At 40.2% G+C, this 72,089-nt stretch overlaps 1 non-coding gene and 1 pseudogene across 1 annotated transcript; one reads left to right on the plus strand and one right to left on the minus strand.

Annotated features, from left to right (window-relative positions):
• The first annotated feature begins 35,086 nt into the window (after positions 1-35,086).
• On the plus strand, positions 35,087-35,945 carry LOC103288142 (glycolipid transfer protein-like; annotated as a pseudogene).
• Positions 35,946-50,697: 14,752 nt separating this feature from the next.
• LOC114232348 (small Cajal body-specific RNA 20) lies at positions 50,698-50,829 on the minus strand. Its single transcript, XR_003618393.2, has one exon. It is a non-coding gene; the product is annotated as a small Cajal body-specific RNA 20 (non-coding RNA).
• Positions 50,830-72,089: the final 21,260 nt, after the last annotated feature.

Below are 72,089 nucleotides of genomic sequence, written 5' to 3' on the forward strand. Positions count from 1 at the left end.
TTCCCCCCTGCCCCGGCTACTCTAAGGTGATCTAATCCACAGGACAAGCAACATGCCAGGGGAGGAAGGGTCAGGGGAGGGTCTGAACCACATGAACTGGGGGTAGAGGTAATTGTTTTTCCAGTTTTGCCCATTACTAGGCATCCAGGGCTTTCCCCCATGGTGACCTTCTGTATCTGGCCCATCATCCTTGCTCTGCTCATGTCTGTCTAACTGCTTACCACACAGCTACACAACACTATCACTCTAGCATAAAAGCAGCCATAGGTAATCTATAATAATAAAAGCATAATATGCTAATTAGACTGGATGTCCTTCCAGACGAAGCCAGTGCTGCGAGGAAAGCCTGGGTCCAGGGTGCCCGCCGGCAGTGGAGGGAATCAAGCCCGGTTCCTGGGTGCCAGGGGAAGGAAGGCCTACACTTGCACGAATTTCGTACATCAGGCCTCTAGTACATAAGTAAGTATGTGTGGATATGTTCTAATAAAACTTCATTTATGGTTATGAAGTTTCAATTTTATATATTTTTTTCCCATGAAAAAATATGATTCTTCCTTTGATATCTTCTTCACAACCATTTAACAATGTAAAAAGTCTTTTTAGCTTGCTGGCTGTATAAAAAAAGATAGTGGGCCAGATAAAACCCAAAAGCCAGTTTGCTGATCTCTGGTATATGTAACTGCATCTTATTAGATGGCAACTGCCTTTGTCTGTTTTTACTAGTATGCTATGCTAGAGTGTTTGCCAAAAAAAAAAAAAAAAAAAAGAAAGAAAGAAAGAAAGATTGAGATAGTGAGTTGGGTTGTTTTCCTGAGCAGGATGCAGGGTAGTTTCTTTTTCAAGTTCTTGTCCAAGTGGATTCGAAGAATGAAGCCATGGACAAAAGGTGGTAGATGAAAAGGGTGGGAATTTATTGGAAGCCACTAAGCTCCTTTTTTCTAAGGTTTATAAAGGCTACAGTTTTTTGTTTCTTCATACTCCCTACCAATTCATAGAATATCAACTTCAAAGCTCAAAACTCATGTGGTGTCCTCCTCTTTTTTCTTCCCCTTCAGTGGTGGAATTCTCTATCTCTTGTGAAAATGTGGTTTTCTTTTTCTCCCATTTGTCGGCATTTCTCTATCCTCTGTGAAGGTTTGTTTCCTTTTCTCCCCATACCCTGTGGCTTTCCCCTCTCTTCTGTGAATGGATGTCCTCCTCTCCCCTTATCCGGTGGCACGTCTTTTTCCCCCTCTATGAATGTATGCCTTTTGACAGCTCCAAGCCCTTACCTATACCTTTATCCCCCATGGACCCTCTTTATTCCTAAAACTCCCTAAACCTGCCTATTTTATCCCTAAAACTCCTTTCCATAGATGTTCAGGAAATTCAAGCAAGGCCTCATGAAGATTTTGACCTGGCTCCAAGTTTACTACCACTGAGCTTTATTCTCTTCCCTGACTGGACGTTGTAGCCATAAATCAGGCCAGCCAACTTTACATGCTAATTGGTATACCAAAAAAAATAAATGAAAATGTCCAAACTGTTATGCATGCATTCACTGATTTTGCTCAGCCAACATCATTATCATATTCCCAAAGGATTTTTTTCTAGTCAGTCTTGATAATAAATGCTGAATTTCTTAGAGTAGTTGACTGAACTTCACAAGTTAAGTGATCCGCCTCCCACTATTTTCATCTTGCAAATTACTAAGCTTTTCAATGGATCTAGTTTACATTTCTTTGTTGCTCAAGGCATGTCACTGGCTTTTAGTCACTGTGACTTCAATTTGAAAATGCTCCTATGCTTAAATCTAACCCCTTCTGCCTTGCCCTCAAGCCTTGGCCACACACAAAAGCTGATCTGACCCTCTTACCACACCTAGGCTGTAGTTTCCTTTCAACAAATGTTCTGACAGTGCTTTGGAAGATATATCCTGAGGAGTGTTTATACAAAGCTCTGTAGTGTAATACTTTTGTTCAGTAATTGGAATAAGCCTATAGTCATAGTTAATATCTAACATTTTGAAATGTGTGACCCTTAGTTTTTAACCTGTGATCTTATTCTCTCGAGTGCTCTGTAGCTATGGCCACATTCATTTCATAAGCAATATTGGTTTTCCATTAGGATTGTGCTCTCTCACTGGGTTTATAGAAAGATTTACTTTCACTCCCACTGTTAGTCTGGCTCCCCTGACTTCTCCATTCTTTTGCTGTCTCTTTGAACCTGTCTCTGGGTGCTATGGATATTTTATATAGGTCATGCACTGTATAGGTATTATCTCTGGCTGAATCCCTTGTCTCTTTCAAATGTCAAACAGCCAGCATGATAATTTTCTAAAATACTATGTGCTTTTCAGATTATTCATCCCTGTATAGAATCAAAACATGATTTTTTTCTAAAAATTATTTGCTTTTTTCTCTCCAACTAGAATATTTATGCTAGATAAATTTCAAATTTATCAGCTATACCTTCTTGTCACCCCCAAATAAGGAGAAAAGCAATAATACATCTTGGCTTGTTGGTCAGAAAAAAAAGAAACAAACAAAAAACCACAAAACCATTAAATGTGGAGACATCAAGATGTGAAATTAAACCTGAATTTAAATTTTTAATTTTTGCTTTTATTAGTCAATCAAGTCATTTCATTTTGCTGAGTTTCTATTTTCTTATCTGTAAATTTGGGAATCACAAGAGCAATAATACCTACATCTAGGGTAATTGTTTTAAATGTTTTATAAATGTCACTTATTAAAATAACACATAATCTTGAAAGATTGCTCCTTCTCATAGAATTATAGGGTTTTTCTCTCCCAACTTAATTTTACCTGCAATGCATTTGCAAGCAATGGATGTTTAAAGATTTAGTGGGGTGAAGAGGAAAAGGATTTGCATCACATATCACATACCAAACTAGACCAGTCTTCTTTATACGTCTGATATTTTTTCCAAAAGGCACTTCTCTTGATAACTGCTAACACATATCTCTTTTCTTCCATAGCCTCTTAGGTCCCCTTCATTGTTCCTCTGATTTCAGTCCCAGTGCTTAGTTTTTCTTTCTACTTAGCCCAGTGAAAGTTCAACAGTGAGATGGCTCTATCTCCCTAGGAACGGATTTCAGCAGACATCTGTACTTTTCAACACCCGCCTAGTGGTCTTGCTCAGCTGCTTGCTTTTCACCCACTCACCCAACACCCAAGAGGGTTATAAAAACCTTCAGTGTAAGAAAACTTATCTCTTTTACAAGCAAATAAGCTGCTTTGATAATCAATCACATGGTGGAAGGGATGTGAGCTATAAATTGACAAAATCTTATAGGAGAAAATTGAGTGTAACATCTAAGTGCATTTTATTGCACTTTTTTATTGCACCTATGCCAAGTCTTGACTTGGCATAGATTTGGATATTATACATCCATTCATTCCATAAATTCCAACTTGACAAATTTAAACTCTATTAATTATGAATAATGTATACATTTTTTCAAAATATAATTGTGTTTAAAAATATCCCCATACATCCATATTAACCCACATTCATGCACAATGACATAACCATCCTACTGGGAAAAAGATACATATTTTTGACATTTTTCTTTCTCCTAATATCTATTTTCATTGCCTGCTCCAACCTATCCATTCCTGGCATTAAATTACAAGGTGGAACACTTCTAGGCTTGACATCATACCACCTCGAACATTCACTTTCCTGGTATACACCATCTCCAACATTCACCTGTTTAGTAGTTCTTGGACCTAATTTACTTTTTTGAAATAGTAGCTAGTAGCTTTATGTTCACTATAAATATGTTTATAATGCTGATATATTAGTTGTTTAATTCCTCCTGTTAAGTAAATTCATTTACATTTCATTGGGTATTTTGGAATTGTTAGTTCTTAACTGAAAATTTTAGGCATTTTGTGGGAAACGTTTTAATAAAACTTCTAACTTATGAGATCATGACACATAGGCAGCCTGTTTTAAGAGATGATGTGAAATGTTCCATTTAAGTGGGTTAGTTGGGGTTTAGTTGGATGCAGCACCTTTTGACTGCAAGTGAGAAAAGCAATTTGGAGGCTGGTGAAATGTAGGATCACAGACTATTCAGTGATCTGAGCACTTTGCATACATTTAATGGTTGTAAATAATTTAAATACATGTTCTTATTATATGGAAATTGTTCAGAAATATCCCAGTATAATGTAGTTATTGATTAGTCTGCATGTGGATTGCTCTATATATCTATTATTTTTCTATCTCTATTAATAAACTTGTTCAACAAATGTTCTGTTCTTATTTATGTAATTTTGCTAATTTGGAAGGTTTAGTTGATGGTGAAAATATTGGTGCTACACTCAAAGAGGTCTTTAACCTATGCACAAAGTGTAAATTTAATATTTGTTTGTTTTTGCTATTCCAATACAAATTTTAAAACTCCGCATTTATGACATTCATATGAGAGTGAAACTTCAAAGTCAACAAGTTCCCAAAATATGCCAATGAATTGTCAAATAAATAATAAAATATAGTAGCAAATGTAATAAGGGATTACTAATATAAAAGTTTACTCTAACCCATTAGATATATTAACTCACTTAATCTTCAAAAATCCTATAGATTTGGTACTGTTTCCATTTTGCTGAGGTGGAAACTGAAGCAAAGGGATTAATTTATGCAAACTCATACAGAAAGAACAAATAGTAAAATTATAAAATGTGACTTTCTGAAAACTACGACCTCTTAAATCAATGTTTAAAGATATCAGGAATTCTAGAAAAATAGTCAGCAATCCTGTTTTACCTGGAAGAAAGAGGTATCTCATTCTTGTTTTTACATTTTAAAGACATGGAATGATTAGAAAGAGCTACTTGTATACACATGTTTTCTACCCAATTGGATACCCACATTTCTATTATTTTCTCTATTTTGATTTCATTTATAGTTTCTAAAGCTATGCTTACAGGCAGCCTTTATTTTAGTGATAATGGGAACTATTATCACTAGTTCTGTAGAGTGATAATAGTTCCCATTGCCATTTGTTTGTTCTTCTTAATAATGGAATTCTTGGATTCTCCAATATATTAACAGGCATTGTAATTTCCCAAGAGGGAGATTACACTTTAAAGAGTTTCTTATATTTACTTGCCCCCAATTCTTTGTGTTTACATGTGTGCATATCCTAAAGGACTGGTGTTCTCTAAAAATCACTCTGAGAAAAAATAGATTAAATGATTATAATCAACTAGAGGCCTAGTGCATGAAATTCATACATGGGGGTGTGTCCCTCAGCCTAGCCTGCACCCTCTCCAATCTGGGACCCCTCAGGGGATATCATCCTAAACTGGCAGTCGGACATCCCTCTCACAATCCGGGACTGCTGGCTCCTAACCACTTGCCTGCCTGCTGACCTGATCCCCCTAACTGATCTCCCTTGCCAGCCTGATCACCCCTAACTGCCTCTGCCTTGGCCCCACCACCATGGCTTTGTCCGGAAGGGCGTCCAGTCTAATTAGCATATTACTCTTTTATTAGTATAGATAGAGGCCTGGTGCACGGGTGGGGGCTGGCTGGTCTGCCCTGAAGGCAGTCCCAGATCAGGGTGGGGGTCCCCTTAGGGAGCAGGATGGCCAGGGAGAGGGGCCTGGGGCAGTTTGCTGGCTGGCCACACCCTGATCAAGGTGGGGGGGTCCCCATTCGGGGATGGAGCTGGCCTGGGCAAGGAGCCAGCAGGGGTTTGCAGGCCAGTCACGCCCCCATCAGGGTGGGGGTCCCCATTGGGGGGCGTCGCTGGCCTGGATGAGAGGTTGAGGGCCATTTGCAGGCTGGACATGCCACCATCGGGGTGAAGGTCTCCGCTGGGGAGCAGGTGGACTGGGCAAGGGGCCTAAGGCAGTTTGAAGGCTGGCCAGCCCCCTGATGGGGTGGGGGTCCATGCTGGGGGTGGGGAGGCCTGGATGAGGGCCTGGGGATGGTTTAAAGGGCAGCCAAGCCCCCGGCTTTGTCCAGAAGGACGTCTGGAAGGTCTCCGAAAGGTCTCCCGGTCTAATTAGCATATTATTCTTTTATTAGTATTGATTGTGGTGACGGATAAAATGTATGTTGGCTATATAAGTATTAACACATCTAGCTTTAGTAATTTATCAAATGGGAGATGAACCAACCTTCTAAATATGTAGAAGGATATAAGAAAAAAATTGTAAAATCTTCTGAGAATCCATGTTTCTTTCTGGGATGATCCTGGTAAAATAATTTTCCTGACTCCACTGCTGCTTGCCTTCTGCTGACATGTGAAGAATGTGTTAGCAAACCATGAGTGAATCTCCATTTCTGTAATTTTATCTTCATTTACTTTCCCCTACTAACATTCTTTTCAAATAACCATAATTTGAAAATACGAATTGAAGTTTAGAGGACCAATTGCCTTAAACCAAAATCATATCCAAGCATTGTGAAAGTCTTTGTTTCAATACTCTGTTGCTTTTTAATGGAATGAGTGGCAAAGAACTTGTGGCCATCTTTAATCTGTCAAAGTATTTTTTTCTTGCATATTTTATGTTCTTTTCAACTATAATTCTGATGTGTAAACTTTTGTATAAATACTATGTTGACAAAATGCCTCAACCTTTTTGATAATTTAATGTATCTTGAATCATTATTTTAGATTAATTATCTACTCCTGAAGGAATAAAAAAGCATGTGGGGTTGAGTTGGAAAATGCAAATAAAATGACATAAAACATCTAGGAAGTCATTTAGATGATTTTAATTAGTACTCATTATAAACTAATGCTGATTGTTGTCAATTGCAATATGTTTAAGAAAAATGCCTTTTTTTTTTTCTTGGCACAATGCATGGGAAAGAAAAGATGGTGAGTAAATTCTGAAGAGGCAAAAAGGGCTAATTCCAATTTAGCCCTGATATTTGGGGCTAGTGATCTGAATCCAGGCCAGTAAGCTCAGTGTACATTCCTGATAACCTATAATTAAGTCACTACCTCTTTCCCAGACACTGGTCTTGCAGAACCGGTTACAGAGGCCATTGGACTGTGGACAGTACACTGCCCAGAGGGAGGGCTCCTAACTCTGACGCCAGGCCAGACCACCAGATATGGCCTGGAGACCCCCAACACCTGGGGGCCTTCTTGCAAGGCCCGAGAAAAGGACCGGAAGCATGATCCATGCTTGTGGGACAAAGAGCACAGGGAAGGAGATATAAGGGAGGGCCCCATGCATGTTCCTTCACTCAGATTTGGAAGGCTGTTCCCTGAGTCCGCTGGCGTATTAAACAGTGTCCCTCCAACTTCCTCAGAAGTGTCCTTGGTCTTCTTGGTCTTCTGCAACAATTTGTTTCTGGTTTTCCTTTCGTGGTCAAACTTGATATTGCCTCTACTTCAAAAAAAAAAAAAAAAATTATGAAACAGCAACAACAAAAACTGTCCTTGAAGGAAAAATTATGGTGCTTTTTTAACTGAATGAAGTTCGTTAATGATGATGAAATATGTACTTTTCTTATCTAGTTGTTCTTATTTCCATTCCTGTCAAATATTTCTAATAGTAAAACTTAAGGTGGTATGAAGATAGGATTACTTCATTTCTTATCAGTCTTAAATTTCTGTAGATTTTTAATATACAGATTCAAATAGATATTGATAGAAATTTTGCTTTAGGGAATGAGTCTCTATACCTGGTTGATTGGACCCACATGCTATTATCCCTGAAATAGGTATGTTTCATTGGTTGGGCAGCATCATGAGAAGAATACACAGCTCTGCCAAGAATGAGACTCCATCCATCACTAGACCGAAAATTTGTGCATATTTTAATTCCATTGGCTTTGTTCCTTTGAGACTCTGTAGGCTGCTGTTTCTGAAGAATGTGAAAAATGTAAAAGAAGGGAAAAGAAAGAGTTTGTGGTTAATGATCTCTGCTAACTACTTCTAAATGCAGCCAAGTTCTTGCTTCACTAAATTAAATGGATTGAAGGAGAAAGGGGAATGCTCATATAGGTGAGTGGTTTCAGTTTGTCTGGGGTGTTATTCATGCCACAGAGCAGTGTAGGCTATATATAGTCAGAAGTTTTCTGTTTGTTTTTAATATGTTTTTATTAAGTTTTAGAGAAAGAGGAAGGGAGAGGGAGAGAGATATAGAAACATCAGTGATGAGAGAGAATCATTGATCCGATGCCTCCTTCACACCCCCTATTGGGGATCAAGCCCCCAACCCGGGCATGTGCCCTGACCAGGAATCGAACCATGACCTCCTGGGTCATAGTGCAATGCTCAACCACTGAGCAACACCGGCCAGACTATATTCAGAAGTTTTTAACAAAATGTTATGTTCTTTGGAGGTTGGTCCAGTTGTATCTTGTAGAAATATGGTGATGGCCTTATCATGTCAAAGAGAAAAATTCTGACACTCACAATGAAACTACTTTTTCATATCTTCGCATGGTTTGTGTGTCTCAAGCCAATGCTCTGGATTGTCTTTCTTCCTAATGATACTCTCTGTGTCTTTACAAGAAAGCCTACTACCTTTCTTTTAAGAAAGCAGTTTTCATCTCACTTCTTTTTCAGTAGGGCTTTAAATGTTACTCTGCTAAATAATTACTAGTACTTTATGTTAACTTTTTGATACCTCTAAATGTATCCTCTTTAGTTCATTTCTAGAAATTTGTGTGAGTTAACAAACTACTCAAAATATTTAGTTGTTTAAAACAATAACCAATGATCATTTTTCATGAGTCTATGGTTTTCCTGACTTGGATCAGATAATCTTTACTGGGCTCACTTATGTGTGTGCAGTGACCTGGTTTTAGGCTGGGGCTACCTGGCCTTGGATGACCTTTGCTATGTACAGTCAGGTTTCCTTCAGCGATAATCACATAACTCCACAGCCTAGCCTGAGACGATTTCATGGAAGTGGCAAGAGTTCATAAAACGGATTGCTCAAGGGGTAATTCAACACTGATTGAATCAGGTTGCTACTGTGCAATTAGCTAAAGTAATCAAAAGGCCAGGCCCAGAAATCATGGAGAACGGGGGTTACTACCAAAGGGCAGAGATGTAGGTAGGCATGACACATTATATCCATCAATACCTTCTACACACACTTTAAATAGAGATGCTAACAAAGACTAATATATAGAAGTACCTATGTCAAGGATCATTGAAATATGAAAAGAATGGAAATAAACCTAAGGAATTATTAAAATAAATGATGATGCATTCATATGATCAATATTATATAGTCACTGGAAAGACTGTTTTAGAATAATATAAATAACATGAAAATATTTCAAATATTTTAAGTGAAAAAGTAAGATGCAAAATTGTATATGCAGTAAGGTCTAATAGTTAAAATCATTTACACATATGTATACAAATAGAAAAAAATAGAGAAAAGTCAGAGCTTAGCAATGGTTTCTTTTTGTATTAAATTTATTGGGGTAAATAAATTTATATAGGTTAATAAAATGACATAGGTTTCAAGTGTACATTTCCATAATACATAATCTGTATCCAAAATATTTTATAATCAGAAAATAATATAAAATAAACTTTATATAAACAGTAGCTTGTGGTAGGCATCCAAATTTTAAGATGGCAAGGATCAATTCCTTCCCTCTGATAATATATATATACTAGAGGCCCAGTGCATGAAGATTCATGCACTCGGGGGCGTCCCTCAGCCCAACCACCCTCTCACAATCCAGGACCCCTAGGGTAGGGTCCCTTGGCCAGGCCTGAGATCAGGGCCTATCAGGTCTTTCCTTCCCTGGTCTGCAGGAAGCTGGTCCCACCCCCGCTGCTGCCACTGCTTGCCATCTGTGCAGCACTGCCTCCCCTCCCCTGCCACTGGTGGCCTCCCTCTGCAAGCCACAGGCTGGGGTGCAATGGCTTGGCTGGCCTGGGCCTCCCTCTTTCTTTGCTGGGGGGTGGGGCCAGCCATGCAAAGGGCTGTCTGCCTACCTGATTGCCCCTAACCGCTCACCTACCTGCCTGATCACCCCTAACCGCTGGTCTGCCTACCTGATCTCCCCTAACCACTCTGCCTGCCTGCCTGATTGCCCCTAACTGCTTGCTTGGGGGCAGGGCCAGCACTGACTTCCAGTTGGTCAGCCTCTAGTTGTCACAGGCGCCGACCGCCAGTTGCCTGCCATCCGTCGCAGGGTGCCCTTCCTGGCCTTGGGCTCAGCCACACCCCAGCATCCCGGCGACGGATTGCAGGAGCCGACCGCCAGTTGCGTCCTGGTGATGGATCTCCTGGTGCCCAAGGCTGGAAAAGCCTCCAGCAGGATGGTTTCCTGGTGGGCGTGGCTGGTGGGCGTGGCTGGTGGGTGTAGCAAGGTACGGTCAATTTGCATGTTACTCTATTATTAGGTAGGATATATATATTCTCTATAATCTATTTCCCTTCAATGTTAAGAAGGTCTGTGAGCATTATAAATGTCACTCTCATGATTAGATTATTTTACATGACAAAATTGAAGGATTTTGAAGATGTAATTAATGTCCCAAATGCTTTATGTTTGAGTTCATCAAAGTGAGATTATTCTGGGTGGGTCTGACTAATTCAGATAAGTCTTAAAAGGCACTTGGCCTTGTTTTTTCTTTTTTGTTTTTAATGAAGGCAGAGATTTAAAGCATGGCATAGATTCTCTTGCTGGTTTCATAAAAGTAATATGCTATATTGTGAGAGGTTCATTTCACTAATCACTGAGAGTGCCTTCAGAAGCTGATAAAGATCCTGTAACTCTAAAATGAAAATAAGGAACTAAATTCTACTAACAACTAATGAGCTTGGAAGATGACCGGAAGCCTCAGAGGAGCTTGCTGGCCTGGATAATGCTTGGCTTTGAGTCTACTAATCTCTACTCAGACTCCTGACCTGTAGAAACTATGCAACAATAAATTTGTTTAAGATGCTAAATTTGTGGCAATTAATGTAGCAGTAGATAACTAAAACATAGCCCTTTAGAGCTAATATCCTTTTACATTTTTAATTCATAAGTTTTCTAGATAGTTCTTGTAAGTAATAGTGTATTACTCAAAATTATGCCACACAGTTGATTAGAATTATTTTGCACTTACATTCTTACAACCTTTCAAAATAATTATTTAACAGCTGATATGAGAATCATGAGGCTTAAGTTGTGTTACATGAACAGTCACATAGAAAACTAAGTAGCATAGTGGAATCTTGGAATTAACAGGTTGTCCATCTATCCCAGATGCAGAATTTAATTTGGTGGATCAAACAATATGCGAATAATATGTGATAAAGAATGTTTCCATGGTCATAATTATTAGCATAAACTTTAAGCAAATTTAGAACAATGCAAACACTTTGCATATAAAAATGTGAAAAACCATCACAATAACTTCACAAAGTTTGATAATGTATAATACTTGTTGTTCCTTCTCTCTTCATTATCCTTGGCAGATAGTTATCTTTTTCTCTATGTCCCATCTTAGCATCCAAATAATTTTCAAAATAGCTTTCTTGCCAATCAAATTCACTCCATCTGATTTAGCCTGGGAAATAAAATCAATTTTCTCTTGAGAGCATAGCATTTACTACATGATTTAAATAGCTCAACTTTTTCTAATGCATTTCAGACAAAAATATGTTTCATCTATTTTTATTACACTTTAAAATGTACTAATAGCATTTGTTCTATCTAATAAGGTTCAGAAAAAAATGTTAGTATGTTCAAGAAGATTGCATCAAACATATTATGTTGATTCCTTTTCCTGACAGTTAACTTAGTCCGAAAGTGTTTGGATATCAAAATACACTGAACTTGGGCAAGGCCACAACCATTCTATAACAAGATTGACTTTGTATAATTTCTTTGGACAAATCTCAGTGGTCCTTCCTTCTTTTTGTACTTCCAAGACCCTTTACTGTGCAACTTTGAACACACTCTCATCTGGGCCCTCATTTATCCTACATTATAATAGAGAAACATGCAAATTGACTGCACCTCCGCTATGCCCATGATTGGGCCTGCCAGAGGCTGGGGGCGGGACTCCGGGTGGCCTAACTGGCCATTGAGAAAACCAAGATGGCGGCGCCAAATCCTCTTAGTTCCGGGGGTCCTGGTGAGTGATGGCAACCCTAGAGGGGCGTGGTATGCACAGCCAGCAGCCTCCCGGGGGTCCCGGGACCCATCGCGACCGGGGGGGCGTGGCCGGGCCCAGCCAGCCGCTCCAGGGGTGATGTCCCTGGGTAATCGCCACCCTCGCCTAAATGGCTGGTGCTGAGAGGGATCAATGGGGCCAGTGGAAGGAGCAGGTGGTAGTTGACCACCGAGGCCATCTGCAGCAGCCGGATGCAGAGCTGGGGTCCACGTTCTCCAGGTTGGCCTCCGTGGGGGCCCGAGTCGCACCCATAGTAGCCGAGTGGGCATGCTGGCATAGTAGCCCCAGCATGAGGCCAGCTTCCCAAGCCAGGCTGCGGAGGGAGGGAGGGCCTCTGGGCTGGGAGCACTCCCCCACCCCAGTGGACAGGGCACAGAGAGCAAGCAGCAGAGAGCGACTAGAGGTGGTGGGTGTGGTGGCCTGGCTTCCAAGAGGCTGGCTTCAGCTGCTGTGGCCTGCGCTGAGGTGGCTGGTGGTGGGGGCAACTGCATGGGCGCATCCGAGGCTGGGGCACTGGGAGACGTGGGACTGCAGCCCAGAAAGCGAGGCTCCGGAGGACCTGGTCACCGACCCCGGGCATTAAAGCCGCCTCCTACAAGATGTATCCTAGCCTAGGTGTGTGGGAAGCAGATTCAGGAACCTCTCCCTTTGCGGCGCCAGAGCCCAGGCCTGCCAGCACCCCAGAGGAGACCCCCACCAGGATCGGGGGCGTGACCAGTCTCTAAACCAGGGTGGCCATTAGCCTAGGCCTGCCAGCACCCCAGAGAAGACCCCCACCAGGATCGGGGGCGTGACCGGCCTCCAAACCGCCAGTGACCCTAACCCAGGCCTGCCAGCCCCCCAGAGGAGATCCCCACCAGGATCGGGGGCGTGACCAGCCTCTAAACCTCCCGCAGCCCTAGCCCAGGCCTGCCAGCACCCCAGAGGAGACCCCTGCCAGGATTGGGGTCATGGCCAGCCTTCAAACTGTGGCGGCCCCTAGCCCAAGGAGGCCTCCTGGCCGAGGACGCCTGAGTCTGTTCTTGACGTAGGGCCGGACTCTCCCCACAAGGGACTCAGAAGCCACCAGAGTCTAACTGCCAGTCTCTGGGAGTGCATCCACTGTCCACCAAAAAGTAGGGCCATCAAAGCATTCAGTCTCAGTGCAGGCACAGGTCTGTGGCTGACGGGGTGGAGGCCAGACCAAAACAAAACAGCAGAAACACCCTGCCCACCTGGGCGGGTACTGCTGTAGTCCACGTGGCCTGGGCAGTGTAGAAAGCGCTACCTTCTCCCAGGTCCTGTGCTGGCACCGCCGCCTCGCTCACCCTCAAGCCCCCCTGAGTCCTGACAGCAAAGTGTGTGGGGCATTCTGCAGGAGTTGTGCCGTTCTGGGTGCTTTTGCCCAAAGACACACTTTGGGATGAATTCAGAGCCACATCTCATTTCCCATGACACTGGAAGAACCATGTAAAAGGATTTTGACAAAAGCTTTCCACATCTCTGTTTATTCTTTTGAATCCATAAAACGACCTTAAAAAAAGCATCCGGGCCACCTAAGAAAGAATGCACTTTCTGGCCAGAGCACGCAGGATTCTTTTGCCCAACAGGTTAAAGGGAGCAGAGCTGGCACAGTGGGAATGGCCCTGGTGCCCTATGAGGAGACCGGGGGAATGGGGTTGCCGAAATTCCATAAGCCTCTTGCCACCTTCTCCTTTGCAAACCACACCATCCAGATCCACCAGGACTGGAGGCAACTGGGAATCACAGCCGTGATTTGGGACATGGTGAGCAAATCTTGAGGGGCCTCTGTAAACATCTGCAATTGATTATAAGACTGGTCTTTATTTAAAAAGAAATAAAAGAACAGCTTTGTTGAGAAATATCCATATACTGTACATGTCACCTAAAGTGTACAATGAACTGGTTTTTTAAAGTAAATTCAGAGTGGTACAACCATCACCATGCTCAATTTTTAAATATCTTCATGACCCATCCCCTCCCAAAAAAACTTCTACCCATTGGAATCACTTTCCTGATCATCTTCCCCAAAATAGATTTCACTTTAAAGGTGGGTAAAGGAAAGTTGAGGGAAGTTAAAACACTGCACAAAGGATATTGTAAGATGACAAAGCCCAAAGTGAAGCTCATGTGTTTTCTTTAAAAAATATATATTTTTAAAATGTCAGAAAGGGAGAGGGAGAGAGAGATAGAAACATCAATGATAAGAATCACTGATCAGCCGAAACCGGTTTGGCTCAGTGGATAGAGCGTCGGTCTGCGGACTGGAAGGTCCCAGGTTTGATTCCGGTTAAGGGCATGTGCATTGGTTGCTGGCACATATCCTGGTGGGGGGTGTGCAGGAAGCAGCTGGTCGATGTTTCTCTCTCATCGATGTTTCTAGCTCTCTATCCCTCTCCCTTCCTCTCTGTGAAAAATCAATAAAATATATTAAAAAAAAAAAAAAAGAATCACTGATCAGCTGCCGCCCACAGGCCCCCTACTGGGGATTGAGCCCAAAACCCAGGCATGTGTGCCCCTGATCAGAATCAAACCTGGACTCTTCAGTCCACAGGCCGATGCTCTCTCCATTAAGCCAAACTGACCAGGGCCATGTGTTTTCTTCAAGTTCTGCGTGGTTTTAATGGTCCCCGAATCTATACTAATAAAAGGATAATATGCTAATTAGAGTGGTTGTCTTCCGGACATCTTTCCAGACAAAGCCGCAGTGGCTACAAAGGCCAAGGCTCAGGCAGCCCTAACCAGCTGCAGTGGCAGCAGCATTGGGGTTATGGGGGTGGTGCCTCCAGAGGGAGGCCAGACTGGGGGCCAAGGCACAGGCAGTTTGGGGTGATCAGGCTGATAGGGGAGGACAAGGTAGGGGCAATCAGGCTGGCAGGAGATCAAGGTAGGGGCGAGCAGGCAGGCAGGCAGTGGGGTTAGGGACAATCACGCAGGCAGGCAGGTGAGTGGTTAGGAGCCAGCGGTTCCGGATTGTGAGAGGGATGTCCGACTGCTGGAAGTTGGACATCCCCTGAGGGGTCCCAGATTGAAGAGGGTGCAGATTGGGCTGAGGGGCACACCCCCCCACCCCCACCCCCAGTGCACGAATTTCGTGCACCGGGCCTCTAGTTTCCATATAAAATGTGTGCTTTAGACTACAGCAGTGATTCTCAAAGTATGGCTTGAGATCAGCAGCATCAGCATTACCTCAGAAGTTGTTAGAGATGCAAATTTTCTCATTAACCTGAGACTTAATGAATCAGAAACTTGTGTTTAGGGTTGGAAAGCAATGTGTATTTTAATTAACAAGTCTGCCAAGTGAACTAGATTATCTCTGAGAGACATTTTGGATCTGATATTTATTCTTTCTAAGTAGCTTTAGTGTGTTGTAGACACACTTTTAGCCTCTTTAGTTTTTCAGAATTCCAGTGTGGACTTGTCTTGGCTGAACATAAAGAATTTTAGTATAAAGAAGAGCCATAGTTTGGTAATGGTGTCAGGTCTAGAGCATTAATATTGAAATCTAGAAATCTCTTTCTGTTGCCTCTAGTATTCTTTTTTATTCATCCCCTAAATATCCTAGCCACTCCATCCTCATCTTATTAAACTTGACTCCAGGAAGCCACATTCCCAAAAGTAGGGTTTTGGTTTTGATGTAAAATGAAGGAAGTCTCCACATTGTAGGCAGATTGAATTTGTATATCAGAAACTCTTGCAAATTCACTGCTTATTAACATCAAAAGAAAGCATAAAAGAGAAGAGGCTATTTTTTTAGATTTAAACAAAACCAAGATTGAATTCTGATATTATGATTTAAAATTGTTTAATCCTATATAATAAAGAGGTAATATGTAAATTGACCCTCACTCTCTCACGCCATCACAAGATGGCTGTGCCCACAGCGGAGGCGGGATTGCCGTAATGAGCCATAATGAGTGATCAGCAGGGACCTGAGGCTGCGAGGCACTGGGCTGGGGCGGGTGACCTGAGGCTGCACCTCCCTCTCGGTAGGGCTTGACGGGGGACCTCAGGCTGTGCCCCCTGCCCTGTGGGGCTTCAAGGGGAACCTCAGGCCGTGCCCCCTGCCCTGGTGTCAGGCTGGGGGACCTCAGGCCACACCCCTCACCCTGGCGCCAGGCTGGGGGACCTGAGGCTGCCCCCCGGCCCAGTGGGGCTTGACAGGGGGACCTGAGGCCATGACCCCAGCCCAGTGGGGCTTGATGGGGGACCTCAGACCGCACCCTCCACCCAGGACCGGGGGACCTCAGGCTGTGTCCCCCGCCCAGTGGGGCTTGATGAAGGTGGGGCTGGCTGGATCTGGATCTCACGCAATGGGGATGTGGCCCGGCCGGGTCTGGGTCTCTCGAGATTTCGAGATGCATGCAGGTGGGCAGGGATTTGACTCTGGGTCCTGCAGCATGCCCCAGACTCTGACAGGAGGAAGATTTGCATATACATTTTATTAATTTTCTTTCATCTCTGACATTTCTATTATAGAGAAAGGGCAAATAGCAATATTAAAATATTCCCTCTAATTAATTCCCTTTTAATGTGCACGAATTTTGTGCACCAGGCCACTAGTATTCTATAAGATACCCAATGTCTGTGTCTTTTCCTTTATAATCTGAAAAAATAAAAATACTGGCAACTCTAAAATAAAACAACATGAATGCCATTACCTGGTAGGTAGCAAGTGCTCAGTAAATTGTACTTTGTTCCATTTCCCAGTCTCCAGAATCAGGGATTGGATGCCAGACAACTCCATTTTCCAAAATCATTTGCTGCTTGAGCCAGCTGGTCCACAACCTCAATCCCTACATACAGCCTCATAAACTGTACCGACTGGATAAAGATTTTAACTTTGTGAGACCATCATTTTCATTTATCTTTTGACTGCTCTTTATACTCGTACTCCTTTGGCCAGCAATAGCTTTTAGTTGGTAGTAAGCAATCTAATCTAGAGAAGCATGGTATTTACTACTACTAATAATAAAAATAACAAAATAATAATGAAAGTAACATTTATTGAGAATTTACCAGTAGTCAGGTATCTTACATGTAATGATTAATCAATTCCTCCAAGCAACATTTGACATTGGTAGTATTATTATCCCCATTTTATGGATGAAGAAACTGAAGCACAGAGAAGTCAGGTATCTGTCCTAAATCACAAAGCTAGAAAATGAAAGAGCTATGAGTAAGAGTGTAAATAGAAATTCTTGCAATCTGAAGTTCCATGGAAAATTTGAAAATAAGTGGCCAACTTAAGCAAAATATTTTTAAAAGCCAGAATCACAAATGTAATCTTAAAATGTAATGATAATTGAAACAAGTAATTATTTGGGGAAAATTAAATTCAGCTTATAATATTGTCCTTTTTGGCATGCCGCACATGCAGATGCATCAACTTGTTTGTAAATGTCTGATATAGTTGAATCAAGTTGTGGATTGTGGTGTGCGTGTGCACATATAGGTGTATGTGTCCATTTGTGTATGAATATATCTATGTATTTGTACATAGGCAAATGCTTTAAACAATATATAAATTAGACTGAGAGATCCTCTGAGTTTAAAAACCAAATCAAGTTTTCAAGAATTATTTGTCATGTCAACTTCTAAAATATAGAGTGCAGTGTAAACATACTTCCCAATATAGTCATCAGTTACTTATTAATACCATTGTATCTGAATGGTTAGGTTATCAAAGAAGAAATAAGTTCAATTATATCCAATTTGTTTGGTATCACCCTTCCTTTTAGCTCTAGAAAATATTGATTTAATATCCATGCAATCATCTGTGAAAAAACCAAACCTCAAAGGCATTGAAATTCCTAAATATAAGGGAAGAAAAATATCATTCTTATAGCCTTTACTTCTGAGTTCCTATTCCAAGGAATTAAATATTTTAGAGATTGTTTTCTCATCTCAACTGCATAATTTCTCTCTTAATATGTTTACTTAGATATAGAATTCTGTTTTTTAATTTCTACAAAACAGCACTGTCCCCCCAACCCAACACGCATATGCAATTTTATTTATTCTTACAACAAATATTAATGAAATCTATAATATGTGTCATGCACTAGTTAGGAGCAGGGATATAAGCAAGGATATAGACAAGATTGTCAGAAATCCAATGATTTATAAATAACACATATAAAATAAGATAATGCTATATACCTTTAAAATATAAAGCAATGTATATTTGGAGAGTGGGATATAGAAGAAAAGGAATTCATTTCACTTTACATAAAGTAGACAGAGGAGGCCTCTTGTGGAAATTTTATTTACCCAATCAGATTTATATTTTTTGAAAGATCATTTTGGCTACTAAGAAGAGGAGTAGTAGGCAGATCAGTTAGGAAGCTATTTTTCAGGTGAGTGATGGTGGCCTGAGTGAAAATGAGACCTACCTAATTATACTATTACTAGTGGCTTAGTGCACAAATTTGTGCACATTGAAAGGAAATTTAATATTACTATTCGCCCTTTCTCTATAATAGAAGTGTCAACCAAATTCACGATTGACAGTGACAAATTGAAACACACGCGTGCAATTGGCGCCAGTGAGAGCTTTATATGTATCGTGCATACATGAGTCAACTTAGCCTTTTATATATAGAGAGAATAAACTTGCTTAGTTAGGCCTGCTTTCTGATTTAGCTAAACTTTTTCCAGCCCAGTGAAGCACCCCAACTTCTCTTTCAGGTAATTGTTAGCAACACAGCAGTAAATAGCAACACCAAGCATATTATTGTTGTAGATCACCAGGGAAAACAAGGGTAAAATATTTAACTGCAGCAGTGTTTGACTATATTTTGTGTAGTGAGAAAACTAGAAGTCATTTTCAAGTTCCACCATTTCTCACTTCTTTTCAGTTGGATCAAGTTTCTAAGCTTTCTAAATCTCCATTTTCCAGCTAATGAAAAGAAAACAGGATTCCACCAAGTCTCCTATCTACCTACTCTAGGACTTCTATGAGGATCAAATGAGATGAGGCACTGGAAAATGCTTTACAGACATTTGGTGGAACTGTAAAATGTTTTCACCTGGCTATAAAGCAAATTGTGTTCCTGGGTTAAAGAAACTCCAAGGAGACTAGTCGCTAGGGAGAGGAAGCCAGGCTTTGCTACGTGATGTCATTACCCAGTGCCCACATCAACTGTTTCCGGGCTGGGCTGGGCTAGGCTGGGCTGTGGGCCACATTTTGTGCCATGGGGTCTCGGCAGTGTCGGAAGCCGAGTGTTGCTTTGTGGGTGCCAGGTCCATGGTGCTGTTTCTCTGTAAATGGTTAGTGGGTGTCACAGCAGCTCCTGCATTGAGTGTCTGCCCTCTGGTGGTCAGTATGTGTCATAGCTACTGGTCAGACGGACAATTAGCATATTAGTCACACACACACACACACACACACACACACACACACACACACACACACACTAGGGGCCCAGTGCACGAATTCATGCACCTTGAAAGGAACTGTGGGCCGTGAGGCTGCCATGGGCACAGGGGTGAGTCTTGTCCCATCCTCCACGCCCTCACCTGGCCCCTCCCGCTGCGACCCCCAGTCCCCTGTCTGCCGGCAGCTCTGCTTCCTCCACCCCTGGTCCCACGTGCTGACAGCACTGGCCCCACTCGCACCCACTGACAGCGTGGAGCAATTGGGGCCAGTGCCAACAGCAGATGCAAGTGGGGCCAGCGCTGTCAGCAGATGCGAGTGGTGGCTGCTGCCCCGATTGCCCCTCAGGAACAGGGGGAGGTGGAGAAGCCCTCAGGGGTGATAGGGGCCGGCAGCTGCTGCTCGCACCCGCTGATGGCATCGAGCGATCAGGACTGGCCCCGGGCTCCAGCAGCGTGTGTGAGTGGGAGCTCCGGTGCTGGCGCCAGCAGCAGGTGCGAGAGAGGCCAGTGCCAGGAGCATATGTGAATGCCAGGTAGGACCACGGTGCATGGGAGCAAAGAATTTTCAGTAACCACCAGAGGCTTGCCCAGATGACAGCAACTGGCGCCCTGCCTTGGTTTGGTGCTCCTGCTCACCTGCTGCACCATCCCTTCATGGCTGATGCCCGCCATGTTCTGTTCTGTGTTCTGCCACCTGCTGCCGACGCCCACCATGTTCCACACGTGCTCCCTGGTGGTCAGTGCACATCATAGTGACTGGTTGTTCGTTTGTTCGGTTATTCCGCCGCCATTTGGTCTATTTGCATATTAGCCTTTATTATATAGGATTCTCACAATGTGGTCCCCTAACCAGCAGTGTTGGGCCACACTAAAAATTTACTAAATAAAAAACTCTGATTATGATTTTTTAAAAAGTTTCCCAGGCAATTCTGATGAATGCAGAATTTTGAAAGCCACTGCATAGAAGAATTGAAAGACATGAGGATAGCAAAATATGCCAAAGAAAAGCATCAAGATGACTAATCCCTAGGATTTTTGTTGTTGATTCTAGAGGAGAGTTTTCCTCTCTTTAGGAGATTAAAGAAGATGAGAAAATTTTCTCTTTGCAATTAAATGACTCGAGGATCTATATTGGCTACCTGGCTAAAAGTTCCTCAGCCATTTCTGCAACCCAAGCTTTGGTGAACCACGACAGTACTTGAGCACTCTCTCTTATAGTCTTCTCTTTTTTCTGCTCTCCCTACTTCCAGTTTCTGCTCATCTATAATGTGTAACAATTTCCCTCCTCCTCCCCTCACATGACCTATTAGATGTACCTAAAAGCTTAATCTTCCTTTCTTCAGTACAATTTCTAAACAAACAGTTCTTGTTCAGTGAAAAATTCTGGAACAGCTATTGAGAAAATATATTTTTACCCCCACTGAATGGAGAAGTCAGTTTTGACTGGAAAATATTTAAAAATTATTTCAGTAATAACTGAATTATTAAAAACATAGAAATTAAATTTTTAAAATGCTGTGTTTCAATGTTGACAAAGACATTTATTAAGAATATTAAAATTACTGGCAGCTTTGATGGTTTTTCATGTCTATTTGTTTAGGACTTCAAATAAAGAGTCTAATTTCAATTTAGAATCTTTCTATTGAAATACATTTTTATGAGTAATCTGTCTCTTAAAGTCTTATACCAAAATAATAGTGATTTCACATAACTTTATTAGAAATTATTTTTCAAATTTTGGTGACAGTTATTACTATGATACTTTAAAATCTGATAAGTAATTGAATTAATAGCATAATAATTTACTATTTAACAATAAAATTTTTATGTTTAGGTGGTTTTTTACTGCAACAATATCATACCTCTTTTAATATTGATGTGATAGTACTGTGTAACAAAATTCTTTTCTTTTAGAACTGTTGTTCTTTTATAACAATACTGCTCTATTAATCATAGCTATGGCAGTTCAATGCTTGCATTACAGCAAAAAATGTAACTTATTAAAATTTGTTGCAGGCATATCTGAGACAGGGAGGTCAGTATTTATTAATGCTTTCTCCATTTTAAGCTTAGGAAACACTGAATTAAATACAGTCAAACTTGTGGCACTGTCTTCACATTCAATTTTTCTGAGGCACAAAAAGAAGTGTGTAGCATCTAAAACAGATTAAAATAAAAATCAACAGCTGAAGACCTTTGACAATTTTGTGCTTCTTTACCTTCTAGAGATTTGCCCACATAATTAAGTGCTCAGCCAAGGCACTTCTTTAGGACAGTGAAATGGTCTTCCACAGCTTTGGTTCTGAAAGGTCCAAACCAGATGACCGCGCTGAATGAGATTAACTAATAAGGTAGCCTTTATTGGGCTCTTCCTGCTACTTTAAGGATAAATATTTAAAGGTGATTTATTATATTGTTTGCTAAGTTAGTTATTTGAGTATGTGTTTAATATATTGAAGAAAAACATACTATTTTTCTGGTAGGCAAAATAGAAAAAAAAAGATAAATTTTAGAGGGTAATACAGCACATACTTTGTGAACTGCCAATGACAGTAAATGTTTTCAATACAATTAGCTGCTCCTCAGAACTTAACATTATTTTTCAAATGAGTTTGTGCATTTTAATATAATATATTAATTGCTAGTTTCTGTAGTATTTATTTAAAAAATAAAAATATTTAAAGGTCTTTCAATATCTATATGTTCAGATCTATGATTACTTTGTTATGTGTCAACTGGGCTAGACTAAACTGCTTCCCTTTCTCCTGTGCCTCCTGTTAAGGTGTGCTATGAGAGATTCTTACACGATTCTGGAGGGTGGGAGGGAGGTAGCAATCATTTTATACATACATTGTTGATCATCTGCTAACTCACCTTGTTGGCACGAAAGGTACCTTTATCACCAAGGTCAGAGGCAAAAAGAATGAACACACGATTCAATCAAACCTTAGGGGGTTGAAGCTCACTCTCATGAGATTCCAGTCTGCTCATGAACTTCCCTTTCTTCCTGCTGCCTACTGGACTTGAGGCTCCACCATGAGAAGAGGAGACAGCCTTGCAGGGACTTTTGAAGTAGGTCCCTCCCCTGCCAAATATGTAGGCCAATTTCCTGCAATAAATCTGTGTGTGCCTGTGTGTGTGTGTGTGTGTGTGTGTGTGTGTGTGTGTGTTTCCTAGTGGTTGACAGATACAAGATCCAACTTCTTTTTTTTGTCTATTGTCTATTTCTTGATCTGTCCTAAATTGCCTTTTAAGTATCACACTCAGGCAGTGTTCCACATAATATCAAATTAAGCCATGATTGTCATTATAGAAACAGGTCAAGAACTACTTTAGCTTCATTAGTCTGGGTACTTCTTTACCCCATATAACCCATTTGGCACCTATCAAAATATAACTCGTTGGTGATGGTGGTGGTTTTTTGTTATTGTGTCAGTATAAATAATTTCTTCCTCTGAGTTACACTATTCTGGGTGCCGCTTACTTTCCCACTCCACCTTTAATGATAAATACCTTTAGGATATGGCCCACATAGTCTCTGTATTTCTCTGCAACATTGAACACAATCATTTATACATTAAGTTCTCAATAAATAACTGTTCCATCACAGTGAATCTGTAAAAACTGAAGCCTGAGATTTTACCCTACTTCTAAGCTAACAAGTTGCCTGCCACAGTTACATGGGTGCTGGAAGAAGGTCAGAACTCCCCGAGACAGAGACAGAGGACTGTGCGACTTAAACACAGCACATCACACGGGTTTCATGTTTGCATCAGTTACTTTTGCCTTCACATCCTGAAGGTCTGAGTCACAGTTTTGGAAACCTGAGTTTAGGCTTGCCCCAATCTACTAAGGAGAGAAAAAACATTATCTCTATTATCCTGGTCAGGAAAGAAATGTGTGCACTGACTCACAGGGAGACACTCTTCCTAGTCTCTTAGGCAGTTTACTTTACAAATGTCCTTGGAAAGATAGCCCAGGACAAAACTGTCATAAAATGTGTGGAAACACCATAGAGGATTACTAACCCCAGCCCCCAAACCCAATAGAATCATTTGCAATCAAATAGTAACTATTTCTTAAATTCCACAAAATAGCATTTTGTATATTATTTATATTGAAAATGTAGGTAATATAGTTTTTGTTTTCTATAGATCTCATCCCCAAATATTTACAGCTTGGCACAAAATTGGCTCATGTTCTATAGTTAAGTATCATTAAATTTGGCAATTTATGTTACTTTAAAAGCATGTTGCAAGTTCATACTACTAATCTCCATGGAGATAGCTGGGCTGCCAATCACCTCTTAAATTTACACACACACACACACACCACACCAAAAACAAACAAACAAAAAAAAACAGTGAAGTGCATGGAAGAAACTGGAGCTTTTGGGAGTATACAAAAATATTCATTCAGTTCAATTGACTTATAGATTCCCAGCAATACTGAGTGGAAATAGAAACTCATATGCCAGTGATATATATTTTAGTCCAGTATGCAAAAGTTAACGTTTTTTTGTGGTAATATAAATCAGACAGAAAACTAATTCTTTTCTTTTTTCCTTTTTTCTTTATTTCCTCCAAGCTAGCCCTCTAAATCATATTTGGATATTTAAATCATATTAAAGTTTGAGTGCTTAAATATTTCATTTCCTTTCCAGTCTCTAAAGTTAATCCATTTTAAAGATGGATTATAAATCTATATCAAGTTGTTCCTGGGAGATATGGTGACCAAAATAGCTTCTTGAGCTGTACATCCAATTTCATTCTTTTTCTATGCGCAATTTTATAACCAGACTATTCCATAGGGATATAAGAAATATGGCACTTGTAGCAAATGGTTGGGGAAGTAAACTATTCTGAATATAGGGTTGATAGTTAACTATTAGGAAGGAGGTAAAATAGCATTGAAAAGCACATTTCTAAAAAACTGAAACCATGAAAAATATTTATATACATGCAAATTCTACATATGGTTGAAAGCAGTTTGAATTTGAGTTTTCATTTATTTTAAACATGGACTTATGTAGAAAGCATCAACTAATTTCATGATTTTAAAGGAATTTGTGTGTGAAGAGAGATAATAAAATAAATAGACCCTTAAATAAAAGAGCATCTGACTATATGGAAGAACCATATATATTATCATATTTTATTTTTATTTCAGTTTTATTTGATATACAAGAAATTTATAAAAGCCTTTATTTTGTGAATATTAAAATGAATTCAGAGAGTTTATGTGTTTTTCCCAAGGTTATAGAGTGATTAAGTAACAGTTTTTTTTTTTTTTTATTAGAGCTCAGCATTTCTTGGCCAGGATTATTTTCACTATGTTATAAGTCCACTTTTATAACTAATATCTATCATTTATTAACATTCATTATGTGTCTGGCACACTGTAAGGAGTTCTGCTCTGGCTACCTCATTTAATTTTCATAACATTACTATCAGATAGGGTCAGTTATTATCTTCATCATATTAAATATGCAGTAATTTTACGAGGTCACAGAGAAAGTAAAGGCTTCATTCCACCCTCAAAACCTAGGAACTCCTGAATCAGGAATCTAAACTGAAATTCAACCCTAGCAATTAAGTACATTCAGCAACCTCTCAATCACACATATCCTTATCATACACTGAGGACTGGATTTTGAAACATTCCTCTGTCAACAATAAAAAATATCTTTAAGATTCCATGAACCACTTAAACATAAAAAAATGTAAATTCAAGCATGCTCTTTTAATCAAAGATTAAATCTTAGAGTAAAATATCAACAAAAAATCATGTTGATAAATAACAGTTTCTGTAATGTATACTGAATAGAGTACTATCAATCAAAGCAAGGCATCTCTTTCCAAAGTCATTTTGAAATATGTTAGCAGGTGAAATATTTTCATTTCAAGTACAGAAAGTTAACATTACATTCACTTTGCACGACATCCAGTGCTCATTTGATCTGACTGATGATTCAGAGGCAGGAGCTAAGCCTAGGTTCTGTTTATTATTCTCTTCAAATCTCATATTACTCTGTGATGCTCTGGAAACAAAACAATTATTATTCATCTCCCTCAGGGAAAGCCATGCTGTATATAAAGCTGTAGCCAGTCAGATCCATTTCTTCAGAAGTGCTTTAGAAGGAGCAGACGTTCCTTGCAATTTTGTCAAGGAAAGAAAAAAATAATCACAATGCATTCAAGTTCAAAATCCTTGAAATCTGTTCCACCTACAAACCCAGTAGATCTTGAAATCACATTTTAAAGCAGTGGGAATTCAGAGAAAGTCTGACCTGATGCTAAAAATAACTACAGAAATATTCTTTTGTTGGCTTTGCCTTTTCAGAAATAGATAAGACATAATACAGTATTTACAAAGAGCTGCATCACAAAGACAGATATTAGGTCAAATTTAAGGTTACAGAAAAATGGATTTTTCTACTTTTCCATCTAAATCTTAAAATCTGACTTACTGAAATAATTTCCATTTCTTTATTTGAGGAAATTTTACACAGAAATATACATAGACAGAACACTGTCTTGATATTATTATAAACTCTTACTAATACTAATAATAACCTTACATTTTCATGATAAATAATTCACCCTTTATGGGTGAAAGAGACAACTTCAATGATCCCTTTCCCAGTTCATCCTTTGGACTAAACTTTCACTGAATCAGCTACACCACAGCCATTAATTACACACTCTTATTCACTGTTTATATCTACATGTTAAGTGAGTTTTCTACATCTACTAAAGAATATTGTAAAAATTGCTTTTAAATGCATTCAAGTTATTTTTATTTAATTTATTTTTCTTCTTTGTATTCCTAAGTGACAAAAGAAATCTCTTAATTTAGCACTTTCTATGTATAGCAAAATGTTAAATGAATTATTTTTCAGTGCCATTAAAACATTTTACTTTTTCAATGATGACAATTTTAATATTTTCATCTGCTTTAGCGATACCCAGTTATAGGTAGACTTCTTTGAATGTATAGCTTAATGGAAGTAATAAGTCCATTTGGAATAAATTATGTGTTTTGTTAAAAAATGCAGCAACATGTCCAGCTGGCATAGCTCAGTGATTGAGTGTTGACCTATGAGCCAGGAGGTCATGGTTTGATTCCTGGTCAGGGAACATGCCCAGATTGTGGGCTCAATCCCCAGTGTGGGGCATGCAGGAGGCAGCTGATCAATGATTCTCTCTCATCGTTGTTTCTATCTCTCTCTCTCCTCCTTTTCTCTCTTAAATCAATAAAAATATGTTTTAAAAAATGCAGCAACATGTAAACAAATATGACTATCAGTGGATTAATCATTATAAACTTTCATTTATTAGACTTCAAAAAACCCCAATACATTTTTAAAATAGGAATTTTCTTATTACAATACAGTGAAACTATACATCTAAAAGAGGTCCACAAAGAAATATTGTCTTATTTATCTATAAATTACATCAAAACAAAAATATCTTTTAAGCAATTTAGGAGTTATAGGGGAAGTTCAGTTACAAATTACAAAACCTTTAAATGTATGTCAATTGAAACCTGGTGTATAAATATGGATGGAACCATTAAATAAGCCTAAAAGAAAAGAAAAATATATATACATAAATTTGGTACCCATATTCATAGGGGGAAAAAAAGAGAGAAGGAAGTCAGGCATTCAAGACACGATGATAGAAAAAAATGCAATTAATGGCAAGAAAGCATAATGAAGAAAATTGACAATGTTGAAATTAAACTTAATGAACACAAAGGAGAACCAAGAAAGAAAGCTTCTTTGTCCATGTTGGGAAGGAAGCTGTTTGAAAAGATGATGTCAGCTGGATTGCCTTGCAAGCATGAGAGAAAAGTCTGAAGACCTGAGAGGTTGGCAGAGCAAAAAGATAAAAAGTTCTGGCTTCTTCATTCATTGAATATACATATATCCAGTAGTTACTCTGCTCTTGGCATGATTCAAAGCATTGGGAATGCATCAGAAGAAAAACAAGTTATTAAAAATTCTTGTTCTCATGGCATTTACCTAACAGTGATATTAGGGAAGATCAACCACCAAGAAATACTTAGTAAAGCAAATTTTATAGTATACAGAGGTATATGGAAAAAATAAATCAGAATATCAAGAAAGCTGTGGATGGCAGTGATTTTAAGCAGGTTGGATAGAGTACACCTCATTAGAAAGGTGATATTTGAGGAGACTTGAAGGAAGGGAGTGTATTACTAATCCAGAGGTCTCACAGGTGTATTTATTATGAAAATAGTAATACAATCATATGGTCAAGTTTTGTAAATATTTGATAAATTAGACTTTTTTATCTTCAATTGGGTAAGGTCACTCCTAGCTTCAAATTCTCTTCTGTTATACTCTATTTTTGTAGATGGTATCTAGGTACCACAGATATTTTTGGAAAACTAGATAAAAAGAAGTTCAACTGGGGATTCATTTAATATGATTACATATGATATGAGCTTGGTAGGATATATGTAAATGATTCTCAGTTACTTACATGTATGATTACATCATGGCTAGCCATCCCCAGCACAGGAATGACTTCCAAAAATAACTACTGCCCACAGAATATATATATATATATATATATATATATATATATATATATAATCTCAAGAGTTCTGATCTATAGATGAAGGACTAGAGACCATATAATGTTATGACTTACTAGAGGCCTGGTGCACAAAATTCGTGCATGGGGTGAGGGTGTCCCTCAGCCCAGCCTGCACCCTCTCCATTCTGGGACCCCTCAAGGGATGTCCGACTGCCCTAAATGGTATATTCATATGTTTCAGGGGTTCTCAAGACCACCCCTATATTCAGTAATTCATCAAGATTGACTTGGCATACATTAATTCTTACTGGTTTGGAATACTGCTGGCTCCCAACTGCTTGCCTGCCTGCCTTCCTAATTGCCCCTAACCACTTCTGACTGCCAGCCTGATCACCCCCTTAACCACTCCCCTGCCAGCCTGATTGATGTCTAACTGGTCCCCTGCTAGCCTGGTCCCCCACAACTGCCCTCCCCTGCTGGCCTGATTGCCCACAACTGCCCTCCCTTGCAGGCCTGGTCCCTCCCAACTGCACTCCCCTGCTGGCCATCTTGTGGCAGCCATCTTTGAAAACATGGGGGCAGCCATCTTTGACCACATGGGGGCAGCCATCTTGTGTGTTGGATGGTCAATTTGCATATTACTCTTTTATCAGATTGGATAGTGCCCACAATGTCATGCTATTGTTTCAGATGATGTTTGTAGTATTTTTAGCTTTCTAAGAATTATAATTTGTTGTCTTTTATATTCTAACAGATATTTGTTTTTTACCTTATTTTATAGAAATAACTTTATAGATCTTAAAAAGATTCCAAATGGCATTTGTTTACACAAGACTTAAAATTATCCCTAACAATTACCAAGTAGGTGCATGCCTGGTGTTTCTGTGACAGTAGGAAGGTCACAAATGTGTATTACAAAGAGCATAGTAAGAGATTACCTCAGTGCTACTAGGGGCCAAATCCTATAAGGTGGTTCACTAGAAATATACTTCAAGACACATATATAATCATAGCATTAGCTAGTAGCCATATAAAAAGAAAATAAAACCAAATGAACTTGGTAAGATATCTTATTTAGCTCATCACACGCAGAACATGTAATCAACATACAAACTATTAATGAGGTATTTTGCTTTTTTTTTCTTGTCATAATAACTTTTCAAATCCAGAGTGTACTTTATACTTGAAAACATACCATCATTTGGACTAGTCACATACCAGGTGCTCAATAGCTATGTGCTGCTAGTGGCTACTGAAATGAACAACACAGCCCCAGAACATTATAACTTGTAATGGATTGGTCAGAGTGGAGAACTGTCAGCAGAGAAGTAACATGATCCCATTCACAGTATAAAAGGATCACTCTACAGTTAAAAATATACTATCTATAATAATAAAAGTGTAATATGCAAATCCAATGAACTAACAAACAGCAGAACAACTGTCCGGATGACCTTCTGGGTGACCATGCTATGACATGCACTGGCGCCAGGCCAGCCAAGGTGGATGTGATGCGATTGGTCAGGGGACTCGCCATTGCCCCATGATCCCCTGCAGAGGGAGGCCCAGGCCACTGGCCAAGGGGTGATCGCTCCAAAGAGGGAGGCCCAGGCCACCCTCTGTGGGACAATGGATTGGGAGGGCTCCAGGGAACTGGCGGTGTGTGGCAGCAGATGTGGGCAGTGCCTGGCCAAGGCAGGTGTAGGCAGGGGGCAGGGCTGCGAGGACTGCAAGGCAGATGGGGCTGCAAGGGCCCCGGCAGTCGGTGCTGCGAAGGCTAGCCTTGCACGAATTTCACGCATCAGGCCTCTTAGTAGAGATACTAGTATAAGGTTGGAAGTGGATATATTAGACTAGCGCAATAATTCAGCAGGGGAGGATGTTGCTTTAGACCAAGATGGTAGTGATGGATTTAGTAAAATTTACTCAGATTTTGTGTGTATTTCAAAGGTTAAGACACCAGGATTGTTGATGACTAAAATGGGAGAAAAAAATGGAAAGGTATAAGAACTGGATAAATGATAATGCCATTTATTGGGATAAGAAAGATAATAATAAAAGCTGGTTTGAGGGCTTTGGATTTTTTTTTTTTTTTAAATATATTTTTTTATTGATTTTTTACAGAGAGGAAGAGAGAGGGATAGAGAGCCAGAAACATCGATGAGAGAGAAACACCGACCAGCTGCCTCCTGCACATCCCCTGCTGGGGATGTGCCCACAACCAATGTACATGCCCTTGACCGGAATCGAACCTGGGACCCTTGAGTCCTCAGGCCGAGGCTCCATCCACTGAGCCAAACCGGTTTGGCAGGGCTTTGGATTTTTATTTTGTGTTTTGATGTGGGGGTTTTTGGTGATATTATTGAGCCAGCATGCCAATCAACCTTAAATATTAAAAAACAAAAAAAACAAAAACAACAACTTTATTTTTGCTTGTTTTATTTTAAAAAAATTTTTTAAACTTTAGTCAACCTTAATTCTTTATGTGAGATTATAGATATCTTCATTTTGTAAATAATTTTGAGTTGCTTTTATTATTTACAGCTGAAAGTCTAATGGCCATGCCCAGCGGTGTGGTTAGGTGATTAGGCATCGACCTATGAACCAGGAGGACAGGGTTCAATTCCTGGTTAGGCACATGCTGGGGTTGTGGACTCAGTCCCCAGTAGGGGGTGTGCAGGAGACAGCCGATCAATGATTCTCTTTCATCATTGATGTTTCTATCTCTCTCTCCCTCTCCCTTCCTCTCTGAAATCTATAAAAGTGTATTTTAAAAAAGAAAAGAAAGTTGAATGCCTATATTTAAGATAACATTTTTTTCATTTTATTTTTCTAGATTTCTCATATTTCTTTACCCCAATAAATAAAATGTAAACATCATAAGTAAAACAACAACAACCCACCTTTGATAAGGAGTGATACTGAATGCTATATAATGACTATATGCCTGGTTTTAGTTGGACAATACCAATTTATGTCTGCTTTTCCAATATAATTGCTGATATAATTATTTATTCTCAAAACTTCTGATTTAGATGATACATACATAATTGTTTTAATTATCTATGACCACAATGTGTCATGTTACAAACCACTCCCTAACTTAGTGGCTTAAAATAACAACTACATACTACCTACTTCTCATGAATCTGAGATCAGTTGAGTGGATCTGCTGATTGATACACTGACTCACTTCAATGCCCTTGGCTGGGCTTGCTTTTGCTTCTGCGGTCCATTAGCAGGTGGCTGGATGGTACCTGGCTAGTCTAGAATGACCCAGCTGAGATAATTTGTATGTTTCACTTGGTCTTTCTTCCTCCAGTCTTTCCAGATGCTTGTTCTCATACTCGCTTCGGAGTTTCAAGAGGGTAAATGGAAGTGTGTAAGCTAAGGTGACCAGATTTCAGATTTCAACATTGGTAAAGCGGGACACCTTTGACCGAGGGGGGGGGGGGGAGGGAGGGGAGGGTTCTATTTTTTTTTAATATATTTTATTTATTTTTTACAGAGAGGAAGAGAGAGGGATAGAGAGTTAGAAACATCGATGAGAAACAAAGATCAGCTGCCTCTTGCACACCCCCTACTGGGGATGTGCCCGCAACCAAGGTACATGCCCTTGACCTGAATCGAACCTGTTTCCCTTGAGTCTGCAGGCCGATGCTCTATCCACTGAGCCAAATCGGTTTCGGCCGGGGGGGGGGGGGGGGGGGGGGGTTCTTGATTAAAAATTTGGTCTATATTGTAATCGCTTTTGGTTTTTTGAATAAAAGGAAATTTACTTCTTAGATCATCATTGAATTTGCATCCTCTTTTCTTACTCATTATGTTAAAAATCTAAAAAAAAATAATTTAAAATTATATTATAAATTATTATATACATATTGCTTAAAAACACAGTAAGTAGGTACACAATTACATGAACATATTTTATTGTTAGTTTATAAATTAAATTAATTTGATTGTTATAAAGTAACTATATTTTTTAAATTATTTTAATCCTATATTTCTTTCTAAATAATAACAATAATAACTTGTATTATTTTTCCTCTGAATATGCTGTAACGTAAATCGTAAGTGTCACTTTCAAGGCTAGTGCTAGACTTTTTGCCGCCACTATAAAATATAAATAATACGAGTACTGCCTGCTAAATTCAAGAAAATTTATGTATTTATGAAATAAATAAATAAATTACTTACCTAAATTGTCTGAATAGCTGATTTGTAATGACATCACTTGTTTAGCTTTCTAGGATGCAGTACGATGTGTGTATCGTCTGAGAGACAGTTACAAAATGTTTTCGTCGTTGCCAATCCCAAAAAATGCCATTGTTCATTAAGTCCAAACAATGGTGGTCGAATTCTAACAACTGATCAACAATGCGAACCTTGATAAGCAGTTCTTGATAATCAGTTCTCAACAATTATTTGTTATTATTAAAGTTTAACATTATAAAATTAACAAAAATAATATAAAACTCATATCCTGGCTAAATAGCCACATGGCTGTCGAAAACCGTATATTCCCTTCCTGTTCTCCCGCTGTTCCCTAGCTTGTCATGCATTCTTTCCAAAAATTGGGACTTTTTTAAAAAGCCGAGGGACATGGGACAAATTGTTAAAAATTGGGACTGTCCCGCCAAAAGCACAACGTCACCTTAGTGTAAGCTCAAAACGAATACAGCATCACTTTCACACTATTATACTAGTATATTCTGTTGGTTAAACCAAACCACAAGGCCAGCAGAGTCAGTGTGGCTCAGAACAATGTGCTGATTGTTTGATATGGCCACGCCGACAATTTAATACATCAGTGCTGTCAACCAGCCACTTCATATAAAACACATCTGCCTCTTTCCTAAGTTTCCTTATTTTTGTCTAGTTACTACACATGCCTTTTCAAAAACGTATTTTTAAATGACCATTTAAAAAAGAGTATAATTCTATAATGCTTTAGTTTTTTTGGTTTCTATAATGAACTTACAATAACCACTTAACAAATTCCCTTTCCTTCACATTTTTCCCATAATTTATTTCCATGAAACCTTCAAAATTCCCCTATTTTTTATATTTTATGAAAATAGAATTATAGTTATATTTTTGTCTGCTTCTTCTTAAAATGTGTTCTTTTATAAGTAAGCCTGCTGGGGAAATATCAGACCTATTCATCTAACAACACCTACCAGAGAGATAATTTGCATTTTAAAATTTAAATAATTACTATAACCCAGTATGCATTTCTTTGAAAACTAACATATGCTCTTGATTGAAAGAACAGTGAGAGTATTCAGGAGAGCCATATATTGATTTGCAAACCATCAAAGAAGGTAACAAAAAAGTGCTTAAGGACCTCGAAATATATTCATTATTAAAGCTGTCTACTAAATAAAGTGATCCAATGTGATACCTATTTATAATATAGGCTTCTAGAGTTGCAGCATCATACTGTTGGAAACTTTTCTGCTCAGATAAACTTTCCCAAAGTATCCTGTTCCTTTTACAATTGATTTATCATTTGTTGCTTATTATGCAGTAGCAGCCTCATAAACACACATTTTTTACATACAAGGACAGATAATCTCAAAATAAAGATTTTATTATTCAGATAATGTGAATTGAACACAGAAATATGTAAATTATCAGATGAAGATGGAGTGCTTCCATCTCCTTGCTCAATGGAAGAATTTCTGCTTAGTATTTTTTTTACAATGCAATTTAAGAGTAAGGGAACCTCATATTGAAAAACATCTTAAATAATAAGACATAGTAATTTTTAATTTTCTTGATTATATACAATTTTGTACTTTCCCACAGTATATACAGACAGAACATATAAGGCTTTAAAGTAGGTTGCTTTTTCCTTTTGTTGATGACATTTGCTGTGCAGTTTCCTTTAATGTGCAGAAACTCTTTAGTTTGATGTAGTGCCATTTATTTATTTTGTGTTTCCTTAGCTATTGGAGTCAAATCCACAAAAATATTACTAAGACTGATGTAAATGGAAAGAGTCTGCAAATTTTACATTTGATAAGGGGTTAATCTCCCAAATATATAAAGAACTCATATAACTCAACAACAATAAAACAAACAACATAGTTTAAAAATAGGACAAAGAATGTTCAACATCACTAATTATTAGTGAAATGCAAATCAAAACCACAATGAGATATCACCTCACATCTGTTAGAATGACTATTATCAAAAGAAAAGAAATAACAAATGTTGGAGAGGATGTGAAGAAAAGGAAGCCCTCATACACTGCTAGTGGGAATGTCAACTGGTACAGCCACTATGGAAAGCAGTATGGAGATTTTTCAAAAAATTAAGAATAGTAGTACCATATGATACAGCGATTCCACTTCTAATTACTTATTTAAAGAATACAAAAACACAAGTTTGAAAAGATATATACACTCTAGTGTTTATAGCAGCATTATTTACAATAGCCAAGATATAAAACAACCTGTTTTATATGAATGGATAAAAAAGATACATCCTATATAATAATAGACAAATATGCAAATTGACCACACCTCCGACACCCCACAAGCCACGCCCACAAGCCACGCCCACCATCCAATCAGAGCGAGCATGCAAATTAACCCAAACCAAGATGGCTACAGCCACAGAGAGCAAGGTTTCCTAGGTAACAGAGGAAGCCAAGCTTTCTGCCTGCCCTTGCCAGGCCTAAGCCTCCACTCAAGCTACAAAGTTTCAATTATAGAAGGTAAACAAATTCAAACAAATGGCGGCAGAATGGAGCTTGAGAGAACAGGCCAGGGTTGCCGCCAGCAACAGGGGAAGCAAAGCTTTCCACACACCCTGGCCGGGCCCACCAGCTCAAGCCCCAGCAGTTAGGCCAGAACCACCACTGCCCCTCGCAGCTTCCCCCCAGGGACCAGTTAGGGGCGCCCCTAGGCAACACAATAGGGTGCGAGTTTGATGGGGGAAAGTCAAAGAAATAGGAGGAAGGGTTTAAGGGTCTGCGGGGTTGGGGTGGTCCGTCTGGAGTAGGTTTGGAATGTGCTGGGGAAGGAAGAGTCAGATCGGGTTAGAAAACGGCATCACTGCCGGCCTCGACCCCGAATTGGCGCTGCTGGCTGAGCACCTGCTGAAGCCGCTGCCCACGGACAAGCAGATCGAGACCGGACCCTTCCTGGAGGCGGTGTCCCACCTGCCACCCTTCTTCGATTGCCTTGGGTCCCCAGTGTTTATTCCCATCAAGGCAGACATAAGTGGTAACATCACGAAAATCAAAGCTGTGTACACACCGACCGGCCAAGTTCCAGACCCTGCAGAGCATCCTGGAGGCGGAGAAGGAAATGCATGGAGCAGAGTGGCCCCAAGTGGGGGCCACGCTGGCGTTGATGTGGCTGAAAAGGGGCCTCTGCTTCACCTAGGTCTTCCTGCAGAGCATCTGTTATGGGGAGCAGGATGAGAGCCACCCCGACCTCATCAGTGTCAACGCCCCCAAGGCCTACGAGATGGCGCTCAAGAAGGACGGGCTGGATCGAGCAGAAGATCTCCCGGGCAGCGCTGTGTGCCGCGCCCTGCAAGTCCGACTTCCTGAAAGCCTCTCCCAGGGCCAGAAGGTGGCGGCGGAGGAGGAGTGCCTGGAGGAGGTCCGCCTGTTCCTGGTCAGCTACACGGCCGCCATTGACGTCATCTCCGAGATGTACACGGCGATGAACACCGAGCTCCACTACAAGGTGTGGGCGTGCCCAGTGGCCGGCACTTCCCGCAACAGACAAGCCGGAACCCCTGAGAAGCAAGCTGGCAGGCCGCTGTGGCCTGTGGCCCCCAGAGTGGCCCAGAGTCTGGCTGGGGAGGCAGGGACAGCCCTGGTTTCTGAAAAGTCACTTTGGGGGGGTCTACCCTAACAGAGCAATAAATAACCACCCTGCTTCTGAACCACCTTTGATGTCATGGCAGCACAGACTGCCTTCATTTCAGTGTGATAAAAACCAGTTAATGTTGCTAATAAGTCAAGTCCTAGGGTTTTCTGTCCCCGTCCCCCCATGTGGTGCGTGACCCTGGGGGAGCCCTATCATACACCTCATTTTAAAAATGAGGATCTGGTGCAGTGATGTTTCGGGTCATGTAAGGACCACGATTACTATCTTTTGTCCAGACAGTTTTTTATCGTTGAAAACAACCAGCAAGCCTTTGATGACCTTGCCCAAGGGGACTTTATTTTAAAGCTGTCAGGTATGAGTAACTGACCACCGATGAATGAATTTGCATTCTTCTGCATAAGAATTTTCTTCAGAGACAGCCTACCCTACCTATGAAACTACCCTCCGGATGCCGAGACCCAAAGAAACACCTCGCTGCCTTAACTGTCCCTCCTGGCACTAAGAGCTGTATTTTGAAAGTGTTGGGGTAAATAGAGGGACCCCCAAAGAAATCATGTGTGTTAAAAACCCAATAAGGAGCAATTGGTGATTTTTATGGTAACACTAAATAATTCTTAATAAATAAATCTCTATGTTGGAATCACACAAAAAACTAAATAAAACTTTGGAGATAGTGAAGGGTAGTTTGTCCAGACTGTTGAGAGCTCAGAATTAGAATTTAATTGGGATAGAAATCTTGCTAATAGCACCTGATGCCTTAAATCTGAGCACTCTACTTTTAGGTTTTCCAGTTCAAGTTTTTGGAGACTGCCTATTAAAACATTCCTGGTTGGAAAGTATTTGTATAGAAGCCCATAAGTATTAAGTATTTGCTGTGTTTACCATGCTTAGCTCTCTGTAAGGAATATGGAATAATGTTAAATGCCTCATATTCTCAAGAGTCTTGAATTTTAAAATAAAAAATAAAGAAGAAATATAAATATTAAAAAGAATAAGAAACTTGAGTTTTAGGGGCAAAATCAGGCAGGCAGGCAAGCAGTTAGGAGCCAGCAGTCCCAGATTGCGAAAGGGATGTCCATGGGATTGGGCCTAAACTGGCAGTTGGACATCCCCTGAAAGGTCCCGGATTGCGAGAGGGTACAGGCTGGGCTGAGGGATCCACCCCCTACTGTGCACGAATTTCGTGCACCGGGCCTCTAGTACTTCATAACAAATATAATTTGTTTCTCATAAAAGAGATTACCTACTCAATATTGTTGAAATTCTACACTAATGAAATTACAGTTATGAAATTGCCTTTCATCTCTTATGAACTTAATTAACAAATTAAAAATATTTTAATGTAATTAATTTCAGAACTGAGATATTTGGTTGTGATATTCATGTCAGAAAAAGCATGGAGATTTAAATAGGGAAATATCTACAATCAAAACACAATGGTTTACAAATACATGCTACTATGTAAATTTTTCTAGAAAGATTAGCATGGTCCTAGCTGGTTTGGATCAGTGGATAGAATGTCAGCCTGTGGACTCAAGGGTCTCGGGTTTGATTCCAGTCAAGGGCATATGCCTGGGTTGCAGGCTCAATCCCCAGTGGGAGGCGTGCAGGAGGCAGCAGAAAAATGATTATGTCTCATCATTGATGTTTCTATCTCTCTCTCCCTCTTCCTTCCTCTCAGAAATCAATAAAAACATATTAAAAAACAAACACAAAAGATTAGCATGGCCCAACACTTTGGAGATAATCTATATATATAAAAGCCTAATATGCAAAGTGTCCCCTCAGTAGTTTGAACAACTGGGAGTTCGATCGCTTGCTATGACTTGTGCTGACCACCAGGGGATGACGTGGAATGAAGGGAGGCCCTGGATGGCAGCTGGCAGCCACTGGGGACCCTACCAGTGCATGAGTTTCATGCACTGGGACTCTAGTATTTCATAAAGATAATCATAATCATTCTCTGTGGTTTTAGAAAAGCTATCCATGATAATATTTAATAATTTGTTTTTCTATATTATTTTAATTATTTTTTGTGTGTGTCTCTTCTTTTGTATGGGAATGAACAACCTCTTAGATAGTTTGAAATAATTACAAGTCCAAGTTTCTATATTGCAGTATTGTCCTACAATAAATTCAAATTGTTTGTTACACTCTAAATTTTAACTCTGGTAGCTAATTTGCCAGTTAATATAAAGATTTTTATTCTCTCTTTTCAACTCTCAGTTTATACATTCTTACATTTTTCCTACTGGTCTTGGATTCTATATCTTCCTCAGCATCTATTAGCTTTCCATCAGAATAACCACCTAGCTGAATCCAGACCAAATTGCAGAATAGTAATGAGCAAATAATTCTTATTGTTTTAAGTCCCCACGTTTTAAGATGGTTTGTTCTGCAGAACTAAATAATTGATATACCCCTTACCAAAATATTTGAATTCAGTTAGTCTGGCACAAGCTTTTTAAAGTTCTTCAGGTAATTTTAATGTGAAGTTGGTGTTGAGAGCAATAGCCTTAGAAAATTGAGATACCAGAATATTTACCCATAGAAACCCTAAATTGAAATATTTGAACAAGCTTTTTCTTAATACTAGGAAATGAAGAGAATAGTATATAGTAAATGGCTTTGGGATTTATTTCTGAACAAAAGGCCTTATGGTAAATATGGATTTTTTTTAATAGAAAAAAATAGAGTTTTCACTGGTATGTGAACAATTTTAGAAAAGGACTTAGTGAGTTTATTAAAAACAAACTTGATCACAATGAACTGTTATTTATTTGATGTTTTTGTTAATTTATTAGTTAATACATTTTTAAGTTACTAAGTTTTGTTAAATTATTAGATATAATTTTGTTAAACAATATATATTAAATTTTATCTAGCTAATACTGTCAGACACATACTTGTTCCTCAGCAACTATTTGGTGAATGAATAACTAATAAAATTTTAATTATTAATAAATAGTTATTAATTTCTTGATAATTTTAACTAGCCTTTATGTGGAATATCATCCTTATAAAACTCTAATAATCAGTTTGTTCAACTCTGGCTAATTCAAATATATTTATTATTTTGTATCCATTTGAAGCAAAGTAAACCCTTGAGAATATTCTATTATTTTAATGTGAACATTACCAAAAAGTGTTTCATAATTAGTTGTAGTAAGTGGTACCTAAAAACCTAGGTGGTATGATCCTATTGGATGACATATCCCTTTATATTTATAACTAGAGGCCTGATGCATGAAGATTCATGCAAGAATGGGCCTTCCTTCCCTTGGCTGCCAGCACCACCTTCTGTCCGGCCCCAAGCCACCTTTCTGCCTTCCCATGCTGCACAGAGGCCCAGAGTGGCAGGGGGCGGTGTGGAGACTGTGTCATCACCATGGCGACGATGCAGGCATCTCGCCCCGCCCCCGGTCGCTCAGCACCTGCTTATGCAAATTAACCCTCCATCTTTGGTGGGATAATTTGCATATTCACTCCTGATTGGCTGGTGGGTGTCACAAAGGTTTGGTCAATTTGCATCTTTCTCTTTTATTAGTGTAGATCTGTAGTAGTTTCTATAAATGTTTGTGATTGTTGCTTTTTGGGGGGGCATATATTTTCACTGTTTTTAAGCTCTGCTATTAGGGTGTATAATATTATTATGATAAGATGTCCTCCAGACTGCTAAATCTTACTAATTGGTCATCATGTTATTCTTATAGTCCATAAGGGTCTTATAAAGACTGTTGCTTATCTTTAAGTATATATTTCTTCATGAGCTGGTAGAGGACAGTTGGAGAATGAAGCAGTGAGACTAGGAGAATGATGTTGTCTTTTGTAGTTCCAATTTCAGGTGAGTAGTATTTAGAGAAATCAAAGTAGACTGTTGGTTTACTTCTGAAAGAGAGGCACTTATAATACAAACTAGAGGCCTGGAGCATGAAATTCATGCATTCGAGGGGGGGGTCCCTCAGCTCAGCCTGTGCCCTCTCACAGTCCAGGAGCCCTTAGGAGATGTCCGACTGATGGCTTAGGCCCGTTCCCTGCGGGAAGTGGACCTCAGCTGACAGTTGGACATCCTTAGCACTGCCACAGAGGTGGGAGAGGCTCCTGCCACCACTGCTGCTCTCACGAGCTGTGAGCCCTGCTTCTAGCTGAGTGGCGCTCCCTCTGGGAGAGCACACTGATCGCCAGGGGGCAGCTCCTGCATTGAGCATCTGCCCCCTGGTGGTCAGTGCACATCATAGTGACTGGTTGTTCCACCCCCTGTTCAGTCGATTTGCATATTAGTCTTTTATTATATAGGACTAGAGGCCCGTTGCATGAATTCGTGCACGGGTGCAGTCTGGCCGTCCAGAGGGAGGGGCCATGGGCAGTTGGCAGGCCAGCCCCACCCCCAATCAGGGTGGAGGGGGCTGACTGAGGGTGGGGCCAGCTGAGGGGAGGGGCTGTGGCTGGCCAGGGGGAGGGGCTGTGGGTGGTTGGCCTGCTGGTCCCATCCCCTGATTGAATTCCCGGTCGAACTCCCAGTCGAGGGGACAATTTGCATATTAGGCTTTTATTACATAGGATTCTCACACTCAACAAAACAGTGAAATAGCTGTGTGTATGGACTTCTTTAGCAGTGCTTGCCATAGCATTTGTGGATCTGCCTATAACTGCATTTATCAGTATCTGACTCTCAGGCCACATTGTGAGGTTCTCGGTTGTAGACAAACTCTCATTCCTCTTTGTATCTCCATCAAAAAGAAAAGGGCTTAATCTATAGGAGACATTATGTTAAATTTTGTTGATGTTAATTAAATTTATTTGCTGTGTTCTTATAAATGATTTATACTTTTTAAAATTTTTCATGATTGCTTTGAAAAATTATTTGGGGGTTTCCTCTTTTGGACTTAGTTTCTAAAATATTTTATTACCTAAATATAGGTTATTTTTATTTTATCCTTTATAGTGTTTGTGTTTTTATTTTTTAATAGGCATAAAATACTTTTGGAATTCTAATGTAAGTTTAAGAAGAATCTAAAATCTTTCTTAATGCTTCAGTGTCTTCCTTAATATTTGTTTCTAAATGGCATGACACAGAAAATATTTACTGAGAGCCTAGTATGTATAAGGTCTTATATTAGACTAGAGGCCTGGTGCACAAAAATTTGTACACTGGGGAGGGGGGGTCCCTCAGCATGGCCAGTGCCCTCTTGCAGTCCAGGACCCCTCGGGAGATGTCTGCATGCTGGCTTAGGCCTGATTCCCCAAGGTATTTGGGCCTAAGCCGGCAGTCAGACATCCCTTTCACATTTTGGGGCTCTCGCAGACTGGGACCCCTCACTCCTTACTGCCTACCTGCAGCAGAGGCAGGAGAGGCTCCCGCTACCGCCGCTGCACTCACCAGCCATGAGCCTTGCTTCTGGCTGAGCAGCACTCCCCCTGTGGGAATGCACTGACCACCAGGGCGCAGCTCCTGTGTTGAGCATCTGTCCCCTGATGGTCAGTGCACATCATAGTGACCAGTTTTTCTGCTGTTTGGCTCATTTGCATATTAGGGTTTTATTATATAGGATTAGGTACTTCAAAATATACTACAATAAACATAACTCATATGCTATCTTTAGCAGAACCTCTGAAAACATGGTCTAGAACTTATCTGAAAGAGGTGTGAGTATGTGTGGAAGATGGTGACTGGGGTGGTACATTGGGCGGGAGAAAAGAAATACTGTTCAGACTTTTCTTACAACTTTATCATGGTAGAAAGAGTGACTCCTTAGTGAGCTTCTGTTACATTTACATTATGTGGTGTGTCTATGAACAAGTTCTTTCATATTATAAAAATAAAATAGAACAAAAAAAGCCACTATGATTTTTAAGAAAAGGACTTAAGCAGGGGATCTGTCGCTATTGCTTGTAGATGTGTGCCAATCTCAAGAAATGGCAGATATATTGGCATACTTTGCTGAAGAACAACAGTGCATAATAGCCACAGTCTGCTTATCCCATCTGTTGTCCATGAGATGAAAATCCATTACAAGTAGTGATCAGCATTATCAGGTTCCATGTTGAGGATTTTTGGTGCTTTCCCATAATGTTAAGAAATATAAAACAAATCAGGCTGCAAGAAAATTTACTTAATTAGAACTAATGTAGTGGGCAGTCAAGTTTGGGATGTTTTTTAAATGTTATTATTCTTGATGGGCTATCTAGGGCAGCTGGAAATGCATAATAAGAGTGGGAAACTGAGTGTTATAAACAAAGCTGAAATTAAGTAAACAACTTAAATAACTGAAACACCTGACAAAGCTAATGGTTCTGGGCTCAACCATTTGAACTGATGGCAGAAGAAAATAATTTTGATGGGGAGGACATAATTAAAAGATGCCAAAGAATAGGATAAGCTAAATTTAGTCTTAATATTTGACTGAGGATTTAGAAAAGTGACAAATCTTAGAGATGTCAATGAAAAAGGAACCAATTAAACTGATGTTATAAACTAAGTAAAAATCACTCCAGATTAAGGGAGCTAATTCGTACTTCATGCCTTGTTTTACAGCTGTCTGTCTATAAAAATGCACACTATTTTAAACAGAACATTTGTGAAGCTTTTATGAGAGTGGACTGTCTGAATAAATCCCTGTCCTCTGTTCAGAAAGTTTATTTACTTCTTCAGAAAAGTATCATATATTTGTGCCTATAGTAGATCAATGTGAAGTATTTCATTATGTTGTTTTAATAGAAATGAGATGTCCCTGATTTTGGGGACTTCTGTAGTTTTATTTCTGCTTTTTCCCCTTTTGGTTTCTGTACTAGCTCTAAAATTATATAGATATAGATATGAATATACATATATAAAAATATTTCTGATATTTAAAAGTATTTGTCCTATTGGGTAGCTCAGTTGGTTAGAGCATTGTCCTGATATCACAAGGTTGTGGATTTGATCTTGCTCAGGGCATACAAGAGGAAACTAACGAATATACAAATAAATGGAACAACAAATTGATGTCTCTCTCAAATCAATAAAAGGTTTAAAAATAAAAGCATTCTTATTGATTAATCTATTTTTCACTTTATGTATTTTTCTTCATTCATTTAACATTTAGAATGAAATTATTTTATTTTGTATTAGGCTGAACAATGGATCAATTGCATAATTATATACTTCTACTTCTAGAGGCCCGGTCCTGGCCAGTGATCAGGACCAATCAGGGCTGGGCCGATTGGGGTCTGCCAGCAGGGTGGGGGGGGGGGGGCAGAAGAACGAGGTGTGGGAGGTTGGCAGCCAGCCCTTGCCCTCCCTGGGAAAGGGGACACATCTGGCACCACCCACCCCTGGTTCCCCATCCCAGCCTGGGGCCCGAAGGCCCTGGCGAGGTCTGGAGAGGATGCAACAGTCGCCATACTGGACATGGAAGGAACAGCCTCAGGCCGCCAATGCCACTAACCAGTCACAGAAGGTTGGCTGTGGGAGTGCACTGACCACCAGGGGGCAGCTCCTGCATTGAGCTGGTAGTCAGTGTGCATCATAGCAACTGGTCAAAGGGTCAATCCGGTCGTTCGGTATTAATGGTCGCGTAGGCTTTTATATATATATACACACACACACACACTAGAGGCCTAGTGCACAAAATTCTTGCAGGGGTTGTGTCCCTCAGCCTGGCCTGCACCCTCTGCAATCTGGGATCCCTCTCACAATCCAGGACCACTGACTCCTAACTGCTCACCTGCCTGCCTGCCTGATCGCCCCTAACCTCTCTGCCTGCCTGCCAGATCACCTCTAACCATTTGACTGCCTACCTGATCACCCCTAACTGCTTGCTGGGGGCAGGGCCAGCCCTGCAAGGGACCATCTGCCTACCTGATCACCCCTAACTGCTGTTCTGCCTATCTGATCACCCCTAACCACTTGCCTGCCTACCTGATAACACATAACCACTGGTCTGCCTACCTGATCACCCTAACCACTCTGCCTGCCTGCCTGATCACCCCTAACTGCTTGCTGGGGGGTGGGGCCAGCCCAGAGAGGGGCTGTGGTGGTTCTGGTGTAACATTAATTGTAGTTGTGATGCTGTTATGATCTCTGGCCTTTTATTATATAGGATAGATTCTCTATTTTAGTGTAAAAGTTAATTTATTGTAGAATTGTTGTTCTTCAATTTTGTTTAATATTAAATTCCATGCAATTGACATGTAAGTTTAATTCCATGGTGTACTTTAAAAGCAAAAAGAAAATGCTTTTCAATGCTTCTAAGCATAGCATATTATCATTACTCACTTAATTTTGTTTCTTATTCATTATATTCAATTGATTTCAAATGTTAGCAATAATTCTTAAAATATAAATTAAAACACCAAATGAGAAAGAATACCTATAAAGTACAAGATTAAACACCTACTACTAAAGCCAATGGAACTTACAGATTGTGCAATCATTGTATTAGTGTTCAATTACTTCTATAACAATTTACTATCAACTTCATGGCTTAAAACAACAGAAATTTTGTCTTATAGCTCTGAAAGTTAGAAATCCTTAATGAGTGAAATGGGACAAATATTAGGCGTTGGCAGGCTGCATTCCGCCTGCAGGCTCTAGAAGTAAATCCACTTCCTCCCCTTTTTCTTTTTCTTCTTCTGCCCTCTTCTTGGCCTTCTTTCAGCAATGATAGCATCCCTACCTCTGTTGTCACATCTCCTTCTCCGACACTGACCCTCCTGCCTTCCGCATATAAGAACTCTTGTGATTACATTGAGCTCATGGGGGTAATCCAATACAATCTCTTCATCTCAAAATGTTTTAGTTAATCACCTCTAAAAGCCTCTTTTACTCTGTAAAGTAATATATTGGAGATTAGGATGTGGGCATCTTTGGGGCTTGTTCTTCTGTCTAACATAGCTACTTAAAGATGTGGTGAAAGTAACTAACCAGCTTCTAGGCTCAGGTTTTGTAAAACCAATTTCAGAGTCTGTTGACCTCACCTTATCTGATTAACAGTATTTGGACTTCTAACCTCTGACGAGTGGCAGTACCTTATTCAGTCTTGTACTATTGTCTGTTCTTGGCTTCTTTTATTTTGGGGATCATGATAGCTAAGCTGGCAGGAAGAGACAGACAGTCGCAAAACAGTGAATCTGCAATAAATGTCACAGTACAAATAGAAGGCATAGTTATCAGCCTATTCAACATGTTGCTCAAAGAGATTCCAGAGGACATAAGAAAACTTTTAGGACCCATGTGATCATCGGATTATTCCGTGTGCCCCTGATTCGGTATCTTTTTCTGCCTAACCTCTCCTGGAATTAATTGGGCTCTATAGCTCTGGCTCCTTTGTCATTCTCATTCAGAACTCCAAACACCTCCAGCAGATTTTTATAAATTAACTGCCTTCACAGGCATAATGTGGATGGGATAATTGAGTCTAGGCTAGCCCTGAGGATATGTTTACCCACCACCACTTTAGTCTCAAAATACATCCTGGCTGCCCTATAAATGCCCCCACACATGACTCCTCCTGAGAGAGAGAAGCTGCCACTGACAGCCGAGGACAAATGTCAAAAGATGTTCTATGTGCAAAGTACATTTTGAATGACAAGTAAAAAACCCACTTTTTCCGTTATTCTTGCTTTTCCAAAAAGTCCATGCTTACAGAGGAAGCCCTAGAAAGCTGCAAAGAGATATGAGCTCAAATCTTATCAGGATATGAAGTTCATATATACTCTCCTGGAATAATTAAAAGTGTCCGTCTTAATTAACAATTTCAGGAAGTGCGTACATAGGGAGATAGAGTTGAGGATGACTACAGTCTGAACAGAATGGGAAAGGGGAGCTGTCATTAAAAAGAAGAGTACAAAATGCTTTTGCAAATTTTACAAAATTATATGGTCATATCAAATATTGATAGAACCTTTCTCAGAAGGCGTCTACAGAAAAAGAAAGGCTGTGAGGCTTAAACTTCATTATTTTGACAGTAAGTGTACCCCTGGATATTCATTTCCCACTACTTGCACGTATTCCCTTGTTTGCTCAGTAAATAATGGGAAGTAATAAATGTTTACCAAATACCTTCTATTATCTTTCTTACTTTTCCTTTTTCTAAAGAATCCATCCATTACACTGGCATTGCTTCATTGCCTGAGGGTGATATTTCTTTTTATTGTTTCCAGCAGCAAAAACAGACTCTTCTCTACTCTTATCCTTCAAAAATATACTAGTCAAGATAATTGTCAGCTCCTCACCCAGAGAAATAAGCTAAAGCTTGATTCCCTTAGGCACTAAGATAGCCACTGTTCGCTGACACTGATGTTATATATTAGCATCCCCTACCTAGCAAATGCCTTCAATGTACAATTTTATGCTGATCTCAGAGGCACAGTTACTGACTGGGAACCTTTCAATTTCTGAGTTTGGGGATGATTGATTATTCTGCCTCTTTACCATCCTGCTTGAGAATTGGCCATAAATGAAGATCACATTAGGATTAATGTGACATTAACACCTGAATGTAAACTGTTTTTGAAACAATCAATTTACTATATATTCTTAATTATATACATGAAGAAACTAGTATGTGGAGCTGATCTTTTGAGATGATAAAAGAAATTATTAAGGGGAAAAGAAAAAGCATGGTTCCATTTTTAATTGGATGGGTTTCTATGTTTAAAAAGGCTTACGTGTGTTTAAAATTAAAAGAAGCTCAGAAAAAAGTTATAGTGTAAGATCAGGTTTTTGTTTTTTCCTAATTTAAAAAGGGAAAATTAAGAAAAATATTTTTGTTTTTTTTTTAGGCTTTAATTTATTCTCTTTTATCTTCCTATCTCAAAATCTTGGTCTTTAAATGTAATGATGTTTACAATCCCTCCTTGATTGCAGTCTTATGATTATTTTGTGGAAGTAGAAGACTCATTACATTTATAAGGCAATGGGGGATAGAGGAAAGTATCTACATTAATTTTTTTTTTTAAAAAAGCCGTTTTCTACTCAGCTCTCTACTTAAATGCCACAGAAGCAAAGAACAGTGATAATAAAATCTGGTGCATATGATGCATGAGGACATTGAGTTAAAAAATGTGGATATGATTAAGCTCTTAATATGACAGTTGGCTTATTTGAAAAATGAGATTAAAAATATAGTGTGCTTCCTTATCCAAGGTTTTGTTTTTCTCATTTTCAGTTACCTACAATCAACCAAGGTCTGAAACTATTAAACAGAAAATTCCAGAAATCAATAATTCATAAGTTTTAAATTGCACTGGGTTCTGGTAGAGTAATGAAATCTTGTGCAATCATACTTCCACTTCCCCAGGACATGATTCATCCCTTTGTTCCTAGTATTCATGTCGTACATACTTCCTTCCCATTAGGCACTTTGTAGCCCTCTTAATTAGCAGATCAGCTGTCACGGTATTGTAGTGCTTGTGTTCAAGTAACTCTTATTTTACTTTAATAATGTTTCATTCACTTCATCTCATCATGTAGGGATTTTATTATCTCACATTATCGTGAGAAGATTGTGTATCCTAATATATAAAAAGCCAGGGGTCGTCATGACCGAAACGACTGGACGAGGACCAGTCGCCATGAGGTGGCATTGACTGGCGAGCAGGCTGAACTGCTGACATCTTGGTCCCTCTCTCCCCAGCTCCCGTGGGCAGCAGAGGTGGATCCCTCCAACCTTCTGCAGACAGTGATGGCTCCCTCCCTTCTCCCACGGGTGGCAGCGGCTCCCTCCTGCCTCCTCCCACGGGGAATGGCAGCTCGCTCCCACCTCTCACTCCTGTCTCTTGTGGGCGCCAGTGGCTCCCACTGGCCTCCAGTGAACCACCACTGCCATCCACTAGCCTGCGAACCAGCCCGATCAGGGGGTGGGGCTGGCCAACCTCGAGGCCCCTCCCTCCACCGGCCTGCCCCTGATGGTACTCTCCCATCCCGATCAAGAGCGGGCTGCGCAGAGCCTGGACCCTTCCTGGTAGCCCCGAGTTTTGGGGGTTGAGAATTCTAATGGCCCTGCCCAGAGAGTAGAGGTGCCTGATGGGCAGGGACAGGGACCACAGGCCTCCAGGGAGCACTGCAGAGTTGGCAAGGAGAGGAGAGGGCCTGCGGAGGGGGGAGGAGGAAAAGCCAGTGGACATCAGCCCAGAATCCAGCCCTTCCCCCCGGAGGCAGCGGGCCCTCAACCCAGAACCCCAGCCCGAATCGGAAGAGCCTGAGGAAGGCTTCAGGAAGCTCTACGCAGAGCTGCGCATTGAGAATGAGAGACTTTGTGAGGCCCTGACCGAGACCACGCTTCTGGCTGGCACAGCTCAAGGTGGAGCTGGAGCACGCCATGCAGAGGCAGGAGCGCTTTGCAGAGAGGCCGGTCCTCCTGGAGCTGGAGAAATTGGAGCGCAGGGCTCTGGAGCACAAGGCTGCTGAGCTGAAAGAGGAGCTGAAGGGCCTGTCCAACCTCCAGGCTGACAACCAGCGCCTCAAGGAGGAGAACACAATCCTGATCTGCCTCATCAGCAAACTGTCCAAGTGACCCTGGAGGACTTGCCCCTGCACCCGCATTTATACAGCTGCTTCTGCCACACGCATCCCTTCCCCTGAGTGAACACGAGTGACAGGGCTGCCGGGGAGTCTCTGAGAAGCCATAATCTCCCCTCGGGACCTCCAGGCTGGGAGGGGAGGACAGAGCCCCCAGGAGCCAAGGGGGCCATCTGAGGCCAGGATGGAGAGGAGAGGCTGATCCAGGTAGGGGGACCAGGGCTGCAGACAGGACCAGGAAGGAACCGATCACCAGGATGTGCCAGGACCAGTAGCCAGGACCAGAGTGGCCACCCAGAGGTTCCCCTCTCATGTGTACTGCCGCCGGTCACCCCTCTCACTCCTGTGCAGGAATCTGAGAATATGCCAAGCATCCCACTGGCCTGGGCCAGGTGGGCCTATATATAGGGTCCATGTGCAATAGGGAGGGATGTCTTCTATTTTTTGCTGCCCCCTCTCCAACGCTGGGGGAGAAGGTATTTTTGAGCAGTTGGGGGCGATCAGGCTGGCAGGAGAGGGCAGTTGGGGGTGATCAGACCAGCAGAGGAGGGCAGTTGTGGGCGATTGGGCTGGCAGGGCAGGGCAGTTGGGGACGATCAGGCTGGCAGGGGAGTGGTAAGGCATTAATCAGGCTGGCAGGGGGGTAGTTAGAGGGTGATCAGGCTGGCAAGAAGAAGCAGTTAGGGGCAATCAGGCAGGCAGGCAGATGAGCAGTTAGGAGCCAGTGGTACCGGATTGTGAGAGGGAGGTCTGACTTCCCCCGAGGCATCTCAGATTGGAGAGGGTGCAGGCCAGGCTGAGGGATACACCCCTCCAGTGCACAAATTTTGTGCACTGGGCCTCTAGTAGTACAATAAGATAATTTGAGAGAGAGAGACATCATTCACTGGTCAATGTCATCTAAGGATCACAATAGAATGTGGATATTTTGTTTTTATATGTGTTTTTTCTCTCTACAAAGTAGTTTAGTTAAAGCTTGGGGTATGTAGGTCTTTTTTTTTTTTCTTCAGATGTCTTCTATAAATTGGATATTAGAACATTACCACATTAAAATTGTGTGCATGATTTTTTATGATTATCTGGCAATTGATTTAAATGAACTTGGGATACTAAGTAGTAAGAGAAAGATTGGCAGCTATTTTATAATCCATCCTCTCCACCCTCCCTCTCCAAGGACACCAGGAATAAGAGAAAGAATAAAGAAATGGTGAAGAAAAGGTCAGCCTTCCTGTGTATGTATCAGACTTCCAGTAGAAAGGTAATGAAAAATCATGATCTATGGAATGCTTTAGGGTATCTCTCTGGTCAGTCAAAGTTGCTGATCATAATAAACTTGAACTGTAAGCATTTATGGGACATAATCCACTGATAAATGTTAGTGCCAACTTTATAATTATCAGTGTATTAAATGAATATATTTTTATAACTCAAATAATTTGCTTTGTGGAAATGATGTCTTGCCTAAATTGCTTAGAAATTTCAGCTGTCAAATTTGGAGCAGGGCGTGTCCTAGCAGGGCAAGGAAGAATTTAGAGAGCTGCATTGATGATCTCAGATTTATTTATTGGCTAGGATATTTTTGGTTAATGAGTGGGTTTAAATTGAGTCTTTGTTTATTTCCTATTAAATTCTTCACCTTGTCTGATGCTAACTTTTCTGAAAATTTTCAACTCTACTTAGCTAGTTCACCATGAAGAAAAAAAGGTATCTAATATGAAATACATCTGCTTTTCTGTCTCTATAAATATCTATATTTTAATGTTCCATTCTTTCCAATCTGACTACTGTATTTCTTCATTTTTCAATAAAAATTTGTCAAACATTATGTTGAGAGTTAGAGCTGTATTAGCAAAGAATACAGATTTTTTGCCTAATAACATGGGGTTATAGTGTAGTGACAATATAGATATTCATGTAATATAGCAATTCATAAAGTATCTATTATTTGCTACCCTCCAACCTAATATAGAGAGTTAGGAACATTTATCTTAATGAGGTGCTATCTAAGGCGAGACCTGAATATTAGACAAAGAAGAAAGGAAAATGAAGAAGATAGCTACAGACAAAGGGAACAGCATGAGTGAAGGCCCTGAATACTTTTAAGAACTGAAAGAAGGTCACATGGCTGACATTAAGGAGATAATATGGTAATGAGGCGCTAAGAAGGCCATGTTAGCCATTATATAGTACTACGGCCTTTAACCTAAGACAAAACACCATGGAAGGGAGTGTGCATTGTTTTAAATTAAATATTGCCATCTTCTTTATTTTTACAAATGTCTGAGGTAGGAAAACAAGGCTTCCCAGCTCAGGGCAGCTCCAACAATGACCCTCAAGGGTTGATGTTAGCCTCCAGTCTTGGCTGAGGATGAAAGAAAGCCCCGGTAGCCATATGGAAGGGAGGCCTTACCATCTTAATTTGCAAATTCAAACCTTTACCTGGATTTTTGTAGTAATTCCCTCTATCTCCATCCAAGAGATTAGACCATCAATCACCTTCTCTTTCACTCTTATCTTCAAATCCTGATTATATATCCACTCTTTCCCCTATCAGATATCCCTGTCATATCCGAACTATAGAATTCCTTAAAAAAAAAAAATATTGTTGAAAATAAAGATAAATAAAAATAAAAATAAATACCCATGAGCTCATTTAGCTCTCTATTCCAAAGTAATGCTATTTTTTAAATTTATTACCGATTAAGTTATTATCCTTAATTCAGCTATTCAATTCAGCTAGATTATCAAATAAATTAGATAAATTTATAGTATAATTAACTACTTATCCCATTACCTTTCACAGTGAAATCAAGCCTACAATTAACTAATTAAACAGAATTAGTCTTTTCAGGGAACACATAACCACATTTTTTTTTTTTCTCCTTGGAATTAATGAAACTTTCCTTTCAACAGTGTGTATTTCATCACCAAAACTCTCAAATTCCCACTGGGCAGCAAGATATTATTATTTGAATATTTATGTTGATGCTGAAGCATAGTCAGTGATTGTGTTTTCTGTGATAAAAGTAACAGTAAGAACAACCATTTCTTATGCATTATAAGTTTTCTGCCTACCACCAAGACCCTTAGGGGAAAAATTCCATTAAAGCAAATCAAATTAATAAATGTGCATCTAGCCACAACAGTGGCATTTATCATTTTAAAATTATATAATTCACCTTCTATGGTAGAAATGCAGTTATTGTTATAGATCACCACAAGATCAATGTCTCTAGCTTCAAAAATATGTCTCCTTTGGCTTCAAATTAATCTGATAGTAGGAGTCTGGTATTACTTCAGTTTACTAGTATGAAAATATGTCCATGAATATTTATTCATGAGCATCAACTTCTCAATTTAGACAATTAGCTTTTAGTATAGTTTCTTTCATTTTACTTGGCTACTATCCATTATTACTTTGCATTTACACAGTAGCTTTTCTCTAAGGAGCCTAAAGTACTGTAGTTTAATTGTCCAAAAGAAATAGTGTCAGGGTAGAAGGAAGGGAGGTAGAAAAATGTGTTTCCTGATTGTCTTAGGGAATTGGGAGATACTTAATTTTAATTCTGGCTTTAAGCCCAGACAGTAAGGCTGTGTCTACACAAGTAAGGTTGTGTGTGAGATTTCCAAATTTTGCTTCCATGAACAAATGTACATGGAGTCCCATTTCAAGAAATTCACAATGGTATTCTATCTAAGCCAGGGGTTCTCAACCTGGGACTATGTTTTTCTTCTCCCCATCTTCCCCACTCTGGGGAAATTTGGCAATGTCCTGAGTTACTGTTGGGGTGGGGAACTGTGCTACCAGAATCTTGTGGATAGAGGCCAAGGATGCTGCTAAAAAATCCTACAATGCACAGAATAACTCCATAAGAAGAATTATCTAGGCCAAAATTAGAAACCCTGATAAGCCTTAGTGCCAAAATTAGAAACTCTGCTAAGCCTTAACATTGCATACATGTCAATTTCTCTGGTATTTACTGAAAACATCTAACACCATATGATAGGAGAAGTTGCTAAGTATAATTCTGATTCTAGTTAAACCTCACTTATTATAGGGAGAAATTTTCAGACAAGGTATAACTCTACCCTTGATTCAGAAATAAAATCAATTTGGATTCTAGATTTCTGTCATGCATCTAAAGTACTAAAGGGAGTCTTTTTCTGATTTCCATTCTATCTGGAGAGTCTGAAACCCTTCCTACCTGTGTCTGGAGTTTGTAACTTTTGTTCCCAAAGTTGACCCATGCGAGTGCTAGGAGGGCCTCTTCTTTCCAGTGAACACAATTGTCTCCAATTGTTGTCACTCCCCCCGCCCACCCTGGAGAAATCCAGTACCTTCCTTAATACGTCCAAGAAGAGAAATGCACGGGAACTGAATTTTTTGTAGGAAAAAATATTGGCGCAGAAATGTGCATAAAGTAATCATAAAACTAGAGAACTTCCTGTTCCTTTTTTATTTTTGTCACTGTTAGCAGAACTTAGTGATCAACCAGGAAAGTGGCTGAGAGTACTTTAAATCTTTCAGTACTCTAAATCTAGTACAATACAATGTGATGCAATATAATTTCATAAAGCACAATTTACATTTTGCTTTTGTCCTTATCTTGCTAAGGCTCTTTCAAACTTCCTCCAAATTTCTCTACTCCTGGGGTTGGTTTCCAAAATGGGAAATGATGGGGAGGGCAGAGGGGCACTGTAATAAGTATTCTGTCAATCGGCTGCGAGTCAGAACTGTTTCTGACACACCGTGACATTTGATTACATCAACCACAGATATGTCAAGTCATTTGCTACTGGCATTTGTAATTTTATTCCTCTTCCTCTTACTGATATCAGTTTCCTAGACTATGCTGGCCCCTGTGCTAAGAACAATTTCTATTTCATCTCAACGTCATTGGAGAATACACCAGGCACTCAACCTTTTCTAAATGTTATCATGATTTTCTGTTTCCTCGGGGTAATTCCTTATCCTACTCTATGCTGGGCAATGCCACTGTCCTCACAGTAGCCTGCAGTCCTCATAGAGCCAAACCTTTAGAGTTGTGTTAAAAAATAAGAAGAAAATGCCTCTTTTCATATTAATTGTAACACTTGGATATAGAATATGAATACAAAATAGTTGCTGCTTTTGCCTTAGTTTTAACCTTCAGATTTTTTCATGCAATATACCATATATTAGGTTGATGGATAATTCTGATTGGCATAGCATATGCTTTCCCTTGCAAAAACAAGACTTTTTTTTTTTTTTTTTTAACAGATTAAGCTTATGACCCATGAATCCTGTCCCTACTTCCCCATCCCATGAGTGAGACTCCTTGGTTCCTTATGCAAATAGGATTCCTTTAGACTCATCTAACAAATCTGTTAACACGTCCAGACAGGTCGATATCCCAGAGGTTCACACAGTTTAGAATTAATCTAGAATTTATTCCCATAGTAGAAAAAAAAAAAAAGAGTATATCAATTTAGAAGTAAAAGTGAAAATAAGGAGAGCAACTTGCAAAGAATTTCTAATTATCCATAAGTAAGTTTTCTGGTTCCAAATATGGAACCATTTCCCCCACACACACACATATTTCCATCTTACTCACATGTTTCTCTAGTCATCTTTTCTTGTGTATTAAAAGAATAAAAGTCATTTGGTCATTTTGAATATCCATGTGTTATGGACTGATTGGTGCTTCACCCCAAATTCACATATTGTAGCCCTCACCACAGTGTGATTGTGTTTGTAGACAGGGCCTATAAGGAGAAAGGAAATAGCCTGTTTTCCTCGATCACCTGGCTCAATGTCATCATTAGATGATGATCAATTATTTTTTAAGGGGTGCATGTTTTCTTGAATGTAAATGACTCTTTGCCATGCCATTCCCATTATCCTTTGCCATGGTTTTTAAATACCTACTTCATAACTAGAGTGTAGCATGCATTTCACATAAGTACAGCATTATTTATCTGACACATTTATCTGAATTGGCTTGCTCAATCAACTTTACATGCACTTTACAATGTTTAAGGAATTTGAAATGGTTTTAGAAAATTAACATTTTGGTAATACTATTGGCTTCTGATAGAAATGTCTCCAATGACTTAATAGCTGGCTGAGTGCTTAAATTTCTAATTACATATTCTGTGGGGTATATAGGTAGATCAGTGCTTAAGATCTAATTTAGTCATCTAATTATTTCTTTTTAAAAGGAACACTCTATTGGGAAGCTATGTAGCATATGCATTAGATCGCCATTATCTTTCTCGAGGTAGGGTATTTCTCACTAATGAGTGAATTAAACTTAAGCTTTTGGACTGTGGCACTATATTGCTATGTGATAAGGCCAATTCACTTTCCTGTGAGGACAAAGAGGGAGTAGACTGCTGTAAATTTTTTTTAAGAGCAGAGGAAAATGCCCTTTCCTATGGAGGTAAGGGAAGAGCAAGAGAGAGGATGAAATAGGAATGAGAATAAAAAAATAATTTCTCTTAGTGTGATGCCTGTAGAAACTGAAGAAGCAGTATTGCTAATGAGCTCCTTAAAGGTGGCACAACTGAAGTATATTAAAAATCAAGTCAGAAGCAAACTGATCTTATGTCTTTGGCTAGCACTATATTTAACCTTTTCTGACAAGATGTGACAAATGTTTCTATTTGTGGTTGATAGACTTTAACTTCCACAAGCTTGGACATCAGGAAGTATAATGGAGGGGGGTGTTGAACAGCAATGATAGTAATAGTTACAATTAATTTAAATGTCTCCTAGATGGCAGGTAATGTACTCAGCATTTTGTGGCATCTTAAATGGTAAATGTTGTCACCACCTCTAGGAAGTAGGAATTACATATGTCTATTGTAAAAATTTAAAAAACCAAGAGGAAAAAAAGTTAATTGCTCTAAGGTAGATTTAGTGGAAATGCAAAGATTTGAACCCATAGTGTGCATATATAAAACATTTTTTAATTAGGAGATTAATTTGATTAATCTATAAATTATATATATAAACATTTATATATGTGCATATATAAAACATTTTTTAATTAGGAGATTAATTTGATTCGTCAGTAAACATTTGTTGAGCACCAACTATAATTGAGGCTCTAATTGTACAATTGTGAACATGTTAAAGGTCTTGTTCTCCAAAAGCAACTTTCTAGACCAAAGCTTATTTCTCCTAAACTGGTAAGTTATATTTTAAGGAAGAAGAAAATTTTAGGCTTCCAAAAGTTATGAGAGCCCTGAACATATATATCTATACCTGTATCTATATCTATCTCTCTCTATCTCCATTTCTATCTTCATCTTTATCTCTATCTCTCTCTATAGATATACATATCCTATCTAATAAAAGAGTAATATGCAAATTAACCATCACACCACCACACACAAGCCACGCCCACCAGCCAATTGGGAGCAAGTATGCAAATTAACCCCAACCAAGATGGTGGCCACGGAGTGAGCAGGAGGCTTGGGTTTCCCCAGCAATGGAGGAAGCCAAGCTTTCTGCATACCATGGCAGGCACAGGCCTCCACTCAAGGCTACAAAGTTTCAATTATAGAAGATAAATAAATCCCAACAAAAATGGCGGCAGCCACAGAGTGAGCAGGAAGCTTGGCTCTGCTCAAGGCTACAAAATTTCAATAATAGAAGATAAATAAATCCCAGATACCAGGGCCTCTGCTTGGGTTGCCGGAGGGTGTGGCCAGCCTGCAAACCACCACAGGCCCCTTGCCCAGGTCACCACATGCCCCAAGGGAACTCCCACTGAGATCTGGGACACCCTTCAGGGCAAACCAGCTGGCCCCCACCCATGCACCAGGCCTCTATTCTATCTAATAAAAGAGTAATATGCAGATTGACCATCACTCCAACACACAAGATGGCTGTCCCCATGTGGTCAAAGATGGCTGCCCCATGTGGACACAAGATGGCCACCACAAGATGGCCAGCAGGGGAGGGCAGTTAGGAGGGACCAGGCCTACAAGGGAGGGCAGTTGGGGGCTATCAAGCCTGCAGGCGAGGGTAGTTAGGGGCAAACAGGCTGGCAGGGGAGCAGTTAGGCATCAATAAGGCTGGCAGGGGAGTGATTAGGGGGTGATCATGCTGGCAGGCAGAAACAGTTAGGGGCAATCAGGAAGGCAGGCAGGTGATCAGTTGGGAGCCAGCAGTCCTGGATTGTGAGAGGGATGTCTGACTGCTTTTTTAGGCCCGATCCTACGGGGATCAGGCCTAAATGGGCAGTTGGACATCCCTCAAGGAGTCCCAGATTGGAGAGGGTGCAGACTGGGCTGAGGGACACTTCCCTTTCCCCCGTGCATGAGTTTCATGCACCAGGCCTCTAGTATGAATATATTATCATTAATATACAAATAATATATATTAACATATAATATATTAATTACTATATGATTATATATTGTGTGTTATAATTAATATACTGTTTATATTAACACTAGCAGCCCGGTGCATGAAATTCATGCATGGGGGGGGTGAGGGTTGGTGTCCCTCAGCCCACCCTGCACCCTCTCCATTCTGGGATCCCTTTCACAATCCAGGACTGCTTGCTCCCAACTGCTCACCTGCCTGCCTTCCTGATTGCCCCTAACCACTTTTGCCTGCCAGCCTGGTCACCCCCCTAACCACTGCCCTGCCAGCCTAATTGATGTCTAACTGCTCCCCTGCCAGTCTGTTTGCCCCCAACTTCCCTCCTCTGTCGACCTGGTCACCTCTAACTGCCCTCCCCTGCAGGCTTGAATGCCCCCAACTGCCCTCCCTTGCAGGCCTGGTCCCTCCCAAATGCCCTCCCCTGCTGGCCATCTTGTGGTGGCCATCTTGTGTCCACAAGAGGGCAGGATCTTTGACCACATGGGGGCAGCTATTTTGATCTTGTGTGTTGGAGTGATGGTCAATCTGCATATTACTCTTTTATTAGATAGGATAGAGGCCTGGTGCATGGGTGGGGGCCAGCTGGTTTTCCCTGAAGGGTGTCCCGGATCAGGGTGGGGGTTCCCTTGGGGCGTGGGGCGGCCTGGGTGAGGGCCTGTGGTGGTTTTCAGGCCAGCCATGCTCCCCGGCGACCCAAGCAGAGGCCCTGGTATCTGGGATATATTTACCTTCTACAATTGAAACTTTGTAGCCTAGAGTGGAGCCACGCCTCCTGCTCACTCCGTGGCTGCCGCCATTTCTGTTTGGATTTGTTTACCTTCTATAATTGAAACTTTGTAGCCTTAAGTGGAGGCCTGGGACGACCAGGCCAAGTTGAAAGCTTGGCTTCTTCGGTCACCGGGGGCAACCCTAGCCTGCTCTCTCCAGCTCTGTGGCTGCCGCCATTTTTCTTGGGGTTTATATTCTATAATTGAAACTTTGTATTCTTGAGTGGAGGCCTGGGCCCGCCATGGTGTGTGGAAAGCTTGGCTTCCTCTATTGCTGGGGAAACCCAAGCCTCACTCCTACTCTCTGTGGTGGCAGCCATCTTGGTTGGGATTAATTTGCATACTTGCACTGATTGGCTGGTGGGCGTGGCTTGTGAGCGTGGCTTGTGGGTGTAGCAGAGTGATGGTTAATTTTCTTATTACTCTTTTATTAGGTAGGATACATAATCTATTATAATATATATTATACATAATTGTGTGCATCATTCTTGTGTATTAAAAGAATAAAAGTTAAAACTATGTTATTGAACAGAACAATGTTATTGAAGTATTAATAACTTTGTGAGTACTAATAAGATACTTATCAGGATTGACTCATTATCTGTCAATATCATATTTGGTTTATTAAACTTTTAGATTATAGAACACGTCCTCCAATAAGAAACTGACAAAAGTGAATGCTGTACTGTTAACATTGCCCTACCATGAAATCTAACTGTAACAAATAAGGCCTTTATTAATCCAGCATCTGTCTTATTCATTAAACTTATTTCTACTAATTCTTCTATAGACACTCCTTATGCCTGTGGTACTAGACTATTTAGAGATCCTCAAATGTGCCTTAGTCTTTATTGCTTCCGGCTTTATCCAATCTGATCTCTTGCTCTGAGCAGGCAAACCCCCCGTATCAGACTGCATACAGCTCTAGCCTGATCTAATGATGTATCTCCTCTAGAACTTCTTTGACACTTAGACCAATTTGTGCCATTTTTGTTTAATTCCCCTTTGTGTTCCTGCAGTACTCTACATACATCCATTATAGAAAACATGGGCTATTGGAATTATTTACTTCTGGCTCCCTCTCACATAACTCTCAGATCTGACTTAAAGGTTAGCTATTGCCACAATAAAACATAAAATACTATCCCAGTCCTACGTAGCCTACAATAACATTTCCTGCCCAGAGGGGAAAAAAATAAAATAAAAAAAGAGTGGTTGAAACAGTGTATTCTCCCACTAACAGGTTATAAAATATCCCATTGTTCAGCCACCGGTGAATACTATGAGAGTTTATAGACTTTTGCTATTTGGAAGAGGTAAAATTATTTTAATTGTTGCTTTGATTTAGATGGTCCTTTCTACTCTTATTATTTTTATATTAATAACAATATGATAACTTAAATTTTGAATTTTACAAACATGTTTACTGTAATTATTATAGAATTAATTTATTTTCTCCTTTGATCCATTATGTGGTGAGTTATGTCTATTGGTTTTCTAATATTAAACCACAATTACATAGCTGGGATAAATCCACATTTATCAGGACACATTTTCTTTAATATTATTAAAACAATATTATTTCTTGATGTATTTATTTACAATTTTTCATTGTGCATACAAGAACAATTGGCTTTTAAAAATATATAAATTTTATTTTTTAGAACAGTTTAGGAGCACAGAAAATTTCAGTGTAAAATACAGAGTTCTCATATCCCTTCATATCCATGTACATGTACAGCCTTCTCCACCATTAGCATGCCGAGCCAGGGACGTGCATTTGTTAGAATTGAGGAACCCATAATGACACATCATAGTCTCTCAACGACTACAGTTTACCTTAGAGTTTACTCTTGGTGGTGTACATCCTATGCATTTGGACAAATGTAAAATGACATGTACCCACCATCATAATATTGTCACCTTCAAAGAGGTACTTGCCTCCCCTCAAGATAGAAATCAAGAGAAGAGGCAAACCTGATGCAAAAGAAGGGATTTACTCACAACCAGTAAAGGAAAAGGAGAAAGGAAGGGAGCACACACTAACAAAGAGTATGCTCCACAAACTGCTGCTGGGTGGCGTATGGAGCCGGGCTCATCAGGCAGGCGCAGAGTAGGTTTCCTTGCTTTCCAGGTTCCCACCTTTGTTTTCCCTGTTCCTTGGTGGGGGCAATACCGAGCCCTTGGCCTTCCCGGGACTCTGCTGGTGGGCAGTGTCTACCAGAGCATGCTCAGAGTGGAGCTCTTTGGTGAGTGCCTGAAGAGATACTTCGAACTTACCTAGGAGTGGCTTAATAAATGAATTTTTTTTTTTAATCTAAGAACATAACCATCCATTTAAGAGAGGCTCAGCTTGGCTCAGTAACATACAAATAATTTCATTTTCCTATTAATCTCAGGTTCTACCTATTCATTTCTCCATCCCCTCATACCTTTGACAATCACTAATCTTTTTACTGTCTCCATAGTTTTGTCCTTTCCAGAATGTCATATAGTTGGAATCATACATTATGTAGCCTTCTAGATTTACTTAACACTATGAATTTAAAGTTCCTCCATGTTGGAGAGCATTATGCTAAGCAAAATAAGACAGTCGGAGAAAGATAAATATCACATGATCTCACTCATTTGTAGAATTTAATGAACAACATAAACTGATGAAGAAAAATAGAGTCAGAGACATGGAAGCATTGAACAGACCGTCAAACTTCAGAGGAAAGGCAGGGGAGGTTAGGAAAGGAGGGTAAGAGATCAACCAAAGGACTTGTATGCATGCAGTTATAAGTATAACCAATGGACACAGACACTAGCGGGCTGAAGGCATGTGCTGGGGGTGGGGGTGGCCAGGGAGAGGTCAATGGGGAAAAAAGGAGACATATGTAATACTTTAAATAATAGAGAATTAAAAAAAAAAGTTCCTCCATGCCTTTTTGTGGCTTGATAGTTTATTTCCTTTAAGCACTTGAATAGCTTATTTCCTTAAGCACCATTGTCTGGATTTTTATTTATTTATTAGAGGCCCGATGCATGAAATTCATGCAAGAGTAGGCCTTCCTTCCCCCAGCTGCTGGCACCAGCTTCCCTCTGGAACCCGGGACCCGGGCTTCCCTCACAGCCCCGGCTTTGTCCAGAGGTTGTCTGGAAGGACATCCAGTCTAATTAGCATATTACACTTTTATTATTTATTATATATCCTTTCACCTAATGAAGGATATTTTTGGTTGCTGTGCAGTTTTGGCAATATTAATAAATTTGCTATAGCATCCATGTGTAGGTATTTTTTGTGTGGACATACGTTTTCAACTCATTTGAATAAAGTACTAGGAGCATAAATTGCTGGATCATATGATGATAGTGTGTTGAGTTTTACAGAAAACAGTAAAATTTTCTTCCAAAATGACTGTACCATTTTGCTTTGGCACCAGCAATGAATGTGATTTCCTGTTGTTCCAAATTCTCACCAGCATTTGATGTTGTCAGTGTTTTGGATTTTAGTCATTCATTGTACAGTCCTCCTGAGGTTTTGAAGTAAAAATTATGCAGAATTCACAAAACAATACTATCTGGCTCTTTGCTGCATAAGTTTGCCTATACCTGTCTAAAGTATATGAAAAGTTTTACCCTTCCATAAAGCAATACTTTTATGCTACTATATACCAATATTTTAATTCTGTACTTTTTAAATTAATGGTACATACCCTGGCTCAGCTATCTAACCTGTAATCCTTTGGTGCATGGACCCATGCTCTAATTACTGAGCAACACCTGCCAGGGTTCTGTCATTGTTTTCAACTCACAGATTAGGTATAATTTTATTATTGATGTATACATTTTTTTTAAAAAAATTAGATATATCCACATATATTTTAGTATCTTTAATATCATTTTTTTTTCAAATTCTGGATCCTTTTTCTTCTTCCAGAAGTACATCTCTTAGAAAGTGCTTTAGGAAGGACTCAGTTTTAGCTAGTCTTTATTCCTAAAGGATAGTTTTCCTCCATATAATGTGAAAGTTATTTTCACTCTGCATGAGGAAATACGTTTCTTTCTGTCTCTGGGCTTCCATTGTGGCTGTTTAAAATTCTGATATCGGTGCTGTGTTATCAGATGCTCAAAGGTTTCTAACATTCAAGATATTAATTAAACATATCTAGAATGTATACTGCAGCTAATTTTTAAAATAGCCTAACCTTCAAGCTCTAAATGTTTTTAATGTTCTAAACTCCATCACACGTGTGCCCTTCTTTTAAAATTTTACAATATTTTCAATATGAGCTCTGAAGAAATTAAAAGATTTAGTAAAAGTTTCAAGCATATCTGTAATTTAACATTTTTTGTATGCTGGATAATAATGATAACATATAACTATGTAATAGTGCTTTCCATGTACTCACCCACATATGATTTACTTTGATTACTGAAATTAAGATATTGCAACCCATTTTCAGACACATTGTTCCACTCTGGCAATATCCTTACCTGTTAAATAGCTGTGGTTAGACTGTATCTTTCAAAAATTGCTACCATAATAACTCCACCTCAGAGCTCTTACATTGTAGTTTTGACACTCATCTCACTGAGAAGTGGGCTTCAAGTTCCCTCTTCTTGAAGTTGGGTGTGCTTGTGATTATGACAGATTCGACACTGTGATTTCTGACATCCTAATATATAAAAACCCTGGGTCGTAATGACCAGTAACAACTGCAGGCTGACCAACCGGAAGTCAGTGCTGGCCCCGCCCCCAAGCAAGCGGGTAGGGGCAATCAGGCAGGCAGGCAGAGGGGTTACAGGTGATCAGGTAGGCAGACCAGAGGTTAGGGGTGATCAGGTAGGCAGACAGCCCCTCGCAGGGCTGGCCATGCCTCCAAGCAAAGAAAGAGGGAGGCCAGGGCTAGCCAAGCCATTGCACCCCAGCCTGTTGCCTGCAGAGGGAGGCCACCGGTGGCAGGGGAGGGGGGGCAGCACTGCACAGATGGCAAGCAGTGGCAGCGGTGGGGGTGGGGCCAGCTTCCTGCAGCCCGGGGAAGGAAAGCCCCGATAGGCCCTGATCTCAGACCAGGCCTAGGGACCCTACCCGAGGGGTCCCAGATTGTGAGAGGGTGCAGGCTGGGCTGAGGGACCCCCCCCTCCCCCAAGTGCATGAATTTTTGTGCATCAGGTCTCTAGTTAGGTCATAAAAATGATATAGAATCTGCCTGTTTTTTTCTCAGTGCTTACTTTTGGATCCTTGCCATAGTGATGAAGTCTAGTAGCCACAGGGAGATGCTACATGTAGGCATACTCGTTGAAAGCCCAGTGGAGACTCCTGCTGACAATCGATACCAACTTCCAGGCATGAGAAGGAAGAAGCCTTCAAATGCTTTCAGCCCAAGCCATTGAGTCACCCCCTGCAGGTGATGTCCTGTGGAGCAGAGATAGGCTGTTCTTACTGAACCCTGACAAAATAGCAAAATACATCTTTATTTTTTTAAGCCACTAAGTTTAAGGTGGTTTTTTACTCTGCCACAGATGACTAAAATAGTCATTATTTTAACACATGTGGCCTGAGTATTACAATAAATACTTAATTGGCTTTTCCAAGGTTCACATAGTAACTGATAAAGATATAGGATTGAAAATGAAATTTTATAATTCTACACACTTTATGTGTATCAAGATTGTTTATAGGATGCCTAATAAGATCCATATTGAAATTGTAACCAGTTATCTAATAACAAACCTGGGGCTGCAGAGAAGGTAAGGTAAATTGTCCAAATTTGCACAGGTTCTAAGTGGCCATAGGCCATATTCAGATTTGCTTGCTTTCCTCTCAAATATGTTTTCTTAACCATGAAACAATCTAGCTTTATCACTGGTCCCTCTTTCCATTAATCCATGTCATTTTGACAGCTCCAGGATTGTAAAAGTTTAAGAGAAGAATTGAATTACACACCCCAAATTGGTTTAGTGTCCAAAGAAGTGACAAGTTCTCTACAAATAAACATATTTGCACAAATATGTGCACATATTTTTTTCAGAGGATTGTAGACTTACTTGAGGCCAGTAGATTTAAATGAAGGTTTTCAGGATTCAGCATCTGTTTTTTAGAGTATAAGTAGTGCTATAGATTTTTATTTTTATTGAATTTATTGGGGTGACATTGGTTCATAAAACCATAGAGGTTTCAAGGGTAAAACTCAATAAAACATAACACCTGCACATGGCATTGTGAACACATTTCCACAAGCAAAGTGCTCCTCTCTGGGAAAGTGGCATCTGGGTGTCCCAGGTGTGCTGAATCCCTGCTGACTTTCATCACCAGATGCTATGTGGGTTCCTCTTCCTATCTCTATTGCTCTAAGATGGGAATTTCTGGGTGGGTTTGAGACCCCATGCTCTGGGGGGGAAGGGTATGTAAGGGGGTGAGGGAGTTTTGCAGCCAAGATATCCCTCTAGCTTCTCTGCCACCACACCTGGGTGCTGGTGATAGCGCTTTCCACTTCTCTACCCTTCTTACCAGTCTCTATGTGGCTTCTTCTGCAAATCCTTGGTTATAATATTTCAGTTCAGCTAGACTTCATTTGATTATTCAGGTAAATTGCTCTATAATTTATCTGTAAACCCAGTTTGAGTATAACCCTATATAATAAATAGGTAATATGCAAATTGGCCACCACTCCAACACACAAGATGGCCTCCCCCATGTGGACACAAGATGGCCAGCAAGGGAGGGCAGTTGTGTGTGATCAAGCCAGCAGGGGAGGGCAGTTGGGAGGGATCAGGCTTGCAGGGGAGGACAGTTGGGGGTGAACAGGTCAGCAGGGGAGGGCAGTTAGGGGTGACCAGGCCAGCAAGGGAGGGCAGTTAGGGGCAATTGGGCCAGCAGGGGAGCATTTAGGTGTCGATCAGGCTGGCAGGGGAGTGGTTAGGGGGTGACGGTTAGGGGCAATCAGGCAGGCAGGCAGGTGAGTGGTTGGGAGCCAGCAGTCCTGGATTGTGAGAGGGATGTCTGACTGCCCATTGAGGCCCTATCCCACCGGGCAGTCGGACATCCCTAGAGGGGTCCCAGATTGGAGAGGGTGCAGGCTGGGCTGAGGGACACACACACACACACACACACACACACACACACACACACCCATGCATGAATTTTGTGCACCAGGCCGCTAGTTAAAATATATACCTGTTAAGAAAAACACCCAACAATTTGGCTTGTAAAGGTTAAGAAAACATCTTTGGGAGTAAGGCTACTGAATTTGGAATAGGCTATGGCCATATACTACCTGTACAAATTTGGCAAACTTTCTTCATGTCTCTGTGTCCTGCCTTTGTCATAAGTGATTAGCAGAAATAGCATTACATATCTTATTAGAGCCCAGTATAAAATTAAACAATTTTAATGTAAATACAATTTATAGAGTAGAAACTGACAAATAATAGGTTCTCTTTTTTATTTTATTTTTTAATAATAGGCTTTCAATAAATGATAGCTGATCCATGTGTGCATGCATGCTCTTGTGTCCTGAAGTAAGCTTATGGTATATCCTTATAACTTCACCATTAATGCTTTTCATTTCATTTATAAAACTAGTTTTAGTTAGTTTTTTAATGTAAGAGGTAAAGTGCAGATTTTTTTTTTCTACCACATTCCTTAGGCAGGTAAAAAAGATAGGGAGTTAAAGTATAAAGACATACTTTCTATGAGTGAGGCAGTTTAAATTTTATGCAGAACAGTTACATAAAATTAGCAATAAAATGAAATGTTTACTAGTTATGGCTACACAATTCAGACTATTAAATTGTAAAGTACCAAAATAAGGTCTACCTGGGTATGTTGATAGGCTAAGATGAAGAATTTAGATCTCTAACATATGCTTTAATCCTCTGGTAGATGAAGAATTATCTAGAAACATAAGGGTGAATAAATAAGCAAACATATATGCAGGAAACATTTCATTTTCAACTGCCAATTCAATCTAATATGAGTCGGAAGATCATTCTGATATCACAAAGTTAAACTGCATTTTCTTTCTTAGCAACTGGCTAATTCAATCATAGCAATCATAGCACATAGATTTTTCATCAGTTTTTAATTTGCTTAATTTTTGTGAGCTGGTGGTTCAGAAAATTTTCAATTTTTCAACCCTAGGACTATAGGAATAAGGCCATGTGCTATTCTTTTTCTGTGTAATTTTCATTTCAATGTAGATTTTATAGTTCATTACCTGTCAATCAGTTTTCATTTTATCATGTTCTATAAAATGGTTTTATGCTTCTTTCAATGTCTTACATTCATTTTAGACTGAACCCTATTTATTTCTCTAAGAGCTGTAGCCATCTGTAGCTGTGCACATTTAAATGTGCATTTATTTTAGCAAATGCAATATTTTGCTTTATATGCTATATTCATTTAGTATATTTATTCAAGCAAGTGAATACTGAGGAAGCAGCACTGTGACAAGCCATTTTACTCTCTATTTTTTAATTCATCCCAAAATTTGAGGTATACAATTTTAAATATAATTTAAAATGCTAACACATTGTATTTTGTCATCCAATTATTCTTAATCTAATAAACATCCTATATAATAAAAGGCTAACATGCAAATCGACCAAATGGCAGAACTACCAGTCTCTAAGATGCGCACTGACTACCAGGGGGCAGACACTCAATGCAGGAGCTGCCCCCTGGTGATCAGTGCGCTCCCATAGGGGAGCGTTGCTTAGCCAGAAGCTGGGCTCACAGCTGGTGAGCACAGCAGCGGTGGCAGGAGCCTCTCCCGCCTCCAAGATAGTCGGACATCCCCCAAGGGATCCAGGACTGCAAGAGGGCACAGGCCATGCTGAGGGACCAGCCCCCTGCCGCAGAGTGCACGAATTTCATGCACTGGGCCTATAGTATTTATATAATTATATTCAAAGCACCTGGGCAAACAAACATACATTTCAGCCTCAAAAATTTTACGTAAATTAACACTTAATATGTAACAAAAGAAAAATAATGCATTCTTTAAAATTAGAAAGTATCTTTTTTTTTTTTCAGACAAGTTTGTGCCTTTTTCCATGGTTTCATGTTTTCTTCATTTGACAGCTGTCTTTTCATTAAATAGATAGCAGCTTTATTTCTCCTTTACCTAAGAAATATTGGTCTTAGCATTATCTTTAAAAAATTAACTGCATCAAAAGCTAACAAGAAAATTTAGAGAAATTCCCCTCAGAAACTAATTAGTAAAGGTAGAGTTTTACTGAGGGTCCTATATTTTTGACTTTTGACCTAGTAAATAAGAAATAATTTAAGAAGATACTTAGGATACTCTTTGTTAAAACATTCCAAAACATATTTTCTATAATCATATTTGGAAACTAATTTCAAATTATAGTAGTAATTTTTGTGTTGTACTGGTAAACCAGCTCTTCAGAAAACCATACAAAGAAAATCCTGACTTGTACCATTGGCCTAGTTCCATAGTAAATTGTTCCACCATTGTCTCACCTCTGGTATATTGGATGTCATTCTTCTCCTTTAGCCCAGGGATTTCCTTACTTTTAAAATTAATTTTTAATTTTACTACTTCCTTTAAAACATTCCAGATAGCTATATCTATTCTACTTATTAAGTCACTTCAGGATTTCCATTCTCTTTTTTTTTTAAATTTTTAAATATATTTTATTGACTTTGCACAGAGAGGAAGGGAGAGGGATAGAGAGCTAGAAACATCGATGAGAGAGAAACATCAGAATTTCCATTCTTAATTTATTTTCTTATACATTTAAAATACATAACACTTTGGTTTTTCAGAATGCCTAGTTTATTTTAGTAACTTTGTCACATTATTACTTTGCTGTATAATAAAACTAGGATTGTGATCGAAGCATTTGCATATAGAAATATACTATATGCTTATACCTTGTATGTATCATTTAAATCTGTTTTATTTTTCTTTTTTTGATGAAAATTTTTAAAGTATCCCTCAATTAGAAAATTTCTAAGCATATAGTAAAAAAAAAGAATTCTCAACAATTGCTTGGCCTTCTCTAAGTGTATCTTTAACTTTGCCTTTATCAGGCTAAAAAACAAAGCTGTCTATAAGTATGCTTCCTAAAATTTAGGTGTTTCCCCCCCCCCATTATAACCTTTTTAAAATTCCCCAGAAAAAGTAATAGTTTCCAAAGAAAACCTTTGATTTTATTTTATTAACTTCCTGACTTCTGAACTTTCTCTTTCCCTATTTATTATGGATTTTATCTTTATAACACACATGAAAAGAGGGGGCAACAAAAGTTTAACTCTTTGACAATTTAGTCCCAGGAGACAAAGTTAATACCAATAAAACATTGCATCTGTCTATATTTTATTCCAAAACCTATGGTGAGAATAGAATATATCATATATGTTTTACTCAGTTTCATCTTGCCCAAAGTATACTTTTTATATTTTACAAATAAAATATTCTCTTTCAAGGAAACCACTTTCTGGGAAAGCAGCTTGAAAAGCTACTGGCCCAGGATATGTGATTGGTAGGGGAAGTCGAGAGGCTTGTAAAATGCAAATTGAGTAAGCAATGGGAAGCAGAGTGTTGAGTTAGGAGAAATGCCAAAAGTATTTGGAGGCTTTTAACATAGCGGGAATGATAAATACAACCACAGAAACAGAGATGACTACATGCCTCATGTCTTTGGCAGGAGTTATTCTAGTGGGTCCATAAGAACCATATAGGGAGCCAGCAACAGTAGATTTCAGCATTTGATACTGGGAATAAATCAAGCCAAAGCTGTAGAAACAATCCTGAGATTTAACAGTGTAAAGAAAGCATTAAGCTGCCATTATTTTTTTTTTTTCTTTTCTGGAAAGAGACCATAGAGTTTTAAGGACAAAGTGTATACTGATCCTATAGACCTGATTTCAAATTCTGGGACTGTTATCAGTGGGGTGCCCTCTGTGTTCCTACCTATTACTGGTGGAAGTGGAGCTCTTGGGGTGACACTGGGGAAAGAATTTCCTGAGGCCCCCATAGGGGATGGGACTTTGTGGAAAGCTTTATTGATGATGTAAAATTAAGGGGTTTCCCTTCCATGGTCCCATCTCTCTCTGTCTCACCATGGAAAAAGTCCAAACTTGTCTTCGGCAGGGCTAGGATTAAGGCCACTTCCCAAAGTCTCTGCTCTGTGTTAAAGTCCAGTCCAGTTCAGAATCTGGCTAGCTGAGCTTGTGCTCCCAGCTGCAGTCCATTGCCTGTGGGGTCTGCATGGCCATGCGCCTGGCGGCTGCTTAAGGACACATGGTTACAGAGGCACATGAGTAAGTAGGCATCATGGAGCAGGGAAGTAGGAGCACAGAGAGAACTCTTTGTCTGGGAGTTATAACTGGGAGCTTAACCAATTAACCCTTCAGGATTTTGCATGTTTGCAGTGGCTCTACCCCTCTAGGCAATTATCTTTTTCCCACGTTACACTGACAGGCAAGTACCTTCCCTATCTCACCCCAACTTCACTGCAAATGCTTCCATTTCCACCTTTGTTGGACTCTTTTCCCCAGTGATGTGCAGGAAATGAACTGGTGGTTTACTGTGGGGAGTGTAATATGAAGCTGTACTTCCTGATGACCATGCTTATAATGTCTGCCTTTCCTTTGCTCTCTTCCCATTATTAATATTAATAACTAGCTATTTACAACAATAACAGGACCACCATTTACTTAACTATGTGATCTAAATAGGGTAGCTGGATAATATAGGACACTCAATTAAATTTAAATGTCAGTTCACCAATGGATAATTGTTTAGTTACAAGAATGTGCCAAGTATTGCACAGGATATACTTGTAGCCCCAAAAATAATATTCACCCTGGCTGGTGGCTCAGTAGATAGAGAATCAGCCCACACACCAAAGGGTCTTGGGTTCAATTCCCAGTCAAGGGCACATACCTAGGTTGCAGGTTCAATCCCCAGCTGTGGTTAAGGTGCATGCAGGGGGCTACTAATTGACGTGACTCTCTCACACTGATGTTTCTTTCTCTCTCCTCCTCCTTTCCACTCTCTCTAAAAATCAATGGAAAATATATATACTCAGGTGAGGATTAACAAAAAATTATTCTTTGTATATCTGAAATTCAGTTTCAACTGGGAATTCTGTATTTTTATTTGATAAATCTGGCAACCCTAGACCTAGGCAAGTTACTTAATATCTCTAAGTTTCATTTATCTCATCCAAACCTAATAATAGACAAATATGCAAATTGGCCATACCTCCGACACACCCACAAGCCATGCCCACAAGCCATGCCCACTATCCAATCAGAGCGAGTATGCAAATTAACCCAACTAAGATGGCTACAGCCACAGAGAGCAAGGTTTCCTAGGTAACAGAGGAAGCCAAGCTTTCCGCCTGCCCTTGCCAGGCCTAAGCCTCCACTCAAGCTACAAAGTTTCAATTATACAAAGTAAACAAATTCAAACAGAAATGGCGGCAGAATGGAGCTTGAGAGAGCAGGCCAGGGTTGCTCCCATCAACAGGGGAAGCAAAGCTTTCCTCACACCCTGGCCAGGCCCACCCGCTTAAGGCTACAAAGTGTCAATTATAACCCCAACAGAAATGGCTGCCAGCCACGGAGGGAGCCCCAGGCTTGGCTCCACTCCAGGCTACAAGTTTCAATTGTAGAAGGAAAATAAATTCCAGATACCAGGGCCTCCGCTTGGGTTGCCAGGGGGCGTGGCTGGCCTGCAAACCACCACAGGCCCCTCGCTCAGGCCGCCCCACGCCCCAAGGGAACCCCACCCTGATCAGGAACACCCTTCAGGGAAAACCAGCTGGCCCCCACCCCTGCACCAGGCCTCTATCCTATCTAATAAAAGAGTAATATGCAGATTAATCATCACTGCAACACACAATATAGCTGCCCCCATGTGGTCAAAGATCCTGCCCCCATGTGGACACAAGATGGTCACCACAAGATGGCCAGCAGGAGAGGGAAGTTGGGAGGCACCCGGACTGCAAGGGAGGGCAGTTGAGAAGGACCAGGCCTGCAAGGGAGAGCAGTTGAGAGGGACCAGGCCTACAAGGGAGGGCAGTTGGAGGTGATCCACCCTGCAGGAGAGGGCAGTTAGGAGTGACCAAGCCAGCAGAGGAGGGAAGTTGGGGGCAAACAGGCTGGCAGTGGAGTGGTTAGGGGGTGATCAGGCTGGCAGGCAGAAGCGGTTAGGGGCAATCAGGAAGGCAGGCAGGCAAGCAGTTGGGAGCCAGCAGTCCTGGATTGTGAGAGGGATGGCCGACTGCCCGGTGGGATCAGGCCTAAACGGGCTGTCGGCCATCCCTCAAGGGGTCCCAGATTGGAGAGGGTACAGGCTGGGCTGAGGGACAACCCCCCTCCATGCACGAATTTCGTGCACTTGGCCTCTAGTATACAATAAAGTGGCAATAATTATATCAAATGAGACAGAAATTATGAAGATACACACACAATCCTATATAATAAAAGAGAAACATGCAAATTGACTGTACCTCCACTACGCCCACCATCCAATCAGGAGCGAGTATGCAAATTAACCCAACCAAGGTGGAGGTTAATTTGCATATCCAGGCGCAGAGCGAAGACTGAAGATAGCGTAGAAGGAAGCCAAGTGCTGCAGAAGGGAGCGAAGCTGCAGAGAAGCAAGCGGGGAGGTGGTGAAGGGAGAAAAGCAGGTGGGGCGGGAAGCAGGCAGGGCTGCGGAGAAGGGAGGGAAGCAGGCAAGGCAGTCGAGAAGGCCGCAGGAAGCCCTATTCTTGCAGGAATCTCCCTGCAATGGGCCTCTAGCAGTATATAAAAGTATTTGGGCAATAGTACTGGGACAATATCAGATACAAGAATATCCTGTAATTTTTACTTAATCAAGCACTATTGTTAATATATATAATAATAAAAGGGTAATATGCTAATTAGACCAGATCTTCTGGATGTCCTTCCTGATGAAGCCAGGGCCAGAGGGAAGCCAGCCTGGGTCCCGGGTGCCAGAGGGAAGCTGGTGCTGGCAGCCCAGGTCCCGGCCTCTTGCACAAATTTTCATGCATTGGGCCTCTCGTGTAATCATAAAGATGCTATTTTTCTTCTCTTTGCATCTTAATATCCTCTGGAACTAACCATTCCCTTTACATTTGTTGACATTTAGTAAAAGTTCATCACTGTTTGGTCAATTCATGATAACATTTCTCCAGCTAGAATATCTATTTTCATTTAATAGTCTTGATGTAACCCTTGACTTAACATTAATACCTCTCCCCATCCTTAGTTTATCCTGCCTTCCATAGAAGCTGGGTATGAGGGATGTGTATACTGCCTAGAAGTTCTCCAAAATCCATGTTTTTACATAGTTGATTCCATTAGGTAGGCAGGGTTGATTTAATCATTACCATTGATGACTGAACTCAACCTCCAGCCCCTCTCCCATCTTCATATATCTGAAGGCAGGTGGGGCTAAACATTCTAACCTTCTAATCACTTGGTGGCAACCAGCTCCTATTTTGAAGCTATCTAGGGCTCATCAAGAGTCACTTTATTAGCATATGTT

The sequence above is a fragment of the Eptesicus fuscus genome, chromosome 7, assembly GCF_027574615.1.
Source record: "Eptesicus fuscus isolate TK198812 chromosome 7, DD_ASM_mEF_20220401, whole genome shotgun sequence".
Lineage (NCBI taxonomy): Eukaryota > Metazoa > Chordata > Mammalia > Chiroptera > Vespertilionidae > Eptesicus > Eptesicus fuscus.